Source organism: Pinus tabuliformis, chromosome 8, assembly GCF_031772625.1.
Source record: "Pinus tabuliformis cultivar Carrire ecotype Pingquan chromosome 8, CPIR1, whole genome shotgun sequence".
Classification (NCBI taxonomy): domain Eukaryota; kingdom Viridiplantae; phylum Streptophyta; class Pinopsida; order Pinales; family Pinaceae; genus Pinus; species Pinus tabuliformis.
Window position 1 is genome coordinate 848,254,689 of NC_142294.1, and position 72,089 is coordinate 848,326,777.

General features: G+C 35.9%; 1 protein-coding gene across 1 annotated transcript; it reads left to right on the plus strand.

The window, feature by feature from the left end:
• The first annotated feature begins 11,978 nt into the window (after positions 1-11,978).
• On the plus strand, positions 11,979-18,215 carry LOC149238230 (aspartyl protease family protein 1-like). The gene is made up of 4 exons (XM_089369509.1): positions 11,979-13,046; positions 13,333-13,468; positions 15,685-15,911; positions 16,154-18,215. The coding sequence occupies exons 1-4, from the start codon at positions 12,703-12,705 to the stop codon at positions 16,278-16,280; spliced, it is 834 nt and encodes a 277-aa protein (XP_089225635.1). The 5' UTR covers positions 11,979-12,702; the 3' UTR covers positions 16,281-18,215.
• The last annotated feature ends 53,874 nt before the right edge of the window (positions 18,216-72,089 follow it).

The window sequence follows — 72,089 nt, forward strand, 5'->3', positions numbered from 1 at the left end:
TTTTTCTTGTTTCTCCTATGCCCTAGAAAGTATCTCTTTATGATTGAATGATTATGTCATTATCTTCTTTGCAACTCCTTATTTCTGCCTTCAAACTTCTCAAAGTATCTGCTATGTTAGGAGAATATCCCTCACCATGATGCTCATATGATCTATACGGGAAATCTCGTGATTTGTAGTCTACATATTGCTAGTCATATTTGATATTCTCTTATTGCAAGGTATATCATTTCAGCTAAACCAAATTATAAACAAACCAATGTCCCTCGGTTTAGTTCAGGGAGGATATCTCATCTGCAAGATCAACTAGATCAACAAAATAAATGTATAACCATAATCATCACAATATATAGACATCATCTCAATCATCATTAAATTACCACGCATGATGCCACAACTACACACCAACTAGACACAATGCATGCATAACAACATATGTGCAACACACATGCATACACAATACATACAAACACTGACATGCATTCATGATGAACACATTTCGACAACAACACCATCGACTTATGCATGACATCACAATGACAACCATGACTAGTGCCATGTATACACAACAAGCACATAGACCACAAGCATAAGACATGTATGCAAACAACATGTACATATAACAACACATTCATCCAAGGACAACAAAAACCAGACGTCACCCAAGGAGAATGGAACCATGATCTGAAACCACTTTGTAACATCCTCCTCCCACATTTACCCAAGCTAACCGGTCCATTGGGGTAAACATGTGACAAAGAGTTGCTATGATATTCTTCAACTCCCCAAGTACAGTTAAGGAAGTGGAACCGAAATGACAAGACCAATCTGACCTTCCACACATGCTACAAAACCTTCATGAGCAAACCGACCCTTCCAGGTGGCCAACCCCTTAGACAACTAGCCCTTTCACTTCCCTAGAGCCTCAACTGCTCCCATGACAAGGCATGCATGCGAGTACGACCCTCCAGTCGCTCCCATAACAAGGAATCCATCCGACTATGGCCTTTTTCAAGCAGTTCTGTGCCATCGACCCCGAATTATGTGCCACCTTTTTAGGGCCAAGACTCAAGCCACTGCCCTTAACTACATGAAACTTTCAGAAATGATAAATAACATAGAAACAAGGGTACTAATCCAAACACTTGAACAAGGACTTGACTTGACCCCTACTAGCCATGACAGGAATTTTGTCAAACATATCACAAACATGTAATCTATAGGTCACAATAACATATTTGAGCATAGGGGTCTCATACTTATTTGAGAATCGTCGAAGAGGAAAGATATCTCCTCAAAATAATTGCATTGTTATCTATTAGGTCAATCATTCATTAACATTTCATATACTAACCAAAACATGGTGAGAGCCAAACATCATAATTGTCACAAAACATACTTATAACCAACAAATAACCAGAGATATATCAATGAGGAAACAACCATTAAATCCACATAATATCAAGCACATTTACTCATGAAAATACCAAGGAAAAGGAGCTCTTATTAACATATTCAAATCCAACCAAGTCAGGGACTTCCACATACCACCCGACCATAGATTGGGTTGAACCAAATCTCTTTCAGCCAATCACCCCCGCACGATATTCCAAACATGAATGTGGGATCTCATGACACCAATCAAATAAAACCAAACCAGGGCTTCTAGAGGCCAAACCACCTCAACCATCAACTAGTGATTCCACGTCATGGTCGGACATCGATAAACATCAACAAATTGGTCTCTGCCCAAGTTGTCCAGGGCTCCAGAGCATTTGTTCCAACCAAGGCTTCCAGGACTAGTAACTCAACCCACAGTTGCTGCCATAATCTAGAGCGGTTGTCCAACTAGGGCTTCCAAGGCTAGTAACTCAACCCACTAAGGGCTCCAGAGCATTTGTCCAACCAAGGCTTCCAGGACTAGTAAATCAACCCAAGTTGTTACAGGGCTTTTAGAGCATTTTTCCAACCAAGGCTTTAGGAACTAGTAACTCAACCCACAACCATAAGGAACATGAGAACCAACCAGAAAACAAAAGGAAAGAAACCCAAAACACCATGGCTATCCAGGAAATGGTAAGGCTAGGCAAAAACCACCATCGATCCAAGAAATCCTCCATGCTAATGACAGATCATAACCAAGAACCCACATCCATGTGTCATGCATGCTAAGAACAACAAGGAAATCATACATGCAACTCGGTACCTGCAAGCAAAACCCGATGTAGTTGTTGATCCTGATCTCGCCTACGCTTTCCTACTCTTCTTTTGTCTTCTTGCTCCAAATCCCACGTATGCCACACTCCTCCAAGTGTGCTCCAAGAAAACTCTAAGTGTCCAAGAGTATGAGAGACAGAGTACAAAATGAGAGCTCCAAAACTGAACTGGCAAAAGGCTACACTGACAAAAGTTGTGAATTGATCCTCATAAGCCTTTTTACCAATGAGGCCTCAATTTTATTTATTTTTCTATTATTTTCCTTCATTTTCCTCCTCACATGCAACTTGTGATATTTCACCTTGCTTTTCTCCTATTTTCCATTATTTTCATAAATAAAATTCCAAATAATGCCTCATGCCTTTCCAAAGTCGTTGTCATTGCCTTTGCCAATTTCCATAGCCGTTAATTAATCATAAGTGATCCCCATCACTATGTTTTTTTGCCCAACATTCAACTTGGAATACATGTCCCATGCCCTTGGTTATTATTTTGCCTTTATTACATGGATTTTTGACCAGGGTTGTTACATGTTGAACAATGGACAATAGGGTAATCTATTAAGGCACTCATTGTGTGAAGGTCATTGGTTTGAAACCGTGTGAGTACAAAAAATCTAGCCACGTTAAAGGTTGATGTGGGCCAAGTCAGGTGCAATCTTCAGGTGATTTTCACAACTTAAATGCACACTGTCACAATTTCTTAGCCAAAGGTCAAATCACAAATAAACTAGCAAGCAAAATAAATTGTGAAATTGAAATTCTATATAAAAAAATCATTACACTAAAACCTTTATCAATTTAAAAGTTGGCTTTGAGATGTTGATTTCTCAACTGATATGATAGTATCCTCCTCTGCATTGGTACTAATATCATGTCCTATTGGTTCTCTTTGGCTTTGTGTTGTGCCTTGTGGGTCATCATTGACGATTTTGTATCATGCTTTAAAGATTGTTTTTAACACTTTTGTGTCATGCCTCGTAAATTATCTTTGGCTTTATGTCATGCCAAGTGGGTTGTCTTTTGATGATTTTGTACTATACGTTTGTCTTTGGCTTGATGTCATATTGTGCGAATCATCTTTTAACTTATGATGAGTATTATCATATCCCTAAAGTAGAATTTCGTTCCATGTTAATACCATAGTGATGTTGTCGTGGACTACTATCATATTCATAAGTTAGAAACTCATTAACATTATTGTTGATTTTGCATTATTCCTTGTGTGTAATGCTCTATATTACTTAATAAAAATAAAAATAATAGTATTCAAATAAAAAATAAAAATAGCAACCCCTCGATGGGATGTTAGAGGCAAGACAAGTGGAGGGGCGAGGGTGTATGGTTGTCATCCCACCACACATACATGGCAATGGATGTCACCATGTGCCTCTCTAATGCCATCATAGTTATTTAATGCATTAGATTAGTGGGATGATGCAAACAAGCTTAGACATGACATAGGTTCATATTGGAGAGAATGCAATTTTTTATGGCTAGTGGGATCGAGTAAGCTATCTTGGATATGGTGCAAGTTCATTCCTAAAATTACAAATGTTATGATCGAGATTGGATGGAGATTTGTCATTTTAATGCTATGCAGATTAGGAAACTTAGGACCACTGTAAGTTTTAGTATTTACTAGACCCCCCATGACTTTCTTCAATCATTTGCAAAAGTAGTCATTTACTCTCATGAGAGGTCGATTTTTAAACACAGGAATTGTAAAGTTAGCATACATTAAATTGAAGGCAGGGGCATTATCGACCTTCGTGGGTTTAAGAACAATATGGATGTCTATGGAGGTGATTTCCTATTTTTACTTGGTAATTTCCCTTGTTCCTTATTGTTTCCTTATTTGTTGGTCCTCTTCTACTTAGGAGTTACTAACCTTGTCTTCCCCCTCTTAATGAGGTTTGCATTTTAGAGTCTCTCTTCTGGCTTATTAATCCCTATCAAATTGGTTCAGCTGCTCCATATTGGCTTCTCCTCCTTTACAATCACCTTGTCATTGGTCCTGGTTGTTGGTATCATTGTCACTAGTCTCTCCTTTCTCGCCCCTACCTCATTGACTCTTCTCTTGGCCCCCTCCTCAAGTGTCACTTCTCTTTATCCAAGCTTTTTGTTTCTTTTAGGTACCAATCCCAATGTCTTGTAAATGGGTCAGGAGTTAACGAGGGGCTACTTACTTTTGGAATTAAGGGGGCTCTTAAGCTCAACGTAGATATACAAAGCTAATGCTTTGTAAGATATTCAAGAGGAAATCACTTAGGTGGAACAAGACATAGCCATAGAATGTGGCTTTTTGACAGATTCCAGAGTGTTTGGAGAAATAGCTAATCGAGTTATTGATACTGGGCATACCAAAGGTAAATATAGCTAGTACATATATATTGTTAACATCTATTTCCATTTGAAGCTCTTGTTGGGTTGCCTCTTGTTGGATTGAAATGAGGCTGAGGAGAGAATCCTTCTTATGTTGGATGAGCTACAACTTACGACGTGGAACTTAGACATGTAGTTGGGCCATATTGAAGACCATTTGGGTCTTCCCTCATATCCTAAATTCTCTCCTAGCAACAAGAAGGTGCCCATTACGGTGGATACATCATATTACTCCATATCCAAATTATGGTTCTCAGTCTTTATGGTTTTTTAAGTTACCTTTGTTTGTTTTTTATTTCCAAGTTAGTTACTAGATCAAACTTCTTAGCCAAGCAGTACATTATTTATATATTTTTCTTATAAACTTCCAAACACCGTTTGTTGGATATTGCAAAAATTGTGCTTATGCCATTAGTCTAGCTTCACAAGTAGAAAACCATAAACCACTTTGATATGTATTTTTAAAACCTAATAGAATTTTACTCTTAAAAAACTAATAAAAATAAATAAATTTAATAAATAAATAAAACAACTATTTATTAATAAAAGAAAAGTTGTAAATGGGTCTGGAGTATGCCCTAAAATTGTTTCTGCTTGGCTAAGAGCTCGTCTTCCTCGGACGTAAGGAAACAGGTTAACGACCCAAGGCCCAGAGGCATCTGACAGGAGTGAAAGCATGCCCCCTTACAGACCACTAGGCGGTTATTCCAGGTGGCATGGTTTTCTTTGAATAACGGTGATGAGTCAGCCTACATTTGCGAATAGCAACTAGAGATGGTTGTCCTCACTGTTGGTTTGACAACTGAGTTATGATAGATTTTCCCACCCCGTGAAAAAAAAAGTTGTAAAAATAAGTAAAGATAAATTTATGGAAAAGTTAAATTAAGAAAATGTTATTGAAAAACAAACAAACAAACAAACAAAACAAAAACAAACAAACAAACAAACAAACAAACAAAAATAAAAGCAAAAACAAAAAAACAAACAAATGGATCATATTGCATGGATAGACAAAGGAGTTTTATTTATGAAAAAGGATAAGGATATGAAGTGTTCGTTTTTTTTAAGGATTCTTAGGAAATGGGGATTAAAAACTGACATGGGTAGTTGATTGAGGGCTCAAGCATTCTCAATTATCTGGATTGACAGATTGGTTGGGTGAAGAGATGTTCTCCACACTTAGTTGTGGCATGCTAGATCAAAGATTGGAGCACAATGGCTCAACATTCATAGCTTTGTAAGTAAGTTAATTTTATGTAGTTCTCGTGTATTTTTATTAGTTAGTGGTCGCAAAATTATTGTGTTTATTTATGCATTTATATTAATTAAAATTTAAGCCATTATATTATGTATCCTTTTTACTTTAGATGATATCACATGCTATTTAATGAATGAAAAGGAGGATAAATACATCTTTTTCCTATAAAATCCTTGGGAAGAAAGGACTAAACATTGGATGGGTAGTTGGTTGAGGGCTTAAACATTCGTAGTTGTCTAGACTAAGGAGTTTGTTGGGTGGAGAGTCACCCCTCACACTCAGTTGTGGCATGCTAAATCAAAGATTGGAATACAACAATTCGACATTCACAATGCTGTAAGTAATTTTCTGTAAGTGTAATGTAAGATTCTCACTGCTCAACGTTGTAACTTAACTTCTGCAACTCTCATGTAAGATTCTTACCACTCATTTTTGCAATTAATAATGGAAACATCTTTTTTTTTATTAGTTAAAGATTGTAAAATTGTTTTGTTTATTTATACATTTAGATTTATTGAAATTTGAGCCATTAGATTATGGGTCTTCTTTGACTTTAGATGATACCACATGTTATTTAATGAATAAGAAGAAGGATATGAGGCATTTTTTTCTTGGATAATTATTGGGAAACAAGGATTACATATTGGCATGGTAGTTCATTGAGGGCTTAGAGGCTATCAATTATTTGGAATAGGGAGTTGGTTGGATGGAGAGTCATTACCCACACTTGGTTGTGGCATGCTAAATAAGATTGGAGCGCAATGATTTGACATTCAAAATGTTGTAAGTAAGCTTTTGTAACTCTATTGTAAGATTCTCGCCACTCATTTATGTAATTAATAATGAAACTATCTTTATTTCTATTAGTTAATGGTTGCAAAATTGTTGTGTATATTTATACCATAGTTGCACAGGGACCACTCTTGACATTCTTTTAACTCATTCACTTTGTTCCAATGTTTTTGGAAGCTTAGGAATGGGAATGAAACATCCCTAATGGGACAAATATATAGGACATAAATTATTAACTTCGACACATCTAGATCATGACTACAACTCATGTATTGGAAACAAAAACATCTAGATTGACTCCTCGTAACTCCTAATGACAACTACACATGACATGGAAGCATTACTTCCAACACCCTCCCTTAATGCTTACATGGAAAATATTGAAAACACATATTACAACAACAAGAATAATCTTTGTTTGACTGGTCTTCATCAACATCCATGTCCACTTTGGAATCTCGCAAACATCGCTCTTTCACCACCGCATCTTCGAGCTGTCACTTGACCTCCATTTAAGCATAACCACCTCTCACCATCATTGATGTACTTTACAGAATTGACGCTTTTCAACCTCCCGAAGCACAACGGGTCAATCTCAATACTGAACCATCCTATGGAACTGTCACCATCTGTTGAATATATGGTCTTCCACTATATTCACTAGTTATCTAGGATAACATTTTAGGTACAAAATTTCTTTAGTAAACAATTCTACAACTTGACCTTGTCTAAAAAAGAACTTGTACTGACACTCCTAGAGCACGACGGGTAACACAAGCTTGACCTTATTAAGAACTACTTGTGACTAATGCTCCTGGAGCATGATGGGTGACATTAGCCTATTCAATAGTTGGCCTGTTATTTGCAGTTCTCCATTTGATTTCACAAATTTAGCAGTGAAACTGTAGATGTGTGAGACACCCTCCTTTATAGATCCATTAAAAATTTATGCATAACATCTTCATAAAACATATCACTCCATATTGTACCGTACAAACAATAAATACCTACTGATCACACATATAAAATACTATAGGAACCATAACTATGAACGATCAAAACACTCATATGACAATTAGACATATAAAAGCCATGCTTTAATATTATTGCCACCGTTAGCCTTCTCCTTGAATGATCGTATGATCCTCGACAGATCTTCCAATGCAGTTCACATTTTGGCATCCATTTTTGCAGTATAGAGTGTCCAGGCGCTGAACATATTGTAGCACAAAGGACATTTGCGACAAGGCGCTAGGAATGCTTGTCATGATTTTGTTGGTTGTAGATGAGGAGGTCCGAGAATCGCTTACTTCCATTGATTCTTTTCTTTGCATTATATACATTCTTGTGCACAAAAATTCTGAAATAAAGAGGAATGTTGTTGTGCTTCTCCAAGAAATAGTAAGTGATAATTGCTTGTAGGAAAGTATAGCACACAACAAGGGAATAACACATAATGCAGTGGAACTTCTCAAAAAGTCCATATTCCTGACACCCACAAAGGCCAACATTTTTATCATTTTCCATATTACGGTAACTGGGAGAAAATTTCAAGTCAATCTTGTAGAAGTTGGGGATGTTGCTCTTTTAGTGGATATTCTTGCAGATTCAGTCTCGGACATCGGCTTGTGCGAGAGAGGCTTGACAACATTGAATGCTTTAATCAATTACACCAATGGTCGCTTGGTTGCTCTTTTCCATACCCTGACCATTCCTGCTACTGTCATAATAATGTATTGGAAAAATGGGGATCTCATTGCAACACCACCTAAAAAAGATAAAACAGATCTACATCGCGAACAAATATACACACAAGCACACGAAAGTCATGCACTAAACTGTGTATAAAAATCTAGCTTCAAAGCTCTCTGATCTTCCTGGCCCTCCCTTGAGGGAGTTAAGCTAGAACCCTCTCTGATACCATGATAGAAAAATAGAGAGAGCACATTATGGCACACACAAATCACTTCATTGATACCATTATTAATCACCACAGGTACAAATATATAGCACATAGATTACTGACTTCGACACATCTAGATCATGACTACAACTCATGTATTAGAAACATCAACATCTACACTAACTCCTCGTAACTCCTAATAACAACTACACATGACATGGAAGCATCACTTCCAACATTTAAGAATTTCAACTCTAAGAAAATGAAAATTTAAGAATGAATTTTCAATATCAAAAACTTATATATATAAATAAATATTATTAAATAAAGAATGCAAATATTTTAATTTACTTATTTCAAACACATATTTTATTACAAATATTTTTATTATATTTATTCAAAACATCACTACAAAACAAATATGAAATTTATATGTAAATTTCATTTCAAAAATTATTTAAATATATATATATATATATATTTTTAAATAATCCGTTATTAATATGAATCATGAATCATTTTTATGGCATGTGCGTTTGTTTTTTGGTATCATAAGTAAACATGAAATCTAAAAAATCAACATTTTAGTGTGTTAGTATTATCAATCAACCACATTATTGATTTTATTATATTTTTCATGTTATGTAGTATTTTTTAGGTTTTTTTAAAAAACTAAAATAATGATTCAAATTTATAATGATCAAGGAATTTAGATTTCTGTGATCCATAACGTTTGTTTAGAAACTTTTTGGCGAAATCACATAATTGATCATTTGTCGACGCGTTTCGAACCAACTAGTGTGGTTCATCGTCAGGACAAGTTGAAGATACAGATCCAGTATAGCGAGTTAAATAGTCCAAGCAGAGACTCCAACGGCTAAAAAGACTAACGACTATTTTTCAACTTAAGGACCCAGTCAAACCCCCTTTAACTAAATTAATATTAATATTCTTTATAATTATTATTATACTTCTAGAGCTAAGTAAACTGGGTAAATTTTTTTAACCAGATCAGAGGTTATTAATCTATTTATATATTTAAATTATTCTATATATATATATATATATATATAAATATATAATTATATATAATAATATTTTTCCATACCTAATATAATACTATATTTAATATTTAGTTTTTAAATTATTTATATAAATTATTAGAAAACTATAATTTTTACTAAAAATTGAATTAGATCAATGGTTAGTTATCAAAACTAAACCATTTATTTATTTATATATATATCTATATATAAAAGTATATATATAAATTAATATATTACCATACCTAACATTCTAATAATATTATATTTAATGTTTAAATATATATATATGTTTTTAATTATATATATAAATATATCAATTTAAAATTCTTTAATATCTAATCATTCTAATAAATTTTTATTAAAATATTATATCAATTTATATCAATTATCAGCCAAACCTATATAATTATTAAAACTTAAATAATTACCTTACAATCTAAGGATAGTTCAATTATTCTTAATCATATATTATGTTAAATATTCCCAGGTTGCCAAATTTAATAATCTTCGAATATAAAGGGAAAAAGAGGGGACTAAATCAAGACCATAAGGGCGATAATTAAAAGAAGAACAAATCAAATCAAGAGAAAAGCAAGCAAATAAACCACAAACCCAAAGGAAACAATTCTTAAGGAAAGGAAATAAGAAACACAGAGACCATACCAAGAAGGGACCGCGGAGGCTAGGAAGATAGGGTTGGGACCCAACAACTGCTGATCTTCCAGCCATCATCCCTATTAAGATTATTCGGCCTTTTTTCAATCTCCAGGGCCTCCCTAAACTTGCGATGGTGAAACTGAGCAACTCTAGCAATGACTTGAGCCTCTTCGATACATACATGATGTTTGAAATTTATAATGATGTTTGAAATTTATATATAGTAAGTTTAATTTTATAAAGATATTAAAATTTTATATATTTATTTGTTTTTTGTTTTTAAATAAATTTATAAGATATTAAAATTTAAATATTTAGTTGAATTTGTTCATATAATTATTAATACAAATTAGTCTACGGGATCTTAAATATACTGTTTATTAAGGTATTTTTTGATTTGAATTTACTGATTCAATTCATTTTTTGATTTAAAGTTACTGGTTCAATTTTCCACCTAATCAGAGTTATATATTAGACATGATGAACATGTAATCTTGCCAAACTTACAAAAAAAAATATTAACACAAATTAATAAATTTTAATTTTACATTTTTAAAATTAATATTTATTAATATTGAAAATAAAATTTACTATATTAATATGATAAAATTTAATATACTTAATTAGAAATATTATATAATATTTCTAATATGAACAAATTATTTTTATAAATAATATTTAAAATATATTATTATCCTAACATTTTTTTATTTTTTTAATTACGCCGTAAGGCGTTCCCTCTGAGACGAACTCCCCTCCATGCCACCGGGTCTCAACGTGGGCCGTTAAATGGATTGTTAGACGATTAAATCATCTCCAGCCATTAGATCATCCGTGGAGAACATTCTGATCAGTGAAGAGTCGCACGCCCTGAGGTCTGAAGCGACACGGGGAAATTTTATGGGTATATCGAAGTGGGTGGCGGTATTCAGACCATTTTTGGTTTGGATTCTCAGATTTTTGGAACCGAATCCCCAGTTTCCAGATTTTTTTATCTGCTTCCTGTTTTATGATTCTGGTTCTCACATTTTTGTATCTCTGTCTTCTCGTCTGATTTGGGTTAGCATGATTTGGGTCAGCAGCGGTTTTTGGTGTGGGAAGAAAACTTCTGAATCTCTGTCTTCTCGTCTGATTTGGGTCAGCATGATTTGGGTCAGCAGCGGTTTTTGGTGTGGGAAGAAAACTTCTGAAGATGAAGATCAAGGGTGGGTGCGGGGTTAACAGTTTTTTGAATTCATGGAAGATACTCTGATTCCTTGTAGCCTCCATTAATCCCGACATAGTTACAGTCGAAAATGGTATTGATTGTAGGAGCAGGGGTGCTGGGATTGACCTACACTTTCATGAAGACTGGATGGCCCTCAGGCCTTATTGTACTGGCACTGGTGGCATGCATTGCCTATTATGGCATGGCGCTGTTGGTGTGGTCTAAGAGGGCCCTCAAAAGGCAAGGATTTCAGAAAATATAGCTTTGGAGATCTGGGCTTTGCTGTTTACCATGCCACCGGGTCTCAACGTGGGCCGTTAAATGGATTGTTAGACGATTAAATCATCTCCAGCCATTAGATCATCCGTGGAGAACATTCTGATCAGTGAAGAGTCGCACGCCCTGAGGTCTGAAGCGACACGGGGAAATTTTATGGGTATATCGAAGTGGGTGGCGGTATTCAGACCATTTTTGGTTTGGATTCTCAGATTTTTGGAACCGAATCCCCAGCTTCCAGATTTTTTTATCTGCTTCCTGTTTTATGATTCTGGTTCTCACATTTTTGTATCTCTGTCTTCTCGTCTGATTTGGGTTAGCATGATTTGGGTCAGCAGCGGTTTTTGGTGTGGGAAGAAAACTTCTGAATCTCTGTCTTCTCGTCTGATTTGGGTCAGCATGATTTGGGTCAGCAGTGGTTTTTGGTGTGGGAAGAAAACTTCTGAAGATGAAGATCAAGGGTGGGTGCGGGGTTAACAGTTTTTTGAATTCATGGAAGATACTCTGATTCCTTGTAGCCTCCATTAATCCCGACATAGTTACAGTCGAAAATGGTATTGATTGTAGGAGCAGGGGTGCTGGGATTGACCTACACTTTCATGAAGACTGGATGGCCCTCAGGCCTTATTGTACTGGCACTGGTGGCATGCATTGCCTATTATGGCATGGCGCTGTTGGTGTGGTCTAAGAGGGCCCTCAAAAGGCAAGGATTTCAGAAAATATAGCTTTGGAGATCTGGGCTTTGCTGTTTATGGAAGTACAGGGAAATTTGCTCTCTGCCATGGAAAACCCAACACTGAGCCTTATTTGTCACACAATTTTATTGTTATCTCTTGGCTTTGGGTATTCCAATGGGCAATCCTACAGTTTGCAGATGTATCATAAATTTTCTCATGAAGTAAAAGAGTGGATGACTTACAGACATGGATTAGATACACAAAGTTGGCCTATGGAGGGAAGCAATGAGTATTACAAAACACTGTATCATCATGACTCTGCTCGCCATGGAAAACCCAACACTGAGCCTTATTTGTCACACAATTTTATTGTTATCTCTTGGCTTTGGGTATTCCAATGGGCAATCCTACAGTTTGCAGATGTATCATAAATTTTCTCATGAAGTAAAAGAGTGGATGACTTACAGACATGGATTAGATACACAAAGTTGGCCTATGGAGGGAAGCAATGAGTATTACAAAACACTGTATCATCATGACTCTGCTCGCCATGGTCGTCAACTTGTTGAATACTCTTCTCTCACATTTGCAGAAGGGAACGAGACACTTGAACTTCAACAGTTGGGATTGTAAGTTCTGCTTCCTTGTCTATTACAGTATTACTTATGTTGCATAAGAATTTGGAATGAACCCAAAATAAAATTATGTATGTTGATACTAGCAGAACCTCCGAATGAATCAATTCATTTGCCAATAGATCATTGACAGTATGCTGTACAATTAAAGTAATGGTTTTCTAGTTTTCAAAAGTGTTGCTAAAGTTCATAATCAAAATCAAAATTGCTAAAGTTCCATGTTTGATTCTAATTTAATCGCTCATTACGCTCCTAACTTCCTGTTCTGTGATCTGGACAGTTTGTACTACACTGTGGTTCAAGTGGGCACACCTAATGTAACTTTACTTGTAGCACTTGATACGGGCAGCGATTTGTTCTGGGTGCCTTGTGATTGCCAACAGTGTGCTCCTACTTCTGCACCTAGCTATGGACTTGTATGTATTGCATTTTCAGCTTCTCCCTGTTAAACCTACTGACCTATTACATTAATGTTGAATTTTATTCTTGTGATAAACAATTATGTGAGATTGCACTGGCTGTGAATTCCACTTAGACTATGGTTTCATTCTTCTTATCAGCAATGGGCTATTGTGCCCATCTGTTAGTTTTTTCCATGGGCATGGTGTTGATCAAATATTAAAGGTAGAAAACGGAACCCTTTTGAACATATTTTCGAGAGTAAAAAATTCGGGATGGTTGAAAATTATTTGTGAGTGGCCAGTGCTGATTTTCGAGCCACAGTAAGAACATGGGTGCATAATAAACATGGAGTCATGTTTGATCCCTAAGCTTTGCCATATCCAAGTAAAATTCAATGAGGTTGTTTGATTGTGTTTGGGTGATTTCCCGAGCCACAGAGAGAACATGGGTTCATAATAAGCATAGAGTCATGTTTGATTCATAAGCTTCACCGCTCAAAATAAAATTCCATATAAGGGTGTCTTGATTGTGTTTTGATGATTTCCTGAGCCAAAGTGAGAACATGGGTGCATAATGGGGTCATGTTTGTTGCCTGAGCTTTGCCATTCCAAAGTAAAAATCTGTGAGGATGTTTGACTGTGTTTTGGTGCTTCACATTCCCAAAATTCCACAACTTTTCCTGTATTAATCAGTAATTTTCTTTAGCCTTCCAAAACCTGTATCTCTAGCTGAAGTGCAAGATACATCTGCAAAGACAAGCAAGAACCGTTGCTTTTGCAGAAGAACAGAGGTCAACAGGGTGCATACTATTGGCACTGCCTTTTAAACTTGATAGGGCAGTTTGGTTGGCTTGATGCTATTTTCTTCAATAGGCCACCAACCAGAGGTTTATGCTGTTTCCAAAGACAAATTGTCAAACCTTTAGCAACCAAGTTCAATTGAAAACATTTTATTGCATAAGAAACAGCTAGGGAAAAGACATATAAGAGCGACTATACATGTTGCTTGATTACAATAAAATTATTTGATTCATCTGATGCTTGAAACTAGATTCTGAAAATCAATTCAAGCTAAGAGATTTCTTTTAAACCATCTCTTCTCGTAGTTGATGACCTAGCTTTAAGGACTTGCAGGTCGTTCCAATAATTAAATCTACTGAAAAGAGATTAATATAATTTACTTGGAGATATAGGTTGATGTGAAGAACTCTAAATACTATTAAAAATTTTTAGTCACATATTTCTAATACTGATTACAGCATGAATGCCAGATTTAACAAGGAACTAATCCCTAGAAATCCAACTGATAGTAGTCTTACCCAAAACGAATCAGAGTTTATGCTTTGCCAAATTTTGCCCATTTTTTGCATATTTTTTATCCTAGTTGGCTGACTTCCCAAGTTGCTGACCCTGGACCAATTTTTGCCGATGCTATTTCGCACAAAGTTACTTAAGGAACTGAATTACAGGTTGTCACTTCAAGTTGCACCATCCTTCTAACACCTTAGAATCACAGTTATTTGAAACACCTTATCTATAGTTGGGAAAGAGCATACTAATACCACTAACCTCATATATACTACGGTACTACCACCATTCTCATCAATGTACATTTTCTAAGGCTGAACATTGAAATTGGCAGGCATTAGCATCAGCTTGGCCTTTCAGAACCCTATTTATTATGGCATAGTGACAATGTTTCTTTCATATGCACAACATTCTCTCCACTTACTAAATGCATTTGCATTCTTCCTTGTCAGGCAAAATAACTCCTCTGCACTGTGAATGAAGCATGTAAAAATGATTCCTAACTACAAAATAACTTATTATCTTGTGAAGTAGGATAAATGTGCAACAACATGGCCCTCTTGCCGGTGCATTTCAGGCGCGGTTCCGACTCGAATCCAGTGGTCAATCCTGCTTCGACACTGGCAATGTTTCCTATTCACAGATTTTTAACTTCCCTGGGATTTTTAGAGGTCTCCAAATCAGCCTGTATGGTCAAACAATCTGGAAATGTGCTGGATTTATAGGAATCGCGGGGAATTCCCACAAGGGTTTCCCAAAAAGGCCATTTTGTTGCATGCTTAGTCTTCTTCATATCTTGTGCTTCTGTGCGTTTCCTTGATATGGAATTCTTCAGAAAAAGAATTAATCATTTCTATGCCTCAACTTGGAGTGGGATTTAGTTTCTGATTTAATTCTGATTTCAACAGGACATTGATTTGCAGACTTACAGTCCATCAGCCTCTAAGACAAGCAAGCAAGTTACTTGTAATAATACTCTGTGTGATTTACAAAATCAATGCTCCAAATCTAGTGATCAATGCCCATACAACGTTACATATCTCCCAGAAGATACATCCACTGCAGGAACTTTAGTGGAGGATGTTCTTTATCTGACTCCTGGAGATGGATCACAGAATGGAACGGTGGTGAAGGCGCCTATCACATTCGGGTATGATTTATTTTTTGCTGTTGTAAGTGATTTTTTTTTCTTTATTTTTTTAGAAATAAAGACTAAAATTTTTAGAAATGAGTTTTCTGCCTCTAGATAGCAGTCTGAGACCATACTGAATTTGACTATGACACGTGACCTGAATATTGCTGTGCAGTGTGCACTATCAAGTGCTTTTCCCTTTTTAAGTGCTACAAATGAATGAACACTAATCACTGCATCTTTGCTTGTGCATTTGATAGGTGTGGAAGGGTACAAACAGGCACATTTCTAGAAGCTGCAGCTCCAAATGGCCTACTTGGGCTTGGCATTGAACCTATATCTGTCCCTACCGTTTTACACAAATCAGGCCTTGTATCACAGCATTAAGAATGGATTTATGGTTTCTAATATGGATTGTAACTCTTTTTATTGGATATCATTTAGTGCTATCATTTTCTGATACTGATATTTTTGAGGTTGTAGGTAGAAGCACATAGTTTGTAGGCTAAGGCTTCAGTAAACAGGAAAAATAATTTTAATTAGGTTGTCAGACAGTGGTTATTACAGGGGATTTTCAATTCCCATAGTATTAGTCCTCACTGTTTTTTTTAATAAATAATCTTTTGTTGTAAAGCAGCTTCTGGAAATCTCTAAATATACATGTCTTCAAGTAGGCTTTAAGGCTTCTACTGCTTTGACATATCCTTGGATGGACTATTCAGCCCATCCATATACATGGAAACTACTTGCAGAGGAGAAATAATCTCTACAAGTGGGGTGCCTTGGCGGAACTCTTTCATGCAGCCTCTCTGATTCTTATTTTGAGGGTGAAGAAGCAATCATCTAGGGTGTAAGCATCAAAGTTGTGATAAAAAGCAGTCACAAATTCAGCCCTAGTAGTCACCCTTTCATTCCATTTGTGTTTCTTCAAATGCAGATCCTTCCAGGTGTGGGGTGGAAAACATATTTACAGTCGAAAATGGTATCGATTGTAGGAGCAGGAGTGCTGGGATTGACCTACACTTTCATGAAGACTGGATGGCTCTCAGGCCTTATTGTACTGGCACTGGTGGCATGCATTGCCTATTATGGCATGACGATGTTGGTGTGGTCTAAGAGGGCCCTCAAAAGGCAAGGATTTCAGAAAATAGATAGCTTTGGAGATCTGGGCTTTGCTGTTTATGGAAGTACAGGGAAAGCCATGGTGGATTTTATGGTGGTCCTCTGCATGGCAGGAGTTTGTGTAGGTTATCTCATATTCACAGGGAATACTCTGTCTTACATGTTTACAGGATCCAAACCACAGCCCAATCCCAAATCCCAAGAATCCTCGTTGAATCCTCATGGAGTCTATTTGTCTACCTCGTTGGATGTTACCAGGAAGGTAGGCTTCATATGGGCCATTTTTCCACTGGAGCTCATCATGAGTGGGATTCGAACCCTTACCCATCTGGCCCCTTTTAGTGTTTTAGCATATACCATTTACATTTCTGCAATGCTAACTGTTGTGGTGCAAGATGTGTTGTCCATATTGAGTACTGTGGGTCCAGATGTTCAGGCTTTTACAGGTTTCTCTGCTATTCCTTATGGAGTGGGTGTAGCAATCTATGCATTTGAAGGGGTAAGCATGATTTTGCCCCTGGAATTAGCTATGGAGAAAAAACATAGATTTGGTGGAGTTTTGGCCGTTGAATTTCTCTTCATTGCTCTCATTTATGGGGGTTTCGGAGCATTCGAGTATATTGATTTTGGAAGTGCAACCAGAGATATGGTGACTCTGAACTTGGGGAAAAGCTGGATCACAGATTTTGTTCAGATTGCCTTATGTCTGAACCTTTTCTTCACATTTCCACTGATGATGAATCATGTTTATGAAGTCCTAGAAGGGAGGTTTAGCAGAGGGGAGTTTTCCTTCATGATCAGATCTCTTGCGATTTTCTCGATAACAATAGTGTCAATTCTGGTCCCTTCATTTGCAGATTTTTTTATCTCTGATTGGGAGCAGTATTGGTTGTATTTTAGGGTTTCTATTTCCTGCTCTGTTTCATTTGCATGCTTGTTGGCATGAATTATCTCTGATATGGATCCTTGCTGATGCCTTGCTCATCGTATTCGGCATTGTCTTTGGCATTGGTGGGTCAGTTTCGTCTATTACTCAAATCTGTAGCAAATAAACATTCTTGTAAGTGGCCAGGGCGGAGGTTCCAAGCCATGTCAAGAACATGAAAACCCAATAAGCATGGAGTTATATTTGGGCCTTGAGCTTCACAGGTTCAAACCAAAATTAATGTAAAGATGTAATATTATTATCGACTGCCAAAATCAAAGTGTAGTGCTTGTATTTATCAAATTGCTTGTGTTGCTATCAATGCAATCACAGCATTAAGAATGGATTTATGGTTTCTAATATGGATTGTAACTCTTTTTATTGGATATCATTCAGTGCTATCATTTTCTGATACTGATATTTTTGAAGTTGCAGGTAGAAGCACATAGTTTGTAGGCTAAGGCTTCAGTAAACAGGAAAAATAATTTTAATTAGGTTGTCGGACAGTGGTTATTACAGGGGATTTTCAATTCCCATAGTATTAGCCCTCGCTGTTTTTTTTTAATAAATAATCTTTTGTTGTAAAGCAACTTCTGGCAATCTCTAAATATACATGTCTTCAAGTAGGCTTTAAGGCTTTGACTGCTTTGACATATCCTTGGATGGACTATTCAGCCCATCCATATACATGGAAACTACTTGCAGAGGAGAAATAATCTCTACAAGTGGGGTGCCTTGGCAGAACTCTTTCATGCGGCCTCTCTGATTCTTATTTTGAGGGTTAAGAAACAATCATCTAGGGTGTAAGCATCAGAGTTGTGATAAAAAGCAGTCACAAATTCAGCCCTAGTAGTCACCCTTTCATTTCATTTGTGTTTCTTCAAATGCAGATCCTTCCAGGTGTGGGGTGGAAAATTGGATTTCCTGATAATCCTTCGTATGATTAAATGAAAGAAACTTGACAATTTTACTATTGAAGCCTCTTGATTTAGTCTCTCTTTTGACCCTATCAAACTTGGGATTGGGAACACTCTCAAGATGCCACTAATTGATACGGTTTCTTTCTTTCTTGACTTTATTGTCATGATTCCCACGATTTACCATTCTCCCATTAATGTTCCCTGCAAAGGGGTTTCAATCATGATCATTTGTATTCACCCCCCCCTTTGGTAGTCTTGGGATTCAACCCCCCTTTTGTAGTCTTGGGGTCTTTGCTGACCTTCACCACTACTCTCGCCTGCCTGTATCCTTCTGTCAATTGCTATAATCATTATACACAGGGCTTGGTTCATTTGTTCCATGGTGTCCCTTGTCGTATTCAAGTGATTCCTTGATAGTGTAATTTATGTCCTCCAATTATCCTCCCATGAGTAACTTAGAATGAAGCCATAGTTGGTATTCATCCCTGTTATGAACCTAAATCGAGATATGTTTTTATTTCAAAAACCATAAGAGACTCACAGTATAAAACTATTACCTGGATACTATTATCTATAATCTGAAGCTAATAGGGTGCTAAAAATAGTAAACAACAAAAAAAAATTGAGAAATAAACTCAACACCAGCAACAACAATGCAGTAATAACAGTAGAAATTCCAGCAATATTCAACAATACATTTGATAACTGATTCTAGAGGACTAATTGCAGAATCAAGTCTGCAGTAGTTACTGGCAACAGCAACTGGATACTCAAAATACACAGCACACAAAACTGAAAGCTTCATGAGAACATAGGGATGCCAACTCAGGTCAACTCCAAGGGAAGTATGGTCGCTGCTTCAATTTTTTTTTCTTTGTTGACATGCTACCTGCAATAATATGGCTCTGAAAAGCCCTCTACACTAATGCCTAAGAACCCTTTTTATAGCTGATTATCCCAAACATTAAGTACTAGTTGAAATATCAAATTTAAATTAATTAAATTGTAAAATGATGTAGAATGATGATTGAATAATGTTACAAATCTAAGTTACAACTCAAATTTCCAAGGCCAAAACCCTCCAGAAGTGCCAAGCTGAGTTCATGACTGCACAGGATGAAAGACTCAGAATAACATCTGAAATTCTTAATAGTATGAAAATAATCAAACTACAAGCATGGGAAGAAAAAATTAAAGAGCTGATAGAAAATCTCCGCGCCGTGGAGTTCAAATGGTTGTCTTCAGCACAGTTTAATAGAACATATGGTACCATACTCTACTGGATGTCACCGATCATTACTGCATAATTCAGCCCTAGTAGTCACCCTTTCATTCCATTTGTGTTTTGTCAAATGCAGATCCTTCCTGGTGTGGGGTGGAAAATTGGATTTCCTGATAATCCTTCGTATGATTAAATGAAAGAAACTTGACAATTTTCCTATTGAAGCCGCTTGATTTAGTCTCTCTTTTGACCCTATCAAACTTGGGATTGGGATGCCACTAATTGATACGGTTTCTTTCTTTTTTAACTTGATTGTCATGATTCCCATGATTTACCATTCTCCCATTAATGTTCCTTTCAAAGGGGTTTCAATCATGATCATTTCTATTCACCCCCCTTTTGTAGTCTTGGGGTCTTTGCTGACCTTCACCACTACTCTCGCCTACCTGTATCCTTCTGTCAATTGATATAATCATTATACACAGGGCTTGGTTCATTTGTTCCATGGTGTCCCTTGTTGTATTCAAGTGAGTCCTTGATAGTGTAATTTATGTCCTCCAATTATCCTCCCACAAGTAACTTAGAATGAAGCCATAGTTGGTATTCATCCCTGTTATGAACCTAAATCAAGATATGTTTTTATTTCAAAAACCATAAGAGACTCACAGTATAAAACTATTAACTGGATACTATTATCTATAATCTGAAGCTAATAGGGTGCTAACAATAGTAAAGAACAGAAAAAACATGAGGAATAAACTCAACACCAGCAACAACAATGCAGTAATAACAGTAGAAATTCCAGCAATATTCAGCATTACATTTGATAACTGATTCTAGAGGACTAATTGCAGAATCAAGTCTGCAGTAGTTACTGGCAACAGCAACTGGTTACTCAAAATAAACAACACACAAAACTGAAAGCTTCATGAGAACATAGGGATGCCAACTCAGGTCAACTCCAAGGGAAGTATGGTCGCTGCTTCATTTTTTTGTTTGTTTGTGACATGCTACCTGCAATAATATGGCTCTGAAAAACCCTCTACACTAATGCCTAAGAACCCTTTTTATAGCTGATTATCCCACTTTAGCATCAGTAATCTTCATGTCAGATAACTAGGCTTTATAGGAAGCTTCATTAACTAACAGAAAATTTGTAACCATGTAACCTAAAATTTATCTTAACATGAAGTCCGTTAACTGACAGGAATTTATAAATGACTCCAAATTTTGAATGATCCACATAAATTTCTAGTGATTCTCATATAGCACCAATAACTATCATTAAAAGCAGATATCTTTAGACATCGTACCAACACTAATGTAAACATTAAGTACTAGTTGAAATATCAAATTAAAATGATGTAGAATGATGATTGAATAATGTTACAAATTTAAGTTACAACTCAAATTTCCAAGCCAAAACCCCCCAGAAGTGCCAAGCTGTGTTCATGACTGCACAGGATGAAAGACTCAGAATAACATCTGAAATTCTTAATAGTATGAAAATAATCAAATTACAAGCATGGGAAGAAAAATTTAAAGAGCTGATAGAAAATCTCCGAGCTGTGGAGTTCAAATGGTTGTCTTCAGCACAGTTTAATAGAACATATGGTACCATACTCCACTGGATGTCACCCATCATCAATGCATTTATAGTTTTTGCCGGGTGTGCTATTATAGGGGATCCACTGTTAACTGCCACAACCATATTTACAGTGCTTGCAACATTCTGTGTGATACAAGATCTAGTGAAGTTTTGGCTATATTAATTCAGGTTAAAGTCTACTTAGATTGTCTGGACAAGTTCTTACAATATGATGAGTTGAGACCAGATTCTGTAGTGAGGAAAGCACTTGCCGGATCCCAGTATACCATCGAAAATCATCAAGCCATACTCAGCTGGGATCCAGAATCTTCATTGACAAAGCCAACATTGAAGGGAATAAATCTGCACATTAAAACTGGAGAAAAGGTAGCAATTTGTGGCTTGGTGGGATCAGGGAAATCTGCTCTGCTATATACAATTCTTGGAGAAATCCCAAAAACTTGAGATGTAAGTTGAACATTAACTACTCTTCTTGAGCAAAAGTAACCATTTCATAGTTCAACAAGATTGTAGATGCAACTTTTTTGCTTTCTATATACATAAATTCTTCCATGAACTTTTTGATTGGACTACGTGCAGGTTGAAGTATATGGCAATGTTGCCTACGTGGCACAAACAACTTGGATTCAGAGTGGTATTGTCAGAGATAACATACTCTACGGGAAACCAAAATACAAAATTCAATACAAAAAGGCAATAAAAGCTTGTGCATTAGACAAGGATATAGAGAGTCTTGCTCATGGAGATATGACGGAGATTGGGGAGAGAGATTGAATATGAGTGGAGGACAAAAATAGAGGATTCAGTTGGCTAGAGCAATATAACGATGCTGACATTTATCTATTGGATGATCCCTTCAGTGCAGTCGATGCTCATACAGTTTCAACTCTATCAAATAAGGAGGAGACATTACATAAGAGAGACTCCAAGACTTGCTAATAATGCTTGTCATAGTATGAAAAATCTGGTTTACCTCTGTATCAGATCTGTAAAGATCTTAGAATGAGATCCAGACATATTAATGTGAAAATTTCTATGTATATAAAATATAAAAGATTTGAGTTTTGGGTTATCAAAGCTATAGATTGAGAACTACATGGATTGCTTGATAGGATGGCTGGTTCGATTTGTATATCAGGATTGCTAGCTTCTTTGTAGTGGTAGTGTGAGATCAATTCGGAATTGCTCTCGTTTCATACTTCAAGAGGGAAATGAATTTCCCAATGATGGTGGTGATGAAGGAACCCAGCAAAAGCACAAAGAATAGCATAGTTGATTGAATAAAAAAATCAATTTTTAAATACAAATAACACACCCTACAAAGTGATGTCTTCTTGAATATTGATCAATATGAATGATTTTCCTTTCACAGTTCTTGTGCTTTGATTCTTTATGAATAGGAATTGATTCATTCAACTAAAATTGGTATTGTTGATTTTGATGGTACTTCTATTCTCCAGCTTGATGATTGGGTGGTGTGCCGAATTTACAAGAAAAATGGTCATTCTCAGAGAGTATAAGGGGTAGCACGAGATGAATCACCAAGTGCAGATGAAGTGATGGCTTCTTTGCCTGATATTGATCAGCAAAACAAACTGCAACTGCCCAAAATTGCCTCTTTCAGTGGGTTGTTGGAGAGTGACGATCCTTTCATAGATGGTTTTTTAAACGATGGAGCCATGAATGGCAATGGAAACAGAAGCAGACTACCTCAAGTCCAATCCTCCAACCTCTCTCACAACACTTTCAGCAATAACAATGACAACAATAGCGATTGCCGATATGAAGTTGTCCCAAAACAAGAAGAATTAGCAATGGAAAATGATGGCGAATTCAATTCTCTCAAGAGGACCCTCTCCTTAGCATATGGGCACGATGAAACCAACCTTGCAAAGAGATTCAACAACATGCAGAACAACTACAGCTACAACGTCAACAATAATGTTTCAACCTTGCTTAATTCAATGCAGCCCAATCAAACTTCCCAACAGCAGAATTTCCTAAGCGCAGTGAATGATAGTCAACAGAATTTCAGACTTCCCTACATTCAGAACATGCATAGGACCACCTAAGCAAACAGAAAAAAATAAAAATAAAAATAAATAAAAATAAAAATAAATTCAACATCTGCAAAGTCACTGACGTTTGACACACAGACAATATATTTAGGATAGTGATTTGATCTTTATCGAGTTTAAATGTCATAAAAACAATGCATGAAACAACTAAATTCCCCCATTTCACAATTAGTATAACAACACATGCATGAACACCATAACATTAGAAAACTAGCACTCCATGAATTGGGCAATGGAATGAAAACATACAGGCCAGTCTTCATCCCTCCTGATCCTATTGACATGCACTGGAACACCCCCGTTTGCTGGCTACAATTCTTTAGGGCATTCAAACTTCTAGATACTTTGCAGAGAAACAATTCAATGCCTATAAAAAAAATTGCAGTGTCGCATGAAAATCAGATTATGCTTGTTTAAAATGACATAATATGCAGCGTTCATCATAAAAATAAAAATGCTAGCACATACTACTTCACATAGCATTACCATTTAGAATAACCATAATTGTCCAAAAGACATAACTGGCACAAATGCCGCTTGAATGAAAATAACGCTGAAGCACAATTCCCATTCTAAAATCTAATTTCTGCATCCCTGTAATAAAAGTGGCATCATATAGAATGCTTCAAGATAGGTCTGCAATTAGCTAAGTAATTGGACTGTTGAGAGGCCATGATGGATGAAAGTTGTATATATTATTATTCTCCAAGGACCACGGAGCTAACTGAAATCCATTTTTATATGATTTGTGACACAGGCAGAGTTAGTCAATATTACCATACTCGCTAAAAATAGAGTTTCAGATAACAATGTGATATGGTTTAAGGTCTTCATATCACACCAGTGTTTGAATTGAACATTGAGGCTTATGATAAATACAACAAACTGTATCTTCGCACATTGTTTGATTTCTCCACTGGATTTGGTTATGCAAGGATCATAAAAACAATGTATGAAACAACTAAATTCCCCCATTTCACAATTAGTATAACAACACATGCATGAACACCATAACCTTAGAAAAACTAGCACGCCAATACAGATCTCCTTCAACTGCATAATTTTATGATAAGTAATTGTGTCCTTACATTCGAGCTCCATATCTTCAACTACTAATATTGCTCTTCCACATGAGGTCCAAAGGAAATCTGTGTTCATTTGGTTCCAAAGTTGGAAGAGCTTCAAAATCATTGTCTAAAAGCTATATCTTTTGTTTTAATCTTCTCCTTCTCCTCTGTTTTGTTGGGCAGTACCAATGGAGATATGAGCAAGAGATGTCTCTGTGTACGATGTTGCCATGGAATATAATAGGCATAGGAACAATGTGGGCTGGAGGACAATACAGAGCTCCTTCATGAGCCCAAGCATTTGTTTTCACCTCCTTATCAACTACCTGTAGCTTCTCTGCGTCATAAGGAATAGATCTTGGCAGGGATTCAGTTCATCACAATGTGACATGGTTTAAGGTCTTCATGTTTTTAGGCAAATACATTAGAATGTTGTTTGAAAAGATTAACATACCTCTCCTTAAAATTTTGTATATCGATATGGATACCTAGTTGTTGTTCGCGTGAATTCATTTGTTTAACTTCACCTTCAACTAGGCAATCTTTAAGGTATCTAAACAAGTTCAATGGATATGTATGACTACTTTTATTCAATTTCATAGCCACTTTAACCCTCGAATAGGGTTTTCGGCATGGTTTCCTCAATTCAAAATCATTATCATCGACCCTTGCTTTCAAAAAAGCCCATTCACATTTCAATATTCTTCCATGCACTATGCCTTACGGCGTTTCCTTTGCAACATTAGGTGCAAATGCTAGTATATAATATTGTTGTATTCAATTTGCAATTTTTTACAAATTTGGGTAAAACTTCTCACTACTCCAATACCAATATCCACATTGCCAACCTTCCCTTCCTCTGGAAATGTGTATAACATGAATTTATATACTTAAATCTATTGAAATTTGAGCTATAATATTGTGAATTTCTTTGATTTGAAATAATACCACATGCTATCTATATGAGTGCATACTACTTATTATATGTGTGTTGGCGGATATAAAGTATTCAATTTTTCATTGACTTGTTATTAGTTTTTCTTTAACATTTTTTTTAAAATTCTATCTAAAGTTTAACATTATGAGATTAAATTTATTATTTTTAAATAAAATTTATTTCTATTTATCTCAAATATGATTGGTTGAAATGTCTCCTCTCTTATTGTGTAATGATGACAAAAATTGACTTTTGTGTACTCCACTATTAATTATTATGTACTATATCACTAATTACTATGTACAATAAATATAAATAATTTGAAAAATAACATTATATATTGATTACTATGTACCATAAACACAAATGGTTTGTAACTAAATTCAAAAATTCATTTTCTCATTGGTGTAAAGTATTGAATGGACAATTTTTATGAGTTTTATTTTTTAATTTACAAAAAATAATTTAAAAAATATAAATTTGAAAAAAATATGTAAAAATAACATGTGTACAATTTGTACAACTCTCATTATATCGATCTATAGTGTAATGACATGACATGTGTACTATAATATAAGCATTATATAAAAAAATTGTCATCATTCAATATTAAATAAATAATTATTAACTTGTTATCATTATTTTAATGTCAAGTATATATATATATAATTTGTGTGTGTATATATATATACACATAACATTTATCTACCAAAAAAATGTTTAATTATATTAAAAAAATTAATTAAAAAAAGGTTAAACAAGTATTCATATAATTTATTTTACAATTTTATTATTGTTTGGAGTACATACAACACAATGACATTAAAATATTTTATTAAACTAAGCGACAAGAAACGCTAGCTATGCGGCCTTGTTGATATTCATTTCACATAAATGCTATTTTTCATAATAATGATGTTAATGCTATCTCATCTTCCTTGAAGTACGAACCATGATGTTATGAGAACACAGTTAAATGTAATCTCTATTGCCCCCAAAAAAATGTGTTTAATGAATGTTGTTTTTTAGTTCACTTTCCTAAAGAAATTGGTGTTTGTGTTTAATGAATGTTTTTTTTTAAAGCTAACTTTGAAAAAAGGTTGGTGTTTTTTCAATATTAAGAAAGGATAATGGAAAATATGAATATTAATGATTATTTTACAAAGAGCAGTTGAGAGTGCAAATTATTTTTTTAGACAAATAAATTATTTCATAGGGCATTAAGTTTCATATAATTTTGGTAACAACATTTTATTGGAGGGCAAATTTCAATAATATTATTAAGAATTACCATAGATTTATCTTAACTTTGAATATATCAAGTTGTGAGATGAATCAAATCTCTAGAGGTGCATAGATTTACATCCTCGAAGATTTGATCCTTCTCGGTGCTTATGCTTAGTAGATCCAAAGTTAAGATGGATTATATGAAGTCCTTGGTTGTATTAGGGAATGCGTTTCTACCTTAGAATAAGTTTAATTTATGAACATCTATAAGGAAAATAATTATATAGTAGATAATGTATTGATAGAGACAAAGACAAAGAGAGAGAGTGTGTGTTCTTATTCCATTAATAAGTTCTTCCTAATTCAAGGTATAACAGAGATTTCATGTTTAATATAAAGATGACATGTAACATTTTAAAAAGTACTAATAACCAAATTAATTCAATGTGTGTGTGTAGAGAGAGAAAGAGAGATTGATTTGTAACATTTAAAAAATATATTAGTAAATTGTGTGTGTGTGTCGATTGATCAAGAGAGAGAGATATGTAACATTTTTAAAAATATTGATAACATATATAATTCCACATATTATACAAAATAAGTAAATATTTTATTTGTTGGAGAATGCAGCAGGGAAACTATTAATTCAATTTCTCCTTAACCTTAATAATTGCTTGTGAACTTTATTTATCTTCTTGTGTTTCTTTATTAGATCTTTTCATCAAACAATTATCAAGAGAAAAACAATAAAGACAATAGACACAAGTATTAGGCTCCAAGCCAGGGCAAAACCCCTCCAAGGGGAAAACCCATAAAGAATCTCTTCTCTTCTTATAGAATCTGCTTCAAATGAGAAAACCAAGACCCAAAACCCCACACCAAGTCCTTCTCAAAGCACCAAGTCAACCCTCCAAGAAGCCCTTCAAATTAGGTCAAAGATCAATATTGCTTCAACCAGCTTCAACTTTAAGTCTATAACTTCAGTCCCTTGGAACAATAGAAATACTTCTTTCTAACACATGAAAATCTTCCAAGAATCCCTTCCTCAAGTAAGACAATGTTTCCAAAGTCAACGAGAGTCAAAGCTAGATCAAGACAATGTTTCAAACCTCTTGCAACTTGGATATGAAATTTTTGGTCTTCAAAAACCGAAACATTCACACGTGTGGACAAAAATAGATAGAAATTATGTTTCCTTCTTTCGCTCGATCTTCTTCCTTAACTTATAGCCTTCTTCGCTCTTTTTTATTTCTTGATATAAAACTCTTCTTATTACAAATCGATTTGGTGACCAAATTAGGTCGAATCTACTTCTATTTATAGGTTTTTCATGAGGTCGAATACGCTCCTTGAGGCGGACTTGTCACTTCCAGGGTCGACTTGCGCTTGGAGGCTCAAAGGACTTTTTAGACGTAAAATCAATATATTTCACATGTTGCAACTTGCCCAAAAGGGTCTTATACAATTTACAAGGGCTCTCTTGACTGTAGAAAAATATTATTTTAACATGATAAACCCTGGAAGCATGAATAACATGCTTGACCTAGATTAAACAAAAAAATGGAGCATGAAACCCATGCTTGAAATAATATTTTCTTTCTTCTTTTTCTTGTAACATAAGATATACATAATGACATGAGTACATTGACAATTATGAAGATCGAAACTAGTTACATTTTCCAACACTCCCTCTTAACTAGGGAGGTATTCATAATTGTACACCTGGTACAAGGTTATTCTCAAACTAAAGAGTTCTCATAAGAAGAGTCAGATTGGTAAGCCATCTTTAAGCATCAACATCATGACCAACATTGTCAACATAGTAAGGCCTTAACTTGACAAGCTCTTTCTTATACAAGAGCATAATGTTGGGAGGTTTTACATGAGATACCACACTACCTCTACAAGGTACATACCCATCCAAATGTTCACTAGGTATGTCCTTTTAGGACTATTCTTATCTTGGATTCTCAATCCTCAAAGAATATCGATCCTCTTCGACCACTCTTTTTTTGGATACCTATCTAATCCTCAAAGAGTGTCAGTCCACTTCCTATCTTAGATTTTCTATCCTCAAGGAAAACACATATGCTTATTCAATCCTCCATCCACCATTCTTTCTCCATGGCCTTCACTTAGACATACGGTTGTTAGTCCTGGCCTAGTGCATGACACATGAAGAAGAGAATACAAATGTGATGTTTATTATCACTCCATCTCAACCAAAGAGGAGATCCCTTTCCAACTTGATTTAGGGAATAAATATTTGTTCATTCACAAATATTAAGGAGACATCATACTCCATCTAAAGTACAAAGGATATTTTTTCACTTCCTTTCAATTGGGAAGTCATAATCACAATCTCTTTAGCTTGTTTCCATGAGTGTATTAACTATCAGTTCTTTATGGAGATAGTTGCATGGCTCCTTATTTCCTTTGTATCTCATCATATTGAGCTTCTTTCTTCTTGGATGTTGTAGAGCCATCTTCTTCATTCAATATTATGATAGGTTCAAGCCATCAACCTTTCATATCACTTTCCTCTAGTCATCATCAATGTAGGCATTGTATTGGGCCTTCCAAAATAGAGTCAACCAAAGCTCCCTCTAAACATGAAAGTGATCTTCATGAACATTAGGTCATCTTCTTATACTGTTACCTTTCAATCCCAAGATGATGATGTAAACGCCTTTAATTCATAAACCTTTAAGGATTATAGAAACCATTCACTCAATCCATATGTTCTTTGACTTGAGTTCAACACCAACAATTACACTTGCCTCAACTGTCATTATGCATTTCTGCAATATCTTTCCAGGTAGCAAAACGATATGTCTACCAGATAACCGATATCAAAATATTAATATTAGATTTACCTTATCATGATGCCCTCCCATCAAAGTATTAGCTTACTTTAGTCTTTCGATATCAACATCCGTTCACATTATTCGTCTCCATATTATACAAGAATCCCTTTCCATGCATTCATCTTAATCTGGGTGCCCATGGATCGAACTTGATTACCAAGCTACAATATCCTCCTTAGAGTTGTCATTGTTAACTCCTTTTCTTTCTTTGAGAGACTATACTTGATGTTGATCAATATTTCCATATTTGTGTCATGCAATGAGAGAGCCTTGATCTCCATCCATTCCAAAGCATATCAAATTCCTTCTTTTGAGCATCACGCAACCATATGGAAGACTTACAAAACACACTTTTATATCCAACTCTTTCTACAAGATTCTTGTAGATATGAACCTTACCCTAGAGAAAATTTACTTAAAATATGCATTATTTTGCTTCCATATAATCATCTAGCCATCCTTTCTTGAACAAGCATGCTTCTTGTACTTGTCGAAGATATGTTCCTTTTCCTAGGAGTAGAGATAATTTCATTATTCCCTTCACACTGCAACTTGACCATCTACATTCCTTCATCCTTCAGAAGTATTGTTTCCATACTATATGGAATATATATTAGTCATGTCATAATGCTCTTTCCAAGAACCTTCCAAAATGATGGTTCTTATAGGATCTTAATTATCCATCTTTACAAAATGACTACCTCTAACATTATGTTAGAAATTGTTTGGATGAACTATAATATGCAACATGGTTCCAATCTTCTCATTATTTTTAAACTAGATGATATTTCCCAAAGCAATTAATTAAGTAGATTCTACTTTCTCTACTATCATATGCTTCTATCTATGATGCCATCCTTTTACAAAATCAAGACTCTTTTAGAGAATGCAATAATGCAAGTTACTATACTTTCTACTAAATAAAAGAAAGACACATTTCATAAAGTAGCTGGCAAAGATGGACCTTCCTTTAATAGTAAAGATCCTTGGGATCTTCTCCTTTCGGCATCTTCTCAGGTTCTCCCTTTTCTTCAAGTATGTGAGCTTCACTTCTTTCCTTTCTTTTGTTGTTCTGCCGGTTTAGACAATCCCTTTTAAAGTGACCATACTCATTGCATCCAAAGCATTGAACCTTGGACATATTTGTATTTTTCTTGGAATTTCCAAAATTCCCTTTCTTCAAATTCTTCGACCTTGCAATAAAAGCTTGAGACGCTTGAGACTTTTCATTTGATTCAGTGTTATCCTTTTCCTTGATCTTGGATTCTTCCAAGATACGTTGAGCCCATAACTCATCAAATGGTGTAGTATCCTTCTTATTGTAGATATCAGTTGCAAAAGTGCTCCAATCAAGTGGCAAAGAATTTAATACACAAATGATCATTTCAAATTCAGAAACAGTTTCCCCAATCCCTGGCAATTGATCCCTTATTTGTGAGATCTTCATGAGATAATAGGCCATATCTTCATCCTTTGACTTCCTTATTCTAAAGAGTTGATTCCTCAATGAAATCTTTTGACCCGATGTACTTATAGAGTACAACTTTACCAAATTATCATACATAGCCTTGGATGTCTCCAAATCAACAACAAAGGGAACAAGATAATCTTTTATAAATTCAATAATGATTCATTGTGCCCTTACTTCTCCCTTCTTGTATTTTGCTAACTATTGAGTCTTTTCTTTGTCTGGTACAACTACTTCTCTAAGGACATATTCGATGACTTCATTTTCTGTGGGTGCCAAGTCAATCCTCTTCTTCCATTCTAGGAAGTTTGCAAATCCAACGAGCTTGTTGCTTTCCTTGCAAAATGTAGCCATATGATTTATAGATTGAGACATAGAAGATAATATGATACTTGTCAATGAAGAGTCCTTTCCTTTTTGATGATGTCACCGATTATCTTGATGTTTTCAAGACCTTCAAGGAAACTTCAATAATTTCCTAGAATGATGAATTCTACGATGCCTTTAACAGTGGTGTCTTCGAATAACTTCAAAGAGTGAATGATGATCCCAAAATTCCTTGAAGCTTCTTGCACTTGAGAATCTTCAATAAGAACTTGTCCTTCATTTCTTCAACAAAAACTTAATGTAGTAACCCTCCTTTTAAATCAATAGGTCTTCTTATGCAAATGACTCCCCTTGATAAGTAATCGCTCCTTATGTCCACAAGATGATCTTCTAGTTGCCTTCTCTTTGTTCACTTTATCTATGATGCCATGTTGGAGAATGCAATAGGGCAAATGTTAATTCAATTTCTCCTTACCTTGATAATTGCCTGTGAATTTTATTTATCTTCTTGTGTTTCCTTATTAGATCTTTTCATCAAACAATTATGAAGAGCAAAAACAATAAATACAATGGACACAACTATTAGGCTCCAAGCCAGGTTGAAACCCCTCCAAGGGGAAAACGTCAAAAGAATCTCTTCTCTTGTTATAGAATCTGCTTCAAATAAGAAAACCAAGACCCAAAACCCTAGATCAAGTCCTTCTCCAAGTACCAAGTCATCCCTCCAAGAAGCCCTTTCAATTAGGTCAAAGAACAATATTGCTTCAACCAACTTCCAACTTCAACTTTGACCTTTAGCTTCAAGTATTTAGCTTCGGTCCCTTGGAACAATAGAAATACTTCCTTATGTCACGTGAGAATCTTCCAAGAATCCCTTCCTCAAGCGAGACAATGTCTCTAAAGTCAATGAGAGTCAGAGCTAGATCAAGACATTGTTCTGCCCCTCTTGCAACTTGGATTTGAAATTTTTGGTTAGCATAAGCCCTAACCTTCATACGTGTGGACAAAAATAGATAGAAATTATGTTTCCTTCCTTTGCTTGATCTTCTTCCTTGACTTATGGCCTTCTTCGCTCTTCTTCTTGCTTGATATCGAACTCTTCTTATTGCACACCGAAGTGGTGACTAAATGGGGTCGAATCTGCTTCTATTTATAGGCTTTCCATGAGGTTGAATACCCTCCTTGAGGCCGACTTGTCACTTCCAGGGCCGACTTGTGCTTGGAGGTTCATAGGACTTTCTAGACTTAAAATAAATATCTTTTACATGCTACAACTTGCCCTAAAGGGCCTTATACAGTTGATAAGGACTCACTTGTCTCAAGAAAAATATTCTTTTGACATGACAAACCCTATAAGCATGAAGAACATGCTTGACCTAGATTGACCAACAAAATGGAGGATGAAACCCATACTTGAAATAATATTTTTCTTTCTTCGTTTTCTTGTAACATCAGATATACATAGACATGAGTACATTGACAATTATAAGTTGGGTTTATACTATCAGAGGGTATACCCCCCTGATATTGAGGAGTTAATTAATATCACTATTGAAGTGGAATCCTCCTCTACAACTCAACTTATTTTCATCCCTGTGGTTGCTCAGAAGTATAATGGTGCAAGAGTAACTCCCTTAAAATCTCCAACCAAGGGAAGGTGTTCGAACATACACTGTAGACAATAGGATATTGGTTCGACATATCAGGGCCACAAGAAGAAGCTTATTAAAACCTCTAATAAGATTCGAAGCCTCATCCTTAGAGTTGACATTTTATGGGATAAGGTGGAGGAACTAGAACAAAGGGTACTAATGGATAGATGGGAGTTTGAAAGGATGTCAAGAGCACAGATGAAAGATTGGGTTGACAAGAGTTGGTCCCCTCTTTTGAAATATTGACCGAAAATCAAAACATTGTTCAATGTCTAGTTTTCCTTCCATTTTTTTCCCCAAAGGATGTTGGATGCATTGCCTCTATACCTTGGCTTAAAATTCAGGATTTTCTCTCACTCCAACGATGACATGTGGGGTTCAATCAACTAAAGGAGGTGCAAAAAAAAAGGGGTTAAACTTCTCGGCCTGCCACTGGAGTTGTGGTCAAATATGGCTTTAGTGGTCATTACAAACAAGGTTGGAAAGTTTATTTTTTTCTTAAAGAAGGGGTTTGCAGAGCTTGGACAAAATAATTTCGTGGGTTTTGGTGGAAATGGACTTGTCAGGAGGCTTACTAGCTGAAATTGACTTGTATTGGGGGGCTTTCTAATTCAGATACTGTATTGATTACGAGGCATGTCATTTAGTTGTTTTGGTTTTTACGATAACGATCATTTGCTGGTGGATTTCCCTCAAAGATTTGTCTTCGGGAGAAACATGGAATTTTTATGGGATAAAGTTGTCTCTTTCACTTCCAACAAGTAAACTTTTACATCCTCTGAACCATTAGTCTGCTATGAACCGACAAATTCAGATACTTGTCCTATTGATTCTCCCTCCAATTTTTTTATAACCATTAATGACAATGTTGACACTATGGTACAAATAAAAGAAGATCTCTCCTAAAATATGGTTTGTGATAACCTTGTCATCATGGAGGGTCGCACTAGGTTCACATATTCATTGACTTTGACCATGGATAATCATTTAGGCTCGACCATGTGGTCTCAATGTCTCCATAATGCTCCAGATACTAGGGTTTGGAATTAGGATGGTGGGGGACTTATCCCTTTGGGGGTCGTACATACAAATCATGTCCAAACAAGATTTGATTCAGGTCACTTGTCTCCTCTTATGTATGTGGACATATAACTAGAATTCCTAGTTAGGGATTCGTTAATTGGAATGGAATCCCTCACTATTAAGAAGAAATTTTTCCTTTTAGAGGAAATTTATGTGAGCCCCGCGTCTCGTAAAACATTACTGCGAGAAAAAAAAGGCCCCAAGCACAAAAAGTTTTCAAATATTTCCTTAATACAAGCAGATCTACTTTCTTCCTTTCAGGAGATGAGGAAGGATCCACTTCCTCCAAAAATTGGCCATCACAGTCTATTCGAGGGTCATTTAGATGATCAATCCTCTAGTTCTCATGCCTTTAAAGGGGATAAGCCCATGGATGATTTTGTCTAGATGATAATTATGTCATTTAATATTAGGGGCTTGGGATCTGCCCCCCAAAGGAGATCCATCCATAATAATATTATGTCGTATAAACCTACGTTTGTGCTTTTACAGGAGACCACGATGCACATAGATCCGACTTTTGATTTATTTTCACAGATTTTCCCTCATTGGCACATGTGTATGACTAATTCTTCTAGATTATCGGGGGGATTGGCAGCTTTTTGGAATCACAATATTGTTAACTTTAGGGCTTACCAATTATGTGCAGGTATTCATTTGTTAGGGTATCAGTAGGGATCCAAAAGATGTATTAACATCCTAAATTTATATGCCCCTTTTAAAGACAGGAGATTGCTTTGGGACCGACTTGATGCATGTGGACTGTTGGGACTCCACTCACTAATAATGGCAGGAGTTCTAAATTTGACGTTGGACCACAGTGAGATCTAGGGTTCCAAAAGCATTATGGACAAATTGGGGACATATTTTAAGGATCTTTTCTCCAATTACTCTGATCCAAGTGGATATTGGTGGCCACCCTCCTATTCCACTTGGACCCCCAACACTGTCTCTTTTAGTTTTTTAGTTTCCTTAATTGTAGCACAATTTACTATTTTTGGTAGTTTTTTGGGTCCTGAATTTTTGGAGCCATTTTGAGGCCGTAAACGACATTTTTAGGGAAAACTGAGAGATCAAAAATGTTCCAAGCGAGGATACATCTTTGTTTTCGGCCTACTGTTTGAGTTCTTCGAAACAAGGTATTATGATAGCCGAACGGAGATCGTATGCCAAAGTTACGACCCTGGGAAATTGATGTACTAATTTACCCAAACGGGACCCATGGTTTTGGCACTTCATCTCCTAGGGTTAGGTTTCTCGAGATGTGACAAATCACATTGAATGGAGATGTGACAAATCGCATTGAATTGCAGGTCTGTCAACCCCAATCTGGGGCGGAACTATGATTACAGAATAAGGCTTCAACCCAATTAACCAATCAAAAATTAAAAAAACAAAAATTAAAATAATAAAAATAATAAATTAATTTTTTTCTATAATGTTAACATTATAACATGGGGTTTAATTTATGGTCAACGCTAGAACTAATTGGATGTCAACGCATTTCTGAATGCGTATATCCACTGCCGCGACAGGGATAATAACTCCTACCTTTAGCAAAAGATGTCATTTTTATTACCAAAGTTGTGAAGTTTCTAAATTGGAAAATACTTTTATACCTATTTAATTCAAAATTATTTATTTATAACTATAATAAACTTTTATATCAAAATTATGTTAAAATAATAAATATTTAAAAAAATTTATACTAGGCTTACTTTGCCTAACTAAGATAAACTATAAGCAGATATAAAAATATAAATCTATCCCTAATTCACATATAGAATTGTATATATTAAAACTATGAGTAGATATCAAAATATAAATACATTCCTAATTCACATATAAAATTGTATATTTCTATTATTATTTAACTTATCATTAAAATCAAATTTATTTTATATGAAATTGCATAATTTAAGTTTGTATTACTAAATTATCAATTTTCATCTCATCAAACATCTACACCAAAGAAATTATCTTGAAAAAATTGTGAAAAATTTAAGACACTACTAAAAGTTAGTTTACATTAAATTGACAAGCAACATGTACACCAAAAAAAAATTAACTTGAAGAAATTATAAAAAATTTAAAACATTATTAGAAATTGGTTATATTAACTATTTTTTAGGAAAAACATAAAATTTTAAATATAAAAATAAAATAAAAAACCATTAATATTTTTATTTTATTCAAAATTGTTTATCAATTTTCATAATAATTTAAGTAATACAAATGGTTAATTCTAAATAATATGTATAGAAAAATATTAAATAAATTAAGATTTTTTTTAAACTTTCGATATATTAAAACTAGTTTATATAAATATTAACAATCACTTTTATATAGGATAATAGTAAGTATCGGCCTGAATTTTTTTATTTGATCAATGCCCAAATTCCAAATATATTTAATATATGGTTTTTTAATTATGAGTAGAGACTTCAATCCAAGGTCACATATAGTATTTAGTTTTTGGACTTCAATCCGAAGCCGAAAATAGCTATATGAGATGTGAAGATGCAATGTTTGTATATATGGCATAGAGCAAGTTTAAATATGTCGTAGGAGTTCAAACCACTGCAGAGTGAGTTCCAATATGCTGAATATATATAGACCACAAAGTAATTTCAGATATGCCAAGGAGCAAGTATGCGAGATTATATAAGCCACAGAGTTTATATATATATATATATATATATATCATCTGCATAATTTTGCTCCCGTTAAAATCAAATCATTATATTTTTTAATTCATAAAATACATTTTCCTCTGATTTAATAATAAAAAATAAAAACAAAACACCCATTGTCTAAATAAAATCCATTGCATCTGTATAAACAAAGACAAAACCTCTCTTTTTGTCAAAATAAAATCCATTGCATATTATATCTGCACTCGTATTGAAAAATTCAATTTTTCATTGACTTACTATTAGTTTTTCTTTGACAAAAAATTTTAAAATCTATCTAAAGTTTAACATTATAAATTAAATTTATTATTTTTAAATAAAATTTATTTCTATTTATCTCAAATATGATTGGTTGAAATGTCTCCCCTCTTGTTGTGTAATGATAACAAAAATTGACTTTTGTGTACTCCACTATTAATTATTATGTACTATATCACCAGTTATTATGTACAATAAATATAAATAATTTGAAAAATAACATTATATATTAATTACTATGTACCATAAACACAAATGGTTTGTAATTAAATTCAAAAATTCCATTTTCTCATTGGTGTAAAGTATTGAATAGACAATTTTTATGGGTTTTATTTTTAATTTACAAAAAATAATTTAAAAAATATGTAAAAATAACATGTGTACAATTTGTACAACTCTCATTCTATCAATCTATAGCGTAATGACACGACATGTGTACTATAATATAAGCGTTATATAAAACAATTGTCATAATTCAATATTAAATAAATAATTATCAACTTGTTATCATTCTTTTCAATGTCAATTATATATATATATATATATATATATATATATATATATATATATATATATAACATTTATCTACCAAAAAAATGTTTAATTATATTAAAAAAAGGTTAAACAAGTATTCATATAACTCATTTTAAAATTTTATTATTGTTTGGAGTACATACAACACATAATGACATTAAAATATTTTATTAAACTAAGCGGTAGGGAACGCTAGCTAAGCGGTCTTGTTGGAATTCATTTCACATAAATGCTATTTTTCATAATAATGATGTTAATGCTATCTCATCTTCCTTCAAGTACGGACCATGATGTTATGAGAACATAGTTAAATGTAATCTCTATTGCCCCCAAAAAAATGTGTTTAATGAATGTTGTTTTTTAGTTCACTTTTCTAAAGAAATTGGTGTTTGTGTTTAATGAATGTTTTTTGTTTTTGTTTTTTTTAAGTTAACTTTGAAAAAAAGTTGGTGTTTTTTCAATATTAAGAAAGGATGATGGAAAATATGAATATTAATGATTATTTTATAAAGAGCAGTTGAGAGTGGAAATTAATTTTTGAGACAAATAAATTATTTCATAGGGCATTAAGTTTCATATAATTTTGGTAACAACATTTTATTGGAGGACAAATTTCAATAATATTATTAAGAATTAGCAATAGATTTATCTTAACTTTGAATATATCAAGTTGTGAGACGAATCAAATCTCTAGGGGTGCATAGATTTACATCGTCAGAGATTTGATCCCTCTCGATGCTTATGCTTGGTAGATCCAAAGTTAAGATGGATTATATGAAGTCCTTGGTTGTATTAGGGAATGTGTTTCTACCTTAGAATAAATTTAATTTATGAACATCTATAAGGAAAAAAATTATATAGTAGATAATGTATTGAGAGAGACAAAGACAAAGAGAGAGAGTGTGTTCTTATTCCATTAATAAGTTCTTCCTAATTCAAGGTATAACAAAGATTTCACGTTTAATAAAAAAATGGCATGTAACTTTTTAAAAAGTACTAATAACAAAATTAATTCAATGTGTGTGTGTAGAGAGAGGAAGAGAGATTGATTTGTAACATTTAAAAAAATATATTAGTAAATTATGCGTGTGTGTGTGTGTGTGTGTCGATTGATCAAGAGAGAGATATATGTAACATTTTAAAAAATATTGATAGCAAATATAATTCCACATATTATACAAAATGAGTAAATATTTTATTTGTTGGAGAATGCAGTAGGGAAACTATTAATTCAATTTCTCCTTAACCTTAATAATTGCTTGTGAACTTTATTTATCTTCTTGTGTTTCTTTATTAGATATTTTCATCAAACAATTATCAAGAGCAAAAACAATAAAGACAATGGACACAAGTATTAGGCTCCAAGCCAAGGCAAAACCCCTCCAAGGGGAAAACCCAGAAAGAATCTCTTCTCTTCTTATAGAATCTGCTTCAAATGAGAAAACCAAGACCCAAAACCCTAGACCAAGTCCTCCTCCAAGCACCAAGTCAGCCCTCCAAGAAGCCCTTCCAATTAGGTCAAAGATCAATATTGCTTCAACCAACTTCAACTTTGGCCTTCAACTTTAAGTCTATAACTTCAGTCCCTTTGAGCAATAGAAATACTTCTTTCTGACACATGAAAATCTTCCAAGAATCCCTTCCTCAAGTAAGACAATGTTTCCAAAGTCAATGGGAGTCAAATCTAGATCAAGACAATGTTTCAGCCCTCTTTCAACTTGGATATGAAATTTTCAGCCTTCAGAAACCCTAACATTCGCATGTGTGGACAAAAATAGATAGAAGTTATGTTTCCTTCTTTCGCTCGATCTTATTCCTTAACTTATAGCCTTCTTTTCTCTTTTTTATTTCTTGATATACAACTCTTCTTATTACAGATCGAATTGGTGACTAAATGAGGTCGAATCTACTTCTATTTATAGGCTTTTCATGAGGTCAAATACGCTCCTTGAGGCAGACTTGTCACTTCCAGGGCCGACTTGTGCTTGGAGGCTCATAGGACTTTCAAGACTTAAAATCAATATATTTTACATGTTGCAACTTGCCCAAAAGGGTCTTCTACAATTGACAAGGGCTCTCTTGACTACAGAAAAATATTCTTTTAACATGATAAACCCTGGAAGCATGAAGAACATGCTTGACCTAGATTAAACAAAAAATGGAGCATGAAACCCATGCTTGAAATAATATTTTCTTGCTTCTTTTTCTTGTAACATCAAATATACATAATGACATGAGTACATTAGCAATTATGAAGGTCGAAACTAGTTACATTTTCCAACACTCCCTCTTAACTAGGGAGGTATTCATAATTGTACACCCAGTATAAGATTATTCTCAAACTAAAGAGTTCTCATAAGAAGAGTCAGATTGGTAAGCTCTTTTTAAGCATCAACACCACAATCAACATTGTCAACATAGTAAGGCTTTAACTTAACATTCTTTTTCTTATACAAGAGCATAGTGATGGGAGGTTTTATATGAGATACCACACTACCTCTACAAGGTACACACCCCATCTGAATGTTCACTAGGTATGTCCTTTTAGGACTATTCTTATTGTAGATTCTAAATCCTCAAAGAATATAGGTCCTCTTCGACCTCTCTTTTCTTGGATACCTATCAAATCCTCAAAGAGTGTCAGTCCACTTCCTATCTTAGATTTTCTATCCTCAAGGAAAACACATATGCTTATTCAATCCTCCATCCACCATTCCTTCTCCATGGCCTTCACTTAGACGTGTGGTTGTTAGTCCTAGCCTAGTGCATGACACATGAAGAAGAGAATACAAATGTGATGTTTATCATCACTCCATCTCAACCTAAGAGGAGATCCCATTCCAACTTGATTTAGGGAATAAATATTGTTCCTTCACAAATATTAAGGAGACATCATACTCCATCTAAAGTACAAAGGAGATTTTTTCACTTCCTTTCAATTGGGAAGTCATAATCACAATCTCTCTAGCTTTTTTCCATAAGTGTATTGGCTACCAGTTCTTCATGGAGATAGTTGCATGGCTCCTTATTTCCTTTGTATCTCATCATATTGAGATTCTTTCTTCTTGGATGTTGTAGAGACATCTTCTTCATTCAATATTGTGATAGGAATCAAGCCATCAACCTTTCATCTCACTTTCCTCTAGTCATCATCAATGAAGGCATTGTATTGGGCCTTCCAAAATAGAGTTAACCAAAGCTCCCTCTAAACATGAAAGTGATCTTCATGAACATCAGGTTATCTTCTTATACTATTGCCTTTCAATCCCAAGATGATGATGTAAACGCCTTTAATTCATAAACCTTTAAGGATTATAGAAACCATTCACTCAATCCATATGTTCTTTGAATTGAGTTCAACACCAACAATTGAACTTGCCTCAACTGCCATTATGCATTTCTGCAATATATTTCCAGGTAGCAAAACAAAATGTCAACCAGATAACCGATATCAAAATATTAATATCAGATTTACCTTATCATGATGCCCTCTCATTAAGGTATTAGCTTACTTTAGCATTTCGAGATCAACATCCTTTCACATTATTCATCTCCATATTATACAAGAATACATTTCCATGCATTCATCTTAATCTGGGTGCCCATGGATCGAACTTGATTACCAAGCTACAATATCTTCCTTAGAGTTGTCATTGTTAACTCCTTTTCTTTCTTCGAGAGACTATACTTGATGTTGATCAATATTTCCATATTTGTGTCATGCAATGAAAGAGTCTTGATCTCCATCCATTCGAAAGCATATCAAATTCCTTCTTTTGAGCATCATGCAACCATATGGAAGACTTATCGAACACACTTTTATATCCAACTCTTTCTACAAGATCCTTGTAGATATGAACCTTACCCTAGAGATAATTTACTTAAAATATGCATTATTTTGCTTCCATATAATCATCTAGCCATCCTTTCTTGAACAAGCATGCTTCTTGTACTTGTCGAAGATATGTTCCTTTTCCTAGGAGTAGAAATAATTTCATTATTCCCTTCACGCTGCAACTTGACCATCTACATTCCATCATCCTTCAGAAATATTGTTTCCATGCTAGATGGAATATATATTAGTCATGTCATAATGCTCTTTCCAAGAACCTTCCAAAATGATGGTTCTCATAGGATCTTAATTATCCATCTTTACAAAATGACTACCTCTAACATTATGTTAGAAATTGTTTGGATGAACTATAATATGCAATGTGGTTCTAATCTTCTCATTCTTTTTAAACTAGATCATATTTCCCAAAGCAATTAATTAAGTAGATTCTACTTTCTCTACTAGCATATGCTTCTATCTATGATTCCATCCTTTTACAAAAATCAAGACTCATTTAGAGAATGCAATAATGCATGCTACTATACTTTAAAAGAAAGACACATTTCATAAAGAAGGTGGCAGAGATGGACCTTCCTTTAATAGTAAAGATCCTTGGGATCTTCTCCTTTCAACATCTTCTGAGGTTCTCCCTTTTCTTTAAGTATGTGAGCTTCACTTCTTTCCTTTCTTTTGTTGTTCTGCTGGTTTAGACAATCCCTTTTAAAGTGACCATACTCATTGCATCCAAAGCATTGAACCTTGGACATATTTGACTTTTTTTTGGAATTTCCAAAATTCCCTTTCTTTAACTTCTTTGACCTTGCAATAAAAGCTTGAGATGCTTGAGACCTTTCATTTGATTCAGTGTCATCATTTTCCTTGATCCTGGATTGTTCCAAGATACGTTGAGCTCATAACTCATCAAATGGTGTAGTATCCTTCTTATTGTAGATACTAGTTGCAAACGTGCTCCAATCAGGTGGCAAAGAATTTAATACACAAATGATCATTTCAAATTAGGAAACAGTTTCCCCAATCCATTGCAATTGATCCCTTATTTGTGAGATCTTCATGAGATAATAGGCCATATCTTCATCCTTTGACTTCCTTATTTTAAAGAGTTGATTCCTCAACGAAATCTTTTGACCCAATGTACTTATAAAGTACAACTTTACCAAATTATCATACATAGCCTTGGACGTGTCCAAATCAACAACAAAGGGAACAAGATGATCTTTTATAGATTCAATATTGATTCTTTGTGCCCTTATTTCTCCCTTCTTGTATTTTGCTAACTATTGAGTCTTTTCTTTGTCTGGTACAACTACTTCTCCAAGGACATATTAGATGACTTCATTTTTTGTGAGTCCCAAGTCAATCCGCTTCTTCCATGCTAGGAAGTTTGCTAATCCAACAAGCTTGTTGCTTTCCTTGCAAAATGTAGCCATATGATTTGTAGGTTGAGACATAGAAGATAATATGATACTTACTTTTCAATGAAGAGTCCTCTCCTTTTTGATGATGTCACCAATTATCTTGATGAATTCAAGACCTTCAAGGAAACTTCAATAATGTCCGAGAATGATGAATTCTAGGATGCCTTTAACAATGGTGTCTTCAAATAACTTCAAAGAGTGAATGATGATCCCAAAATTCCTTGAAGCTTCTTGCACTTGAGAATATTCAATAAGAACTTGTGAATCTCTTCTCTTGTTATAGAATCTGCTTCAAATAAGAAAACCAAGACCCAAAACCCTAGATCAAGTCCTTCTCCAAGTACCAAGTCATCCCTCCAAGAAGCCCTTTCAATTAGGTCAAAGAACAATATTGCTTCAACCAACTTCCAACTTCAACTTTGACCTTTAGCTTCAAGTATTTAGCTTCGGTCCCTTGGAACAATATAAATACTTCCTTATGATACATGACAATCTTCCAAGAATCCCTTCCTCAAGCAAGACAATGTCTCTAAAGTCAATGAGATTCAAAGCTAGATCAAGACATTGTTTTGCCCCTCTTGTAACTTGGATTTGAAATTTTTGGTCAACATAAGCCCTAACCTTCGTACTTGTGGACAAAAATAGATAGAAATTATGTTTCCTTCCTTTGCTTGATCTTCTTCCTTGACTTATGGCCTTCTTCGCTCTTCTTATTGCTTGAAATCAAACTCTTCTTATTGCAAACCGAATTGGTGACTAAAAGGGGTCGAATCTGCTTCTATTTATAGGCTTTCAATGAGGTCAAATACCCTCCTTGAGGCCGACTTATCACTTCCAGGGCCGACTTGTGCTTGGAGGCTCATATGACTTTCTAGACTTAAAATCAATACCTTTTACATGTTACAACTTGCCCTAAAGGGCCTTATACAATTGATAAGGACTCACTTGTCTCAAGAAAAATATTCTTTTGACATGACAAACCCTATAAGAATGAAGAACATGCTTGACCTAGATTGACCAACAAAATGGAGGATGAAACCCATGCTTGAAATAATATTTTTCTTTCTTCATTTTCTTGTAACATCAGATATACATAATGACATGAGTACATTGACAATTATAAGTTGGGTTTAGACTATCAGAGGGTATACTCCCCTGATATCGAGGAGTTAATTGATATCACTATTGAAGTGGAAACCTCCTCTACAACTCAACTTATTTTCATCCCTGCGGTTTCTCAAAAGTATAATGGTGCAAGAGTAACTCCCGTATAATCTCCAACCAAGGAAAGGTGCCCAAACATACACTATAGACAATAGGATATTGGTTCAACATATCAGGGCCACAAGAAGAAGCTTACTAAAACCTCTGATAAGATCTGAAGCCTCATCCTTAGAGTTGACATTTTATGGGATAAGGTGGAGGAACTATTACAAAGGGCACTAATGGATAAATGGGAGTTTGAAAGGATGTCAAGAGCACAAATGAAAGATTGGGTTGACAAGAGTTGGTCCCCTCTTTTTAAATATCGACCGAAAATCAACATATTGTTCAATGTCTAGTTTTCCTTCTATTTTTTTCCCAAAGGATGTTGGATGCATTGCCGCTATACCTTGGCTTAAAATTCAGGGTTTTATCTCACTCCAGCGATGACATGTGGGGTTCAATCGACTAAAGGAGATGCCAAAAATAAATAAAAAAAATGGGTTACACTTCCTGACCCGCCACTGGAGTTGTAGTCAAATATGGCTCTAGTGGTGATTACAAACAAGGTCGAAAAGTTTATTTTTTCTTAAAGAAGGGGTTTGCAGAGCTTGGACAAAATAATTGCGTGGGTTTTGGTGGAAATGGACTTGTCAGGAGGCTTACTAGTTGAAATTGACTTGTATTGGGGGCCCTTCTAATTCAGATACTGTATTGATTACGAGGCATGTCATTTCGTTGTTTTGGTTTTCACGATAACGATCATTTGGTGGTGGATTTCCCTCAAAGATTTGTCTTCGGGAGAAACATGGAATTTTTATGGGATAAAGTTGTCTCTTTCACTTCCAACAAGTAAACTTTTACATCCGCTAAACCATTAGTCTGCTATGAACTGACAAATTCAGATACTTGTCCTATTGATTATCCCTCCAATTTTTTTATAACCATTAATGACAATGTTGACACTGTGGTACAAATAAAAGAAGATCTCTCCTAAAATATGATTTGTGATAACCTTTTCATCATGGAGGGTCGCACTGGGTTCACATATTCATTGACTTTGACCATGGATAATCATTTAGGCTCGACCATGTGGTCTCAATGTCTCCATAATGCTCCAGATACTAGGGTTTGGAATTAGGATGGTGGGGGACTTATCCCTTTGGGGGTCGTACATACAAATCATGTCGAAACAAGAATTGATTCAGTTCACTTATCTCCTCTTATGAATGTGGACATATAACTAGAATTCCCAGTTAGGGATTCGTTAATTGGAATGGAATCCCTCACTATCAAGAAGTATTTTTTCCTTTCAGAGGAAATTTGTGTGAGCCCTGCGTCCTGTAAAAACATTACTGCGAGAAAAAAAAAGCCCCAAGTACAAAAAGGTTTCAAATGTTTCCTTAATACAATCAGATCTACTTTCTTCCTTTCAGGAGATGATGAAGGATCTACTTCCTCCAAAAATTGGTCATCACAGTCTATTCGAGGGGCATTTAAATGATCAATCCTCTAGTTCTCGTGCCTTTAGAGGGGATAAGCCCATGGATGATTTTGTCTAGATGATAATTATGTCATTTAATATTAGGGGCTTGGTATCTGCCCCGCAAAGGAGATCCATCCATAATAATATTATGTCGTATAAACCTACGATTGTGCTTTTACAAGAGACCACGATGCACATAGATACAAATTTTGATTTATTTTCAAAGATTTTCCCTCATTGGCACATGTGTACAACTAATTCTTCTGGATTATCGGGGGGATTGGTGGCTTTTTGGAATCACAATTTTGTTAAATTTAGGGCTTACAAATTATGTGTAGGTATTCATTTATTAGGGTATCATTAGGGATCCAAAAGACGTATTAACATCCTAAGTTTATATGCCCCTTTTAAAGATAGAAGATTGCTTTGGGACTGACTTGATGCCTGTGGGCTGTTGGGACTCCACTCACTAATAATGGTAGAAGTTCTAAATTTGACGTTGGACCACAATGAGATCCAGGGTTCCAAAAACGTTATGGACAAATTAGGGACATATTTTAAGGATCTTTTCTCGAATAACTCTGATCCAAGTGGATATATGTGGCCACCCTCCTATTCCACTTGGACCCCCAACACTGTCTCTTTTATTTTTTCAGTTTCCTTAATTGTAGCACAATTTACTATTTTTGGCAGTTTTTCGGGTCTTGAATTTCCGGAGCCATTTTGAGGCCCTAAACGATGTTTTAGGGAAAACTGAGAGACTGAAAATATCCCAAGGAGCATCAAATGTTTATTTTCGGCCTACTCTTTGAGATCTTCGAAACGAGGTATTATGATAGCCAAACGAAGATCATATGCCAAAGTTACGACCCCGGGAAATTGATGTACCAATTTACCCAAACGGGGCCCATGGTTTTGGCACTTCATCTCCTAGGGTTAGGTTTCTGGATGTTTAGGGTTTTCCATTGTTTCTCAATAATAAATAGGCCTTGGAGCCTCATTATAACAGTGAGTTCAGAGACATGTAGCTGCCACATCTCTTCTCAGAGATAAACTACCTTTGCCGAAGCTAGTTTATTTCCATTCTTTTTGTAAGCATATTTCAGTATTATGATATTAATGAAATGAAGTATTTTTTTTGCTGCATCTCTATATTTATGGTTATATCTGTAATTTGTTGCGTTCCTATTTAAGATCATATCAACTCTCTTGTGGACATCATGTCAGATCCATTGTTCCCTACTTGGTGGCATGGTCGCACAATAGTTGAGGGGATTTGTAAAATATTGGACAAATTTGTTGTCCATTCAAGTTCCGTTAGTATAATTGGACACCTACATTCATGCTTATTACACTCATACATTTTTATCACGTCCCAATTTTCCCGGAATGGAAGGAGGACATTGATAGCAATGCATATAATTTCAAATTAAATAGAGTGTGGCTGAAGGATAAAGATTTCAATGATTTGATTCGAGATAATTGGAACCTTCCATCTACAATTAGAGGTCTTTCATGTATGGAGGATATTGGACACAAGCTCAGAAGATTAAAGTCGACTGTTTGGAAATGGATTCGCTTTAAAAAGGAAACATTGGCATGGGAGTTACAAAGGAAAGACAACAAGATTCTTATTTTATCCGACCAGAAGCATTTGAACTATTTCACTGAGAACACAAAAAAGAAATTGATAACAATGGAGCTTAGAAAGGATGAGATTCTTAGAATGAAAGAAGAAGAGTGGTGATTAAAGAGTAGGTCTATCTGGGTATCAACAGGTGATAAAAACACACACTTCTTTCATTGACAAGCTTCATATCGAAGGAAACTAAATTCCACCTGGTCAATTAAAGGAGCAAGGGACATTATCTTAACATCTCAAAAGGACATTGAAAATGAAGTTATGACACATTTAAGAAATCAATACATCACAAATGTGGGCTTTAACTTTATAAAATAGATGGAGCTTATTAACCTCTTACCTTCCATGGTTTGCGAGTCGAATATTGAAAATATGGAGAAGTCGATCACTAAGGAGGAGGTCCTAGCAGTACTAAAGGATATGGCTAAGGAAAAGTGCCCTGGATGAGATGGCTAGTCCATGGGACTCTTCATACCCTTTCAGGACATCATGATGGAGGAGCTTGTGGAGATGGTTAAGGAGTGAAGGAGAATATGTTTGATTCCAAGGTCGATGAATGCAACACTTATTGCATTAATTTCAAAGATGGTAAAGCCTATGACATTTGCATACTATATGAATGTATCATAATGCAATTAAATTTATAAAATGATCTAAGAAATAATTGCAAATAGGATTAAACTAGCCTTGTCTCAACATATCACTCCAAAACAATTTGGTTTTCTAGATAATAAACATATCCGTGACGTGGTGGCCACCACTCAAGAGTGCATATACTCTATTAAATCACTCAGGAAAGGGGCATGTATTATGAAGATCGACTTAATTAAGTATTTCAACAAAGTGGATTAAGGGTTTATTAGACTCTTCCTACACAATATCAGATTCAAAACACAGACAATGGACTGGATTATTACTTGTATCATGACAATAATATTCATTTCCATTATTAATTTTATTATCATGACAATACATTTTGTTGTCATTAATTAATTTGTGTGCACTCTCTCCATTATTATTCCTGCTTGTAATGGATGGACTGAGCAGAAATATTACCGAGGCACATTCTTGTGGTGTTATTACTAGATGTAGGATGATAAAGTATATATCACTAACTTATGTTATGTTTGTTGATGATGTTATTTTCATTAGAGAAGTCTCTATTTCTGATTGGAATGTTTTTTATCAGATCCTTGAAGACTTTGGAGAAGCCTCGTGTTTATACATGAATAAAGGTAAATCAACTTTGATTTCTTCAAAGAATGAGGGTGATGTGTCGATACAAATTACTAAGATCTTTGAAGTTCAGGTCACAACCTTGGAAGATGGATTCAATTACCTCGGTTTCTTTCTAAAACCATCTAAATATGAGATCAAGGAGTGGGACTAGTTAATTGAGAAATTTGAGAAAAAAGTTGCTAGTTGGTGACATAAATGGTTATCAATGGGAGGGAGGATAGTAATGATCAAATCAATGCTTCGAAGTATTTCTATTTATTGAATTCACATCTTTAAACTACCTAAAGAGATCATATGCAAAATTAATTCTATCATGGCTAAATTCTTATCGATGTGTTCAAGTAGATCGATGTAATTCCAGTTAGCTCGTCTTGAAGTGATTACACAATAGGTAGAAGATAGAGGATGGGAGCTAAAAGATATTTACAGATTTAATGTGGCATTACTAGTAGTGAACCTTTGGAGATCTATTTGCAGTGATGTCATCTGACAACAAATTGTTAAAGCCAAATACCTATCCAACAAACATCTCATTAGCTAGATGAGAGAGGGGGCTCCAGAAAAAAGGGGCTTCTTATATTTGGAGGAGCATGATGAAGTAAAAACATTGGCTTATGGGCAACTTAAGATGGGAGGTTGGAAATGGGACACATGTAGAGATTGGTTTGTCTTTGATCAAAGGTATGTCCGACTCACATACTCTGTTTGTTCCAACCATTAGGATTCTACATTACAATGATTTCTTTACATTGAAGCATATATTTGTTGAACAAAATTCACATATTATGCCACACTCTTGGTTAGATGCAAGGGAGGTTGGGCTCACTGGTCCACTTGTTGTCATGTGGGAACAATATGTTCTACAATTAGTTTTTGTTGGTATTTCATTAACATAGGTTGAGGACACTATGACTTGGAATGGCTGCATAAAAAATGGACAAGTTTTGTCAAGGAAATATACAAGCACATCACTCTAGGTAGTAATAAGGAGGTGTAGTGAAGATGGCTACATAAACCAGGTATTGGAAGATTCTAATCAAAATGAAATGTTTTGTTTGGCTGACTATCCATAACAGGATTTTTACTTGGGATAATCTCCTCAAAAGGTGATTCCAAGGTCTGGGACGATGTGTCTTATGCAGATATCAACACCTATTTCTCCAATGCCCATTTACAATTTCTATATGGATTGAGGTTATACAATTGCTCAATATACAAGCTGGTTGGGTCAAGACAACACTAGAGGATTGTCTATCTCATTGGTTCGTGGTTAATAAAGAATATCGTGCTCTACCATTCTACCTTCTATGGGGTATTTAGAGGATAAGAAATGCAATGATTTTCGAGCAAACTGTTCCCAACATTAGAAGTACATGTCTAAAGCCAAAAACATATTATATGGAAATGAGGCCACTGAAGGAGAGGCCTAACAGAAGGCAATGTCAGGTAAAGGCAAATTGGGAAAAAATTTCTATGGGCCTATTCTACGGTGCATCTTCTATCAGGGTATGTGGTAGTGGAGCTTATATTGTATTGAGGCCCGATATACACATTTCAACTGGTACAGTGGTGAAGGTTCTAACAATAGAGTGAAACTATTGACTCAATGGGGGTTTTATATTATGCTAAGTGGCTGGAGATAGAAGAAATTGATGTATTCAGGGATTCCAAAGTGATAATAGATTGGGTGCAGAGGAGACCCCCCTTTGAGTCATCCTCACTGGTATATTGGATGCGACAAATAAGGTTGTTGGTTAGTTCCTATAAGAGAACCTCTTTCACACACATTTACAAAGAACAAAAATTTGTTACAGATGGGCTTTCTAAATAAGGTTGCAGTGGAGATCCTAGTAAGATTAAATTTTCAGCATTTGGAGAGGGGATCCTATAGCACTTGGGGATCATCACACTATGATGAGTGCATTATGTATTTTATTTTCACATTGTCAATTTTGGATTGATTACATAGTTAGTATGTTCTATCTATAGTATCATATATATATATATATATATATATATATATTTTTTTTTTTTTTTTAATTTTTATTATTTTTATTTATTTTTTAATTTTTTAATTTTTAATTTTTAATTTTTAATTTTTTTTATTTATTTTTTAAATTTAAATTTATTTTTTATTTTTATTTTTTATTTTTTATTTATTATTTATTATTATTATTATTATTTTTTATTTTTATTTTATTTTATTTTATTTTATTTTATTATGGTAGGTTAGACTTACGAAGGCACATGCTAAAATATTGATGCCTTAATGTTTTTTGTTCACTGGACTTGAGATTGCATTGTTGTATGAGAAGGGTCTCCATAGGGACATAAGAGCAATTTTTTTTGTTTAATTTGCGGGTTGTAGTGATTTTGATATGTAAATGGAATGGGAAATAACTATGTACAAAGAAACTACTTCTTAATGAAAGTTAGTGTGCTTTTTTCTTCTTAAAAAAAAAAAAAAAACAAAACACACACACAATCAATAAGTAAGAAAAAAGAAGAAGAAGTAAGTAAGAAAAATATTTTTTTGTACATTGCCAACTCCAATCAATAAATTCCTCACAGAAAACTCCAATTAGCAATTAGCTAACAAAAAATGGACATGTCACATGTTGAGATTTGAACCCAAATGGGGAGGATAACAACTCTCCCCTCTATCACTCTAATTAAATCCAATTGATTTTCTTTATTTTACATTTTCTTTATCTCCTTGAAATTTGAAGGTTTTTAGTAGTTTGGGGTTTCAAAAAGGGTTTGGAGTTTGTTAATTATAAGTAACTTGAAGGTTTTTAGTAGTTTGGGGTTTTAAAAAGGGTTTTGGAGTTTGTTAATTATAAATATTATCTAGCTATTTGATGTTTGGAGTTTTTGGCTTGAATTTAGAGAAACAATTTTTTTTTTATCAAATCATAATTTTGTTATTTAAATTACATTTTTGAAAGCACAATTTTTTTTTATGCTACCTCAAAATTATTTCTAATTCCAAATTATTAAAAAATCATAATTTCAAAATAAGTTAAAAAAAATTATAAACCAAAATATTAAAAAAAAAATATATTTTTTTAATTAATAAAATAATTAAAATTTATATATAATATAAATTAATTTCATATTAAAAATAAAATAATAATGATTTATTATAAATAGTTAATATCATATAGAAATAGAAAATAAATAAATGGTGTTGTGATTGTTGAAAGAAGAGATTTTGGGTAACTAGTTTCTTAAGCGTGATCACACGTGTTTCTTGAGCGAGTTGGTTTGAGTAGTTTCCCTAACTTTCTATGATAATACTTGTTTCTTTGAATTAGTTGCTGCTAAAACCAAGATCTCATCTACTTTTTTTATTCTCAACAAATCCTAAGGAAAACCAAGTCTCATGTTTGTGTGGGGGCACAAAAATAATAGGAAATGTATAAAGTGGTGAAAGGAAGTTCGCTAATTTGTTTGAAAATTGTAAAGTTTGTTGATCACCATGTTTGGTTTAAGAAGTGGAATGTTTGAGATTTATTGTATTTTATAAGGATGTTGAGTGTATATTAATAAACAAATAGATGGTTAATTATTTAATTTTTAAATTGTGAGAATTTTAAGGAATTTTTATCGGTGTGTTATTAATATAAGTTAGTTGAGAATTATAATTGAATAACAATATTTTTAACCAGTGTAATATGTGTTTAGTATTTTTAATAAAAAAGTAATTGATAATTTTAAATTATATATACATATATATTAAAATGTTTAGTATTTTTAATAAAAAAGTAATTGATAATTTTAAATTATATATACATATATATTAAAATTTTTATATAAGAAGATTTTTTTCATAATTTTTTTTAAGATAATTTTTATTATTTATAATTAGATTAAGAGTTCATATATATATATTAAATTTTATTTTTGATTTAAGTTTATATTTATCGAATTTTATTTTAAATTAAAAATAAAAAACTAATTGCTTATATAATACACTAGTAATAGAAACAAGGTTAGAGATTGTGTATTTATTTAGTCAAGAATTTAGTGAATATAAAAATGGTATAAAATAAAATTAAAATAAGTTATTTATAAATTATTTTGATTTTGAAATGAGTTATGGTTTTTGGGCAAGTGTTATTGATAAGCCATGGTACATATAAGAGAAACCATGACTTATCAACATCACTCTTATAGATTGGCATAACACTTTCCATGTACATCTTGTGTTACTTATTAAGTTTAGGAGATTGATGTTCAAATGTTTTAATAAGTAAAAAATGCCATTATAATGATTAACCCCCCAAAGAAACTATGGCTTATCAACACCACTCTTATAGATTGGCGTAATAGTTTCCACGTACATCTTCTGTTACTTATTAAGTTTAGGAGATTGATGTTCAAATGTTTTAATAAGTAAAAAATGCCATTACAATGATTAACCCCCCCACATAATATAATTGTGAAAACCAACAAGTGGAATCAGAGCAGCCTCCTTCAAAAGTAGTCTAACCACTGGAAGGAAGATCTCAAAGGGACCATGGCTAGTCAAGATGGATCTTATACAAACAAAGCTCCATTTTTTATTGATCAAATTATGCTTCCCAAAAGATATGGATAAGGGCATATCTGATGTCTTTTTGTGTTGATGCTTGGAAATATGTAGTAGATGGAAGCAAGGGTGATAAGCACAATGCAAAAGTCGGGAGTGCCATCTTGAGTGGTCTATCAAAATCATATTCTAATAAGATGATTCATTGTGAAACAACAAAAGAAATGTTGGATAAGCTACAAAGCATTTATGAGGGAGATGATATTCACACTACATATGAAATGAAGGCAAAAAATTTAGCTCAAAAGGAAGAAGCCTCCAAAGATGCAAATAAGATATGAGAGTTCAAAGCTTGTGATTACTCTAGAAATGTGTCAGATGCAGACGAAGTGCAATCTATCTTAATAGAAACTAGCAAATCCAAAGCCATGAATGCTCAATCCACTGGTCATAAAAATGAAGTTTCAAACTCAAAGGAAGGAGTTTAAGGGAAGATAGATTTTGAGGGAGAACTTATCAGTTTCTTAAAAGAAATAAAAAGACTCAAAAGAAATAATAAAGAGTTGGAGTATCTACTAGAGAAATATGAAAAGAAAGACCATGACTCTATTGAAGCATCAATTATCCCCCTAAAGATAGAACTAGAAGAGGCTAAGAAAATAGAGAATACATTGATAAGGAAGCTAAAAGAAAAGGAAAAAAAATGTGAGAAGCTAGAAGCAGAGGTTGTATCCTTAAGAAAGGATCTAGATAAGGCAAATTCTCAGTTAAATCTAAACTTAAAGTTTGTAAAAGGGAATGTGATCCGGAAATTTCCATGGATATTCCACTGGGTAGTTCGTCTCAATAGATCTGATAAATTATACTTACAAATATGAAATTTGCATTATGAGGGCTTATTTCTCTTTAGATTTATGGATATGTAAACTATTGTTTATTGCGCATCCATGCAAATTAGAATTATGTAGAAAATAGAGAACAACAAAATAAAAATTCACAAACTGCAATTAAAACAAAATATATCATGGGAAACCCTTTCGGGAGAAAACTTAGCTAGAGGGTGAAGTCACTCTTCTCTCTTTCTATGAATAGAAAATGGCTGCAAGTACAAAGAAATAAGGCTTGTGGCCCATGGGCTACTACAATGCACAAATCCTCTCTATGTTCTCTCTCCCTATCCCTCTTGGCTTCTTTACTCATATGTGGAACAAAATACACTCATAGACCTCCTAATGGCTCAGTTATAACATAACTTGATAGCCTATTAGTGGTTATGTTTGACTCCTTAAACTGTTATCTAAAGTTACAATATAGACGCTTGTAGAGTCTCCTTCATTGTGCTCACATGGCTTTCCCTTTTTCCATGAATAATTTGGGTTGATGTGGCATCCTCTCGAATTATGGTGGTCAAAATAAGAAGGTCATATTCCAGGTGGCATAACTTTTGCATACAGACTCCAGTTGAGGCAATTCTTGCATCGTTGGAAATGTCTCTCTGTGTAGAATAGGAAAAAAGGGCACACGTTGAAGCGATAAAGTTTTACCCCCAAAAAACATCTTTTGATGCCTCAAAATACTCCAGAAGGTTTCAAACCCTAAACTACAAAACTGGGTCTTGCTACTAAAATTGGTCCTGTGACCTTATTCCTCCACTTTTTCCACTCTAAAAGCAATGAGATGGATGAAAAACAATATAATGATCCAATCTGGATCACACATCCCCATTTTGGGAGGTTTTTATTCCCAAAAGATTCTACTGAATGAAGTGAGGAAACTTTTCCTCCACCTTCTCCTGGGTGTACCATTTAGCTTTGCCTAGAAGCTCTCCCTTCAACCCAATTTACCGAAGGTCATGCTACCCCTCTCTTGTAGTTCTGGACCTCTTATGTAAAACAATATCTTTTGTCAACTTTGCCTAAGCATTTGGTGCCAAATCCTTTGGTGAAGGTGGGACTTTTTCCTCTTTCTGATCTAACATGGAAGCCTCACAGATCTTCATATTCTCTACATTCACAATTGAGTAATTACACATGTATGGGGGTAGACTCAGTCTATAGGTGTTATCTCCCACCTTTTCCAGTATCTTAAAGGGGTAATATCTCAAAGCCTTTATTTTCTTACCAGGGCTTTGTAGCCTCTCCTATTTCAACTATAACCATACTTTATCTCACATCTTGAATGACTTCTCTGTTCTATGTTGATCATGCCTCACCTTGTATTTTTATTGTGACTTTTGCAGTGTCTCTTGTACCTATATATGGATTTGTTGGATCTTCTCAACATTTTTTTTCCTTTAAGGCATCCCTTATAAGATTTTTCCTCACTCCTCCTTGCTACCTATATCCAATATCCAAAGGTGAAAACAATGTAAACTTTGAAATGGGAACTAATACTGTTACCCGTTTTGTAGAGATAGCAAAAAAGTGACCTAATTTTGAAAAGGGGCGATGCAGAACACACATATTTTTTTAGAGCATAGTTTTTGGCACTTTAAATAACTGATATGATTACCCGTTTCGTAGGGGTAGTAAAAAAGTGACTCGATTTTGAAAAGTGGTGATGCAGAATACACTTCTTTTTTCGGGGCATATTTTTAACACTTTAAATTTTCTTATGTATCAAATATAAATATTTATTTTTAAATGTTAGTGATTTTCATGCTGATTTTGAAACGTGTTGATGCAGCATACCCTTTTTTTAGAGGACTTATTTTTCACACTTTAAAATTTATTATGTCCATTTTTTTTTGAAATTATGATTACTTAACGAATTTTCAAGTTGTTTGTTTGTTTGTTTGTTTTTTTTTTTTAAATGTTGATTACTTAAACAAACAAATATAAAAATGTATATAAAAAAGGCAAAAAAAATGTTGTTGTTGTTTTTGTTTTGTTTTTTTTAAAATCTCATAAACTATAAAAGAATTTGGAAAAAAAAAAGCAAAATAAAAAAAAAAAATATAAAATTAAGTAAATAAAAATAGAAAAATTAAAAAACAAAAACATTAGCAAAAACTAGAAAAAAAAAAAAAAACAAACTAGATTAAAAAAAATAGAGAATTAACAAAAAAACAAATTAAAAAACTAGTAAAAATAATATTAAAAACATTTAAGAAAAAACTAAAAAAAAAAAAACTCAATTATAAAAACAAAAAACCAAAAAAATATGAAAATTTTAAAAATATATATATATCTTTTCAAATTAAAAAAAATAAGATAAAAAAAATTTAAAGTTTAAAAATAAATATGTATTTTTGATTAAAAAAAATAAAATTATTTTTTATTAAGCTCAAGCTTTTTTATTTAAAAACAAAACTAATAAAAATTAAAAAATTTTAAACTTTTTTTAAACAATAATTATTTATTTATTTTTAAATAAAAAATTTACCCCCGCTGCTGGTCTGCCGCTCGTGGTGGCTTGGCGACATAGAGGCAATTCCCGGAATCACCTCTCCGTCGCCCGACATGCAGACCTTCCGCCCAGGGTCGCGCCACCATGGGTGGCAGTGAGGTAATTTTTTTTTTTTTTTTTTTTTTATTTTAAATAGAAAAAAATTAAAATTTTTTAATTTTTTTTTTTGTTTTTTTTGGTTTTTAAATACAAAAGTTTAAAACTTTATTTAAAAAATTAGGATTAATTATTTATTAATCTTGTTTTAAATAAAAAATATTGTTTTTTAAATAGTTTTTTAAATAAAAATTTTAAATGCTTTTAATAATATATATATATATATATAGAGTTTGTTTTAAATTTTAATTTTATTTATTTATTTTTTTAATTTGAAAATACACATATATTTTTTACTTTTAATTTTTTTGTTTTTTGTTTTTATTTAATTTGAGTATATTTTTGTTTTTTTAATCTTAATTTGAGTAGTTTTTAAATTTTTATTTATTTATTTTTTTAAATCTAGTTTGTTTTTAATTTTCATTTTCTTTTTAGTTTTTTGTTTTGTTTTTGTTTTTGTTTTTTTTTTTGACGTACTTAATTTTATAGTTTATTTTAATTTTTTCTTTTCTTTTCCATATTTTTGTTTTTTCTTTTACCATTTTTTTTTAAACAAGATAAGTTAGTTAGTTAGTTTTTTTTTTTTTTTTTAAATATGTTTTTTTCTTACTATTTATTTGTTTATAATTTTTTAGGTTTATAATTTTTATAATATATATATATATATATATATATATATATATATATATTTTTTTTTTTTTTTTATCACAGAAATGGGTATGAGCTTTCATTAACTGGGCGGCCAAAAGCCATAAATTCGGTTACAAAGATGGGGTAGATTTTCTGCTTGGCTTTTCAGCGGCGAGTTATGCTGCCTACTCTTAACAAGGTCTTCTTATCACATTTGACAAAATGAGTTTTTGTTGCTAGTTTCCCAAGGCGGAAGATACAAACAAACTAATGTAGAAGGAGACAAAAAAACATTTCACTTTAGGGAATTGGGTCCCAAAGAATTTCATTATCTTTGTGAAGGGAACCAGCGTCCAGCTGGGCTGCCTTGTTTGCTTCGCTGTCCACTTCTTTGTTATTTGTTCTTAAGACATGGAAGTACTTCAACTTCATGGACTTTGTCTTACCTTTGATCCTTGAAATTGTCCTTGTGAGATGCAAGTCTGCTGAGTTGGAATTGATCGCCAAGGCTTGGATAATCACTTGGGAATCTCCAAAGACATTTGCCTCCTTATAGCCCAGATCCTTAAGGAATTTAATTCCTTGGTAGAGAGCCATCGCTTCCGCTTGAATGCTTGTGGAGTGGCCAAGTCCCAAGGCAAATCTATGCATCCCTGTTCCATTTGATCTTATGATAATGCCTCCGGCTCCCGCGATGCCTGGGTTCCCTTTGGCAGCCCCGTCGAAGAAGAGAGATGGAAGAGCTTGGATGGACATCCAACTTTGGAATTCCTGTTCATTTTTTTTGATTTGCCAGTTTTTGTAAGGAGAAGGGGAGCCGTTGGCTTTTGGGAATTTAAAGTTTAGACAAGATCCTAGCTCTATGTCTTGCTGACTTAAGTTTGTGTCATCCCCTTTATCCGCCAGCCACTCAGCTAGTTGACATTTTGCTGCATTAGCCACTAGTCTGAAATCCTGTTCCTTGTTGCGAAAAATTCTTCGGTTCCTTTCCAGCCAAACTTGCCAGCTGATGAACTTTGGTAAAGCGCTCCAAGCTGACGTGACTATTTTATTTTTTGGGGAGTAGCCTGGGTATTTGGTCATCCAACTCGCAAAAAGATCCTGAACTGCTGTTGGGAAGGTGAATTTATGGTTCCAGGAGATTAGAAGTTCTTGCCATAAAGAGGTTGTAAATCTACATTCGATCATGATGTGGAGAGCAGATTCAGAGTTTTCCTTGCATAATGGGCATCTGGACGGCCCATGGAAGCCCCTTTTCAAAAGCCTGTCTTCAGTCAGTATTTTCTGATGGCAAAGGAGCCAGCAAAAGTGGTCCACCTTGGGGATTGAAGGAATTTTCTAGATGCCGTTCCATGGAGCAGGATTGGGAGGAACGTGAGGCTTCTCGAGGAGTTTGGCGTAGCCCTGAGCTACAGAGTAGCCTGATCGACTAGTTCCCCAGCCTCTCACGTCTTGACTGGTTTTTCAGGATGGAGCGATCCCATGCAGGTTCATGATAAGAGTGCTCAGATCATTGCACAGAAAGGAAGAGACTGCGAGTTGTTTCCACCCCAGCCACGCATTTTCCTCCCAGGTTGATAGATCCCACAACGTTTGTGTTGGCTTCTTCCATCCAGCGTTGTAGACCAGGCGTGCTCATTACTTCTGCCAGCGGAGGTCTGTTGACGATGCTATCGTTCCAGATGTGTATGCGCTTTCCATTGCCTGGGATCCAATATGCATGGTTCCTTATCAACGAACTAGTTTTGCTAATAAATTTGCTGAAAGGCGAATTGAATTTATTTTTGGGCTGCTCCAGACATCTTGTTCTTAGTCCTCTGAAATATTTTCTCCATAACGCGATTTGCACCCAACGAGGATTTGGAGCTATGATTTTCCAAATTTTTTTGGCTCCCATGGCTAGGTTTTGGGCATTTAGATCCTTAAAGTTCAAGCCCCCCTCCTGAAGAGGTTTCATGATTGTATGCCAATTTACCAACGGAATTCTTTTCTCATTTTGTTTACCTCCCTTCCAGAAGAAAGTTCTGATTAGATCTTCCATTTTTTTTTATGATTCCTACAGGTCCCAATAGAACTGAAAATTTGAATAGGGGAAGGTTGCTGAGCACTGATTTTATGAGGACAGATTTCCCTGCTATATTTAACCAGAAGGACCCCTAGGACTGCAGTTTTAATTTAAATTTGTCTAACTGAGGCAGCCAATCTTTATTCCACGTCCTTGAGTGAAATATGGGTAGGCCTAGATGCTTGAAATACGACCAAGAAGTTGAGATTGCAAAACCCAGACAGCGGGCAATAGAGTTTGCAGTTGAGGCAGGAACATTCCAGCTGTAGATGTGAAATTTGGTGTTGTTTAGGACACTGCCCGAAGCCTTGCAATAATCTTCCAGAACTTCTCTAAATTTGGATGCTGAATGAGGAGTTGCAGCCCCCAGCAATATAGTGTCATTCGCGAAGAGGGCGTGATTGATTCTTTTGACCCCTCTAGCTATGCACATGCCTGATATTTCTTGATCTTGTTGCTTTCGTTGTAGATGGAAGCTGAGAACATCGGCCTGAAGTACAAAGAGGAGTGGAGACAGGGGGCACCCTTGTCTCAGCCCTCTAGTGGCTTTGAAGAAGTCAGCTACTCTTCCATTCACCAAAGGGGCAATCCATGGCTCCGAGATGCAGGCTCTAATCCATTTGATAAAGCTTGGCCTGAACCCCATTTTATGCAAAACAACAAACAAAAAACTATGTCTAACCTGATCAAAATCATTTGCAAGATCTAGCTTGACGACCATACCCTTTTCCTTTCGGTGAAGACTGGAATGTATCGCCTCTTGGACTAGCACGAAATTGTCCACCAGTTGCCTTCCATGGATAAACCCACCTTGATTATCCGGGATGATTTTGGGGAGGATCCTTTTCAACCTGTTGGCTATCACTTTAGTTATGACTTTGTACCCAGTATTGCATAGGGAAATTGGACGAAATCTGTTGAAAGAGTTTGCTCCTTTCTCCTTAGGGATGAGGGCGAGGAAGGCTGAGTTTGTACAACCACCTATCTTTTGACATTCTTGGGATTTCTGTATCATTCTGAAAAATTTCTTCTCTACAATCTGCCAACAGACCTAGAGAAACCTGGGCGTGAAACCATTTGGTCCCGGGGCTTTGTCCGGTTCCATTGAGAAGAGGGATTCCTTAACTTCCTTCAACGTGATTTTTGATTCAAGAGAATGATTCATTTTAGAGGTGATCAAATTAGGGACAACTTCCAACAGGTCAACGTTGAATACATCTCCTGATTCCTCTTTATACGGCTGTTCAAAGTGATCAGTTGCTACTTTTTTTTTATGATGTTAAAGTCTTTCAAAACGTGGTTGTCATCCTTTATTTCGCTGATGGTGTTGCGACCTTTCCTGGCCTGGGTTTGTTTGTGGAAGAATGAGGTGTTTCTATCTCCGGATTTGAGCCAGAGGCTTCTAGACTTGAGCCTCCAGAATTCTTCCTCTACTAGGCAGGCCTTGTGAAAGCTTTGTTGGAGTTTGGCCTCCTTTTCTAACTCTTCCTTAGTGATTTCCGCTGTTTCAATGTGCAGATGCTGTCTTTCTAGCTCTCTTTGTATTTTTTCCCTTTCCACTGCAGGATTTGGAAGGGTCTTGGCCCAATTTTTTAGCATTCTTTTAACTCTTCTGAGTTTTTCCTCCACACAAAAAACGCTGATCCACTGACTGGTTTTTTCCAGCACTCTCTGATCTTATCCAAAAAGTCCTTTTCTTTGATCCACAGGGAGCTGAATCTGAAAGGAATGGGTCCCATATCCTTAGGGGTCAACAGTTCAAGACTTATGGGTTTATGATCTGATATGCTGCTGTGGAGGATATGCGATCTGGCTTCTAAACCAAGGAGGAGAAAGGAACTTTGCACCAAGAATCTGTCCATTCTTGCCGCTATGTGCCTCGGGCCAACCCTTTTGTTTGAACACGTGTACTTGCCAATAATAGGCTTGATATCTATCAGATCCCAATCTTGCATGAGGTCATCTACTGATTCTCTTGTTGGGTCTCTAACTATACTGCCTCCTCTTTTTTCTGACGAGAGGAGGGTGAGGTTCAGGTCTCCGGCAATGATTATATTTTCCAAGTTTTCTAGATCTGCCAAACTTTTGATGGAATCCCAACATGATTTTTTTTCACCTGCATTGTTAGGAGCATATACATTTACCAGGAAAATAGTTTCCTTAGATTCTAAGTGCTGTAATTTTAACAAAATCCAATGAGTATTTAGGGACTCAGAGATAAGAGAGAACTTATTTGGATTCCATAGCGACCCGAGACCTCCCGATGCTCCACGGGCAGAGGTTGCTTTAGCTCCATCTTTTTCCAAAATTTTTTGCTTGCTTGAAGGAAAACTGATTCCTCCAATTTAGTCTCATGGATGAGAAGAATGTCCGGGGCTTCCAGTCTTATTAAACTATTCATAGCTTCTTCCTTGGCTTTGGAGCCCATTCCCCTACAATTCCAGGAGACTATCTTCATCATTTAATTTTGTTGTGATGAGCCCCTTTGGAGCTCTGAGTTTGGACCCTCTTCATCTTCGGGGTTTTAGCTAGGAGTTTCTCTAGCATTGGTTGACTGCTCTGTAGCTTGTCTTTATATGTCTCTTGTTCTCTTTTTTTCCTTTGTTGACATCATGCCTCTCGTAGATCTTCTAGGGGTAGACTGTGATTCCCCTATCTCCCCTTCTTCTTCCGATTCTTCAGACTCTTGAGTTTCCTCTTCATCTTCTGACAATTTCTCATTGGGTTTCTCTGGTATACTTATGGATTTGGTCGGAGAGACTACTTTCGGGATTTCTGTCTCTTGTGTAGTCATGATATATGAGCTGAGGATCTCAAATTTGTTCCCTTGGTTTACCACGGGTGGATTCTGAGGACCCGCTTGGGGAACTTTAGCATTATTGTTTCCGTTCTTCCTGGATGAAGTTTTGGATCTTTTTGCCTGATTCCACCCCTCGTATTTCCCTTTTTCTTCAATCCCTTTGGTTGGGCAGTCTCTGGCGAAGTGGCCATAGACTTGACATTTCCGGCATTTGAATGGCAACTGCTCATAATCTAATTTTTGAACATGCATCCACGGACCTACCCTTATTTTGATGGCCTCTAGTAATCCAACCTCCAGATCTACCTCCACACAAATTCTGGCACAATCGTATTGGTCTTTGCTGTTGGCCTTATCTATGAATTTCTCGAGGGCGTTTCCGATATGCTTCAAAAAGTCCCAATTCGAGCAGTGGACGGGAAGATTTGGGAGCCTTACCCAGACCGGGACCGCAGAAGGCACATCCACCGCCGGATCAAAGTCTGGCGTCCATTTGTTCAAATACAACCCTTGAGGACCCATGAAATAGGGGCCGTTTCTGAAGATGAGATACTTATCTTCTTTATCAGTAAATTCAAACTGGAAATATCCTCTTCCGAGGAAGTAAGAGGTTACCTTGTTCTTTATCAGTGGAGCCCAGTTCCTAGCAACCCAGTTCTCTGTTGATTTTGGGGAAGGCCAGAGACCTGTAAACTGGTCGACCAGAGCGCGTTCCGCCAGAGATAAAGCTACTTGAATCAGGCCTTCAGGTGGAAGGGCGATCTCTGGAATGTCTTCTAGTCTTTTCACGAATTTGGAGGCTTCCACAGCTTTCTTCTTGGGCAGAGAGGCCAACAAGGTTCTGAAGGCCTCAGTAGCGGAAGGAGGAAGGCCCCTGGGGGGGGTCTGGCTCCTCCATGATGATCCAGCATAAACCCTAGCCGTCCGCAGCCGGAAGCTAGCGCCTTCGTCGACCAACCCTAGCTGATCGCAACCTGGAAGAAGAGCCCTCGGCGGACCTTCACGCAGAGATTGAGAGGAGCAGGAGCGGGCATGCTCGCAGTGTTCTGGATCCGCAGAATGCGGACCTCGTAGGATGGCTGAGCGATCACGCGCAGCGGCTTAGCTCAGACTAGCACCCCTGATAGTTTAGGTTTTTAATTCTTATCTTTTATAGGTTAATTTTGTTTTGTTTTTTTTTTAACATTTTAACGATTTATTTATTTTTTATGTTTGAATTTTTTTTTTGTCTTTATCTATATATATATATATATATATATTTTTGTATATATTTTAATTTATGTTTTATTATTTTTTTTAACGTTTTTTTTGTTTTGTGTTTTTTCATTGTTTTAATTTTTAATTTTATTTTATGTTTTCATTATTCTTTTGAAATTTTAATGTTTTTCGGGGTCATGATAAAATCTTTTACGCCATTATTTCGAAATGTTGTTGTTGTTGTTTTTTTTTTCACAGAAACAGTTATGGATTATATTAACTCAGAGGTCTAAATGCCCGATTTTAGATTACAATGAGAGGGAGCAAAGCCCAAATAGCGACAACCTGAAGTGCTATCGAGTTTGTGTTCAGCTTCCAGCTCTTTTTGATTACAACTATGGAATCGATTTCTGTGATTTGTCCAAGTTTATAAATACAAATGAACTGTTTCAATAGCAAGCAATAAAACATATCAGCTGACTGATTATGGAATTGGATCCCATGTTTCCTCTCCGTCTCTTATCATTTCCCCCGGAGAGAGAAGAGCAGCTTTATTAGCTTCAAGATCTGCTTCTTTATTGTTGTCTCTCAGAACGTGGAAGTATTTCAGGTTCTGGAACAGTTTCCCCAAACTTCTGATTCTAGATATCAGTCTTGCCAATCTTAAGTCCCGAGGGGATGAGTTGGTCACCATGATTTTTATTATCACTTGAGAATCTCCAAAAATGTTTGCCTCCTTGATTTCCAAATTCAAGAGCAGCTTAAGACCTTGGAAGAGGGCCAATGCCTCAGCTTGAATGCTGGAGTTGATCCCCAGACCCCAAGAAAAGTTGTGGGTCGATATACCTTCAATGTTTTTTACAATTCCTCCTGCCCCAGCCTTGCCCGGATTCCCCTTTGCTGCCCCGTCAAAGAAGAGAGAGTGTACCTTTTGATTGGAGATCCAGTCTTGGAAGTCTTCATTATTTTTCCCCCTTATTTGCCATTCTTTAGAAGAGGAGATATTTCTGATGGCTTGGTTAAATTGCAGATTTAAGGAGGCACCCCAAGCAGAATCTAACTGATTTAGATTTGAGTCGTCTTTTTGATCTCCCAGGCATTCTTTTAACTGGACCTTTATCTTAACTGCTACCACTTTGGCATCATGCTGAGTGTTTCTAAAAATTCTGCTGTTTCGCTCTAGCCAGATCTACCAGCAGCAAATTTTAGGCAGGGAAGACCAAGCCGCTTTAATCACTTTGTTTTTGGGAGGAGGTCCGGGGTAACTGTTCTGCCAATTAGCAAAAAAATCAGTGATGGAGCTAGGAAGAACAAAGTTGGGGTTCCAATAATCCATTAGTTCCCTCCAAACCTGCACAACGAATTTGCAGTTTAACATGAGATGCGTGGCACATTCCACATTCTCTCTGCACAGGGAGCACCTGGACGGGCCATGGAAACCGCGCCTCTGCAGTTTGTCATCAGTGAGGATTTTCCTGTGGCATAGGAGCCAACAGAACATATCGACTTTGGGCAGAGAGGAAATGCGCCAGATCGCCTTCCAAGGAGCAGGATCGGGAGGGACATTCGGTCTCAAGGCGAGTTTAGTGTAGCCTTGAGCTACTGTGTATCCTGCAGACAGTGAACCCCAGCCACGCGAGTCTCTTCTGCATACATGCGAGGGAGCAATTCCGCTCAGCATAGCCCGAAGGCAGCTGCATTCTTGAAGCAGATCCGGAGGCACATCAGTAAAGTTCCAGCCTGTCCAACGCGTCCCAGCCCACGTGGATATATCCCACAACGTGGATCTACCTGAAGCTGTCAACCAGTCACGCAACGCCTTTACAGAGTGGCATTCGCCAATCGGGTCTCGATCCATGATGCGATCAGTCCAAAAATTGATTTTCTTCCCGTTTCTAGGAATCCAGTAAGCATTGGAGCGGATCAGGGGGGGCGGCTTTGGAGCAGAGCTTTATAAAAGGAGAGATGCCCTGGGGGAGAGGCCCGTCTAGGCATCTAACTCTCTCGCCTTTGAAATACTTCCTCCAAAGCGCTAATTGGGCCCAGCCAGGCTTGGGCGCAATGATTTTCCAGAGAATTTTGGCTCCCATGGCAATGTTCTGTAGGGAAAGATTCTTGAAGTTTAATCCTCCCTCCATTTGAGGCTTGGAGACAGTCTCCCAGTTAACAAGAGGGATTTTCCTCTCATTTTGCTTACCTCCCTTCCAAAAGAAATTGCGAATATGCTGTTCCATTTTTTGAAGAATGCCAATTGGAGCAAGGAGGACTGAGAACTGAAATAAGGGGAGACTGCAGAGCACAACTTTGATGAGGACTGACTTGCCCACAATATTAAGCCAGTTGAAACCCCATGCCTGAAGCTTGTTCTTGAATTTTTCCACTTGAGGGAGCCAGTCCCTGCTATAGGCCCGCTTGAGGAAGATAGGGAGTCCAAGATATTTAAACGAGGTCCAAGCTGAAGAGGCTGCGAATCCTAAGCATCTGGCAATGGAACTAAGCAAGTTGGGCTTGATGTTCCAACTGTATATGTGGCACTTCCCTTTGTTGAGACTACTTCCCGACGCCATACAAAACTCATCTAGAGCTTCTTTAAATCTGTTGGCCGAGTGAACTGATGCAGCCCCCAGCAGTAAAGTATCATCTGCAAAGAGGGCATGGTTGATGCTTTTGACTCCTCTTGCGATGCAGATCCCTGAGATTTCCTGCTCTTGCATTTTGTTGTTTAGATGAAAGCTGAGGGCGGAGGCTTGAAGAACAAACAAAAGAGGAGAAAGAGGGCAGCCCTGCCTTAGTCCTCTTGAGGCTTTGAAGAAATCAACAGCTCTGCCATTGACCAGGGGAGCAATCCATGGCTCCGATATGCAGGCCCGAATCCAGTTTATAAAGTTCTCCCCAAATCCAAACTTTTGCAAAATATTCAAGAGAAAATTATGCCTAACACGATCAAAAGCATTTGCTAAGTCTAGTTTGATAGCCATACCTTTTTCCTTGCGCTGCTGGCTTGAGAGGATTGCCTCTTGGACTAAGATGAAGTTGTCCACTAGCTGTCTACCGTGAATGAAGCCCCCTTGATTCTCTGGAATGATTTTGGGGAGAAGATACTTCAGCCTGTTAGCTATTACTTTGGTGATCAATTTGTAGCCAGTGTTGCAAAGAGAGATGGGACGAAATCTGTTGAAGGAATTGGCGCCTTTCTCCTTGGGGATGAGTGCAAGGAACGCAGAGTTTGTACTTCCTCCAATTTTTTGACAAGCTTGGGATTTTTGAACCATCTTATAGAGGTCTTTTTCCACAATGTGCCAGCAGGATTGAAGGAATCTGGCGGAGAATCCATCTGGTCCTGGGGCTTTATCGGGGTTCATGGCGAAGAGAGCATTTTTGACCTCAGCTTTAGTGACTTTAGCTTCTAGTTGGTGATTCATCTCAGCAGTGATTGAAGTGGGAACCCGGTCCAGTAAACAAGAGTTCTGAGTCAGATTCACATCCTCACTGTACAAATTTTTGAAGTGGAGAAAAGCTGCTCGTTTGATGCTTGCAAAGTCCTTGTGATTGGTAGTATCTCCCTTGATTTCAGTAATGGAGTTAAAGCATTTTCTGGCTTGAGCTTGCTTATGAAAGAAAGAGGAATTTCTGTCTCCTGCGTTGAGCCATAGGCAGCGAGATTTAATCCTCCAAAATTCTTCTTCAGCCAGGCAGGCTTTATGAAAGTGTTGTTGGAGCTGGACCTCCTTATCTAGGCTGTCTCTAGTTACATATGCCTCTTCCAAAAACATGTGGTGTGCATCTAGTTGACTTTGGAGATTTTTTCTTTCAGCTGCTGGATTAGGAAGGGTTTTGGCCCAACACTTTAGAGTAGATTTCGTTCTTCTAAGCTTTTCTTCCCACACATAGAAAGGTGATCCATTGACTGGATGAGACCAACTTTCCTTGACTATCTGCAAAAAATTGGATTCCTTGATCCAGAGAGGGCTAAACCTGAAGGGGATGGGGCCAAGATCGGAATGGGCCCGGAGTTCAAGCTTGATAGGGTTATGATCAGAGATGCTGCAAGAGAGGATTTGCATACTAACGTCTAACCCAAGCAAAAGAAAAGAGCTTTGAACTAAGAATCTATCTAGCCTTGCTGCAATGTGACCAGGACCTACTCTTTTATTTGACCAAGTAAACTTACCAGAGGAAGGCTTGATGTCTAACAGGTCCCAATCTTGCAGGAGGTCCTCTGCCCATTCCCTTGCCGGATCTCGCACAATGCAGCCTCCTCGCTTTTCTGAGGAATGCAGCGTGAGATTTAGATCTCCTGCAATAATGATGTTGTCTAGATTACTCAGATCTGCTTGGCTTCTTATTGAGTCCCAACAAGCCTTTTTTTCTCCAGCATTAATCGACACATAAACATTAAAGAGACAAAAGGATTCTTTAGTTATGAGATGCTGCATTTTTAGCATCAGCTAGTGAGTATTTGAAGTCTCAGATACTAACGAAAACTTGCTATCATTCCAAAGAGTGCCCAATCCTCCAGAGGCTCCTCGGGCTGAGACAACTATTGCTTTACTTTTATTCCAGAGTTTTTTGCTTGTTTGGAGGAAGTCTGAGTCCTCCATCTTTGTCTCCTGGAGAAGGAATATGTCCGGGGCTTCTATTCTTATTAAATTTCTTATGGCCTCTTCCTTAACTTTGCTCCCCATTCCCCTACAATTCCAGGAGACTATTTTCATTATTTACCTTTGCTCTGTTGGGCTCCCTTGGAGCCTTGAGACTGGTTTCTTGCCATCTTCGGCTTTTTTGCTAACAACCTCTCCAGAGTTGGTTGGCTGCCCTGTAACTTATCCTTGTACGTTTCCTGCTCTCTTTTCTCCCGATCTGTTTTGCGTCCTCTTGTGGATCTCCTAACAGAGGCTTGGGAGTCACCTATTTCTCCTTCCTCCTCCGAGTCTTCCGACTCTTGATCCTCTTCCTCGATTTCGACAGGGTTTCCTTTTGAGCTTTCTGCAACACTTGCATCCTTGGGAGAGACAGGCAGGTTACCTTTATCTGGAGACACTGCCTTTTGGACCACGACCTCCTGGGTGTCCTCTGGTTGCGAGCTAAGAGGATCGAACTTATTTTCTGGAGCAGGCTTGGGTGAGATTTGCTGAGTAGAGGCTTGGTGAGGCCCTTTGCCATTAGGTCCTCCCGACTTCTGTGTCTTGAGATAAGGTTTGGAGCGCTTGACTTGATTCCATCCGTCCTCCTTCCCCTGCCCAGCCTCATTGTTGGTCGGGCAGCCTCTGGCGAAGTGGCCATAAACATGGCATTTCCGACATTTGAAGGGCAGCTGCTCATAGTCTAGTTTCTGCAAGTGCGTCCAGCTTCCGACATTTATTTTGATGGCCTTTGGTAGCCCCACCTCTAGATCTACTTCTACACAGATCCTGGCGCAATCATATTGGTCCTTATTGTTTGCTCGATCTATAAATTTCCCAAGGGCATTTCCAATGTGCATCAAAGAGTCCCAATTCCAACAATGCACTGGGAGATTTGGAAGCCTAACCCACACCGGGACTGCTTTGGGCACATCTATTGCTGGATCGAAGTCCGAAGTCCATTTATTCAGATACAAACCCTGAGGGCCCATGAAGTAGGGGCCATTTTGGAAGATCAGATCTTTGTCATCCTTTGAAGTGAATTCAAAGAGGAAGAATCCTCTCCCCAGAAAGTAAGAGGTAACACTTTCTTTGATCAACGGTGCCCAGTTTCTGTTGACCCAGCTCTCAGTGGATTTTGGGGACGGCCATAGCCCAATGAACTGGCCTATGAGATCCTGTTCGGCCAAAGACAATGCCACTTGGCTCGGGGTTTCTGGAGGAAGGGAGATCACAGGAATATCATCTAGCTTTTTTACGAATTTCGCAGCTTCAGAATTCTTCTTCTTTGGGAGCCCTGCCAAGAGCCGATTGAAGGCCTCAGAAGACAAGAGCGATAGAGGAGAAGGGAGAGGCACCTAGGGAGTGCCCAACACCTCCATGGGCGCAAGCCCTAGGGAACGAACCTGTCAAAAGCTAGTAGGCAGCAGCGCGGTCCTCCATGAGCCAGTCCGTCCGCAGTATGCAGAAGAGCCCCCGGCGGACACGCCCGCAGGGATCAAGGCGGCAGAGAGCGGGTGCGCTCGCTGTCTACAGAACACGCTAGATGCGGATCTCGAGGGTTTGCAGAGCGGGAGCCAAGTTGCCTTATTTATATGTTATGTTATTAGTGGATAGATTTGAAGTTTTTTTGCCCAATTGCAAGCCTCGAAATGTTGAAATTTTACCCTTGAAAAAAAAATGTTATTCCAGCGTCAACACTTTTCATTTTGATGGTGTTTTTTGGACAATTTTTGCACAAAAAATTGGTTTTCACCGCCATTTTTAAAACATGTTGAAAATTTACCCTATAAAAAAAAGGTGTTATTCCAACATCAACAATTTTTGTTTTTAGCACTGTTTTTGATGTTTTTATTGGGTTTGTTGGCCAGAGTTCCCATTTTGAGTTTATAGTTCCCGTTTCAAAGTTTACATTGTTTGAAGGTGGAAAATATTCAAAACAAGTTTGAAATGGGGACTTACCAATAGAAGTGTGGACTACTTTGTTATAAGAGTGTTGTATATATACTATATTTTCATCCTAGGTATTCAAATGCTTATGATCGTAACCCCTCAAAAGCTACACCAAAGTCCTATTGACTACTTTTATCTGCTCATCTATCTGTGGATGGAATGTTTTAGACCTCTTCAACTTCATGCCACTTCTCTCATAATGTAGTCTAGATTACACTAAGAAATCTCATGTCCCTATCTAAAATGATGCTCCTTGGTATCCAAAAGCACACCTAAACTTGTCCAAAGAAGAGATTTATTGCTTCTTACCCATTTATGGTATTTTTATAGGGCATCATAACACACATCTTGTTGAACCTGTCAACTACCATGAATGAGTAGTCATGTCTCTTCCTGGTTGTTGGTAAACCTCCCAAAAAGTCCATGGAAATGCTTTCCTAGGGACGAGTGGGTACAAGTAAGGGATGATATAAACCCATTTTTGTGTTACTAGGCTTGCTATTACAACAAGCGTGCAACCTCTTATGAACTTGGCTCCTTGTTCTTGCTTCTTGGGCATACCTCTACAAGTTGGCCATTGTCTTTCCAATACTAAAGTGCCTTGCAACCTTGGAGGTGTGAGCCTCTCTATTTAGCTACAATTACTCACCTTTAGGAAAACATAACTTATCCAACATGTAGAGTAACCCATCCTAGAGATGGTAGTAGTCAACGATGTTATCACCATCGTTCACATGAATTTGGCTCTGCAACTATTGAAACACCTCCTTGAAGTCCTCATCCTCTGAATATGCCTCTATGTATGCATCATGGGTGAATGGATTCTTGTGCATCAAAGTTCCCAAAGTTGTGATATTTGATGTGAATGGCCTTGAAAGCATGTTTTCCAACTTGTTTGTGTTGCCCTTCTTATAATTGATCACTAAATGAAATTTTGTTAGAAACCCCATCCACTTGTACTGCCTAGTTGCAGTTTACTCTGGGCTTGCAAGTAGTGTAGTGGATAGTGAATTGTGTGGATTATTATCTCCTTTCCCATCATATTGCGTTTCCAATTCTTCATAGCTTGCACCAGGGCATAAAGCTCATTGTCATATGTAGGGTAGTTAATAACAACCCCATTAAATAATTCTGAATGGTAGCGTAAATTACTTCCTCCCTATATCAAGACTGCTCCCATAGCCTACTCACTTGCATCTGTCTCCACTTCAAAGGTTTACTGCAATTTTGGAAATCCCATAACTGGTGCTTGACCGAGCTTCTTATTTAGCTCCTTTGTTGACCCTTTCCCTACTATAAACTCTTGCTACTTGCTATTATGTCATGGAGTGATGCTGTTACTACTGAAAATGAGGCTATGAATTTCCTCAAGTACTGCACTGCCCCAATGAAACTCTTGACCTTAGAAACATTAGTAAGCATCAACCATTTCATGACGACCTCCATATTGGTAGAATCTATCATTAGCTCTCCTCCACCTATCACATACCCCAGATACACCAAATATTGTTGTTCAAACTCACACCTCTTTAAAGTTGTTATTTTGCCTCTTCATAGTATTGGAGTTGAGATTATTATTTGGAAGTACTTTATCCTTAAATAAACTACAGTTAGTGGGAAATATAAATGTACATTGATATTAAACATACACGAAACCCATTTTCATACCTAATTGTGTGACAAAATTCATTAAAATATAAGATACTTAATGGTTAATGCTAAAAAACATGCACCTTGCATGCATGTTGGCACACATAGGGAAAACCTAGGTTCAAAATGAATTAGCCAATAAAACCCCTCAAACACCGACCCTTTTAGCAACACTTGAAAGCAGGTGAAGTCTCACCCGAGGCATCTTATGAGGGACTGCAATAACTTGAACAATTCTGTAGTGATGAAGGAGGCATGGATCCTATTCTACCACTAGTATACTTACATCTTTTATTCACAAAAAGAAATTGAGGTATACCCTCATTTTGCACAGTAATTTGATTATTACCAAATATTCAATAGAATTGTAACAGATAAATCAAACTATTCATCATAGACAATAACCTAAAATAG

Coding starts and splice junctions, on each gene's coding strand:
- LOC149238230 (XM_089369509.1), top strand. CDS start 12,703: ATGAGTATTACAAAACACTGTATCATCATGACTCTGCTCGCCATGGAA. Junction 13,047..13,332: donor GAACTTCAACAGTTGGGATT/GTAAGTTCTGCT, acceptor TGATCTGGACAG/TTTGTACTACACTGTGGTTC. Junction 13,469..15,684: donor CTGCACCTAGCTATGGACTT/GTATGTATTGCA, acceptor ATTGATTTGCAG/ACTTACAGTCCATCAGCCTC.